Source organism: Triticum aestivum, chromosome 5B (assembly GCF_018294505.1).
Source record: "Triticum aestivum cultivar Chinese Spring chromosome 5B, IWGSC CS RefSeq v2.1, whole genome shotgun sequence".
Taxonomy (NCBI): Eukaryota; Viridiplantae; Streptophyta; class Magnoliopsida; order Poales; family Poaceae; genus Triticum; species Triticum aestivum.
The window spans coordinates 483,239,944-483,308,950 of NC_057807.1; the positions used below are offsets into that span (position 1 = coordinate 483,239,944).

General features: G+C 46.8%; 4 protein-coding genes, 1 long non-coding RNA gene and 1 pseudogene across 11 annotated transcripts; 2 read left to right on the forward strand and 4 right to left on the reverse strand.

Annotated features, from left to right (window-relative positions):
• Window positions 1-25,608: 25,608 nt before the first annotated feature.
• On the reverse strand, window positions 25,609-29,291 carry LOC123112671 (uncharacterized). Of its 6 annotated transcripts, XM_044533730.1 has the most exons (7): window positions 28,599-28,743; window positions 28,423-28,493; window positions 27,659-28,000; window positions 27,443-27,565; window positions 26,327-26,339; window positions 26,189-26,239; window positions 25,609-26,027 (listed from the first exon to the last, which is right to left on the reverse strand). In XM_044533730.1, exons 3-7 carry the CDS (start codon window positions 27,665-27,667, stop codon window positions 25,744-25,746), a joined length of 480 nt encoding a protein of 159 aa, XP_044389665.1. In that variant the 5' UTR covers window positions 27,668-28,000; window positions 28,423-28,493; window positions 28,599-28,743; the 3' UTR covers window positions 25,609-25,743. The 6 variants fall into 6 exon arrangements, 2 of the variants coding, with proteins under 2 accessions (XP_044389665.1, XP_044389664.1); XR_006455636.1 differs by lacking the exons at window positions 26,189-26,239; window positions 26,327-26,339 and adding an exon at window positions 28,781-29,291 and having other exon boundaries at window positions 28,599-28,670; XM_044533729.1 differs by lacking the exon at window positions 28,423-28,493 and having other exon boundaries at window positions 28,599-28,752.
• A 4,815-nt stretch (window positions 29,292-34,106) lies between these two features.
• LOC123112674 (glycine oxidase) lies at window positions 34,107-40,300 on the forward strand. Of its 2 annotated transcripts, XM_044533733.1 has the most exons (10): window positions 34,108-34,489; window positions 34,570-34,722; window positions 35,096-35,310; window positions 35,401-35,471; window positions 35,671-35,830; window positions 36,326-36,518; window positions 36,728-36,883; window positions 36,992-37,080; window positions 37,812-37,905; window positions 39,802-40,300. In XM_044533733.1, exons 1-10 carry the CDS (start codon window positions 34,192-34,194, stop codon window positions 39,810-39,812), a joined length of 1,440 nt encoding a protein of 479 aa, XP_044389668.1. In that variant the 5' UTR covers window positions 34,108-34,191; the 3' UTR covers window positions 39,813-40,300. The 2 variants fall into 2 exon arrangements, with proteins under 2 accessions (XP_044389669.1, XP_044389668.1); XM_044533734.1 differs by lacking the exons at window positions 37,812-37,905; window positions 39,802-40,300 and adding an exon at window positions 37,604-37,700 and having other exon boundaries at window positions 34,107-34,489.
• Window positions 38,278-41,694, reverse strand: LOC123112673 (calcium-dependent protein kinase 22). Its single transcript, XM_044533732.1, has 6 exons — window positions 40,645-41,694; window positions 40,374-40,526; window positions 40,030-40,145; window positions 39,770-39,937; window positions 39,307-39,537; window positions 38,278-38,790 (listed from the first exon to the last, which is right to left on the reverse strand). Exons 1-6 carry the CDS (start codon window positions 41,492-41,494, stop codon window positions 38,650-38,652), a joined length of 1,659 nt encoding a protein of 552 aa, XP_044389667.1. The 5' UTR covers window positions 41,495-41,694; the 3' UTR covers window positions 38,278-38,649.
• Window positions 41,695-41,837: 143 nt separating this feature from the next.
• Window positions 41,838-46,247, forward strand: LOC123112675 (uncharacterized; annotated as a pseudogene).
• Window positions 46,248-48,209: 1,962 nt separating this feature from the next.
• On the reverse strand, window positions 48,210-50,317 carry LOC123116545 (heat shock 70 kDa protein BIP5-like). The gene has a single exon (XM_044537490.1). The coding sequence runs from the start codon at window positions 50,315-50,317 to the stop codon at window positions 48,335-48,337; it is 1,983 nt and encodes a 660-aa protein (XP_044393425.1). The 3' UTR covers window positions 48,210-48,334.
• Window positions 50,318-51,067: 750 nt separating this feature from the next.
• On the reverse strand, window positions 51,068-55,713 carry LOC123112676 (uncharacterized). The gene is made up of 3 exons (XR_006455638.1): window positions 54,972-55,713; window positions 52,465-54,579; window positions 51,068-51,409 (listed from the first exon to the last, which is right to left on the reverse strand). It is a non-coding gene; the product is annotated as an uncharacterized lncRNA (long non-coding RNA).
• Window positions 55,714-69,007: the final 13,294 nt, after the last annotated feature.

Sequence of the window (69,007 nt, forward strand, 5' to 3'; positions counted from 1 at the left end):
CAAAAATATTCATTGGAAGTTCACTTTTACCAAGAAACAAATACACCAGGAAGCAGGGGATATTAACAAAAATGCGCTTGTGGCATTCACTCCTGAGAGATTGTATATGATAACTGTAGTATTTACCATTTTATTCGGGGGTACTATAATGGAAATGGGCACAACTATATTTTCTATTTAGTAAGAGCAAGCAGAACTAAAATAAATATAGATATCTGATGCAAACATCCAAATCGCCATCCGAGTGTGTCCAACAGAGATTGGCAACCGTTCCCGCTATGGGTACTAATAATAAGTATGGCAAAGCAAATGTTTAAAGGATGTATCATAATAAAAGCTACAAAAATCACATACCAAACCCTACTTACTTTCGCTACATATATCTACAAGTCTACAGCAAGCTAAAGGACTGCACAAAGTCACCCAATTCACATCATACTCCAGATATGAGCAGGAAAAGTTGCACTAAATTACCCACAACCACAAGCTAGTCATGGAATCGCCCTCGGGATATTGGAGAGCAACATTTCCATACCAAGCACGGATCAACGGCAACAGAGAAAGACGGGCATGCACTGATCTATACCCTAGAACCTAGATCAGCACGTGAACCGATTTACCCATAACACAACTGCCCTGCAGCTAACATCAGATAGATCATCATGGTCCCCAATCTACTTTTGCCTAGATACTGCATTGCATAACCAAGGTGTAAGGGCATATTTATCCCCAAGATGTTTTGGTGATTGATGACAATGCTTTTGCGGACTAATCATGTGCGTTAAGTTCTTTCAGAGATTCATCCATTGGCACGAGACGATTTCCTCCCCTTGGTGTGTCATTCAAGACGGTGTAGCTCCTTCGTCTCTCTGTTGGTGGACTAGTTTCATAGGAGTCACCGTACTATCAAGAGGGGATCCGCTTTGGAAAGGCTAGGGTGGAATCAACACGTACACATCCGTTTCACACCCAATGTCTTCCTTCCCGCTTCGATGGAGCAGCCTTTCCTTCCTTGTCCCTGCCCTGACCTACCCCAGCGGTAGTACCGTGGTCTTCAGCGGTAGTACCGCCGAAGCACTCAAGCGGTAGTACCGCTCCCGCGGCGGTAGTACCGCTCCCTGAGCGGTAGTACCGCTTGAGGTCTTCGGCTGTAGTACCGCAGCAGTTCCGCGCTAGTACCGCTTCGATTCTCGATCGATGTTTTTTGTGTCGGGTTTTACGGTACTAAGTGCGGTAGTAGGGGCGGTAGTACCACTCCAAGCGGTAGTACCGCGCCTACTCCCACGGTAGTACCGCTCTGGGGCTGGGTCTCTGACCTCCTCACCAGCGCGGCAGTACCGCTGGGTGAGAGCGGTAGTACCGCCCTCAGCGGTAGTACCGCCCTGCCCAAGCGGTAGTACCGCTCTATGCGTGGCTATTCAGTGGGGTAACAGTTGGATTGGTTCCCCCACTATATAAAGGTGTCTTCTTCCTCCAAGTTGACTTACCTCTTTCCCCCAAAAGCTCCATTATTGCTCCAAGATCCATTTTCGCCCGATCTCTCTCCCTAGCCAATCAAACTTGTTGATTTGCTCGGGATTGGTTGAGAAGGCCCAGATCTACACTTCCACCAAGAGAAATTTGATTCCCCCCACTTATCCCTAGCGGATCTTGTTACTCTTGGGTGTTGAGCACCCTAGATGGTTGAGGTCACCTTGAAGCCATACTCCATTGTGGTGAAGCTTCGTGGTGTTGTTGGGAGCCTCCAAGTGTTGTGGAGATAGCCCCAATCTTGTTTGTAAAGGTTCGGTCGCCGCCTTCAAGGGCACCAATAGTGGAATCAGGGCGTCTCGCATTGTGTGAGGGCGTGAGGAGATTACGGTGGCCCTAGTGGCTTCTTGGGGAGCATTGTGCCTCCACACCGCTCTAACGGAGACGTACTTCCCCTTAAAAGTAAGGAACTTCGGTAACACATCCTCGTCTCCACCGGCTCCACTCTTGGTTATCTTGTGCCTTTACTTTTGCAAGCTTACTTGTGTTGTATCTATTGCTTGCTAGTGTGCTTGTTGTCTTTGCATCATATAGGTTGTTCACGTAGTTGCACATCTAGACAACCTATTTCATTGCAAGGTTTAATTTGTTAAAGAAAAGTCTAAAAATTGTTAGTTGCCTATTCACCCCCCCTCTAGTCAACCATATCGATCCTTTCAATTGGTATCAGAGCCTCGTCTCTTTATTAAGGACTTTGTCGTCCGAAGAGTATGGTTGACACCAACGACGGTGCGGAGGAACACTCCGGTGTGAATCCCATCTCGTCTTCGGCCGAAGGGGGAACCTCGGTCTCACGTGAGGAATTCAATGTGGCTTTAGACACATTGAAAACCTCCATGATGGCCGAGGTTAAAAGCATGTTTACTGAATTTCTAGAAGGACTTAAACTATCTACCTCGCCGATGAAAGTGGGTGATCCCACTAACAAGGTGACGGATGCTACCTCCGACAAGGGGGAAGCTAACAATGAAAAGAGTCCTTCTACTAGTGGTAGAAATGGCACCGGCATCTTTGCCCATGTGGAACCTCCAATTTATGGAGGACCGATCCCCTCCACTCATTTGAATCATGCCGGTCCTCCTCCTAAATATGTGAAAAATGAAGATTTTGCTTCTTGGGTTTATCGCTTCAAGCGTCATTTAAAACATGTGAATACTAACCTTTGGAGAATCATTGAAGAAGGTTTCTATCCTCATGACCCAAGCAACTTCACCCCTCGAGAAGAAGTGGACAATCAATTCAATGAGAGTGCTCTCTTCATCATACAAGATGCAATCCTTCCCGAAGATCTCCCTCATCTTCGACCCCATGTCATGGCTAAAGAAGCATGGAAATGTGTTGAGTCTCTCTATCGAGGAAGTGCTAGTATTCAACGCTCCAACTATGAAGTGGTGCAAGATGAAACCGATGAGTTTGCAATGAAAGAGGATGAAGAACCTCGTGAGCTCTTTCAAAGAGTGACCAAACTCGCGGTCGCACTCCGAGATCATGGAAGCAAGGACACGGATGACAATTGGATCAAACGCAAGTTCCTCAAGGCCATGATGCCCTACAACAAGGCCATGTCCTCCGTCATTCGTCAAAGACCGGACTTCCACTCCATGACCTCAAGTGAAGTGTTGGATGAGTTCGTTGCAATGAGCATCTTGGACAAGACCGCCGACAATGCGGAGCTCCGTTCTCAAAGGGCAAAGAAGCCCAACCTTGCTTTGAAGGCCAAGGTTATTATGGAAGAAGAGGAAGAAGTGGAAGATGAGGAGAGCAACCCCGAAGACACCAAATTTGATTACCATGAGCACATGGCCCTTGCTTCAAGACAATTTTGGAGCAAGAAGAATTCAAGACCCAACTTCAACAAGAACAACTCAAGTGGCGTCAAGGGCAAGCAACGAGTTAGAACTTGCTTCAACTGTGGCAATGTGAGCCATTTCGTTGCGGATTGTCCTTACGAGAAGTGGGAAGACAATGGTGGCAAGTTCATCCGAAAAGACAAAGCCAAGTCCTTCCCCAACAAGAACAACTTCGCCAAGAAGACTCCCACTCGTGGGTTGGTGGTTCAAGAAGAATACCAAGAGGATGACGATGATGATGAAAATGAAGAAGCAATGGCAATGGCATCCGTTGCCATTGCTACTACTCCTCGGGTGTCTCTCTTTGATTCACCCAATGAGAACATCACCGCCAAATGCCTCATGGCTAAAGCTTCAAACAAGGTAACCCCCAACATTAAAACCACCATCTTTACTAATTCCTCCATGGAGGATTGCATTGATGAACATGAGGGGTCTAATGAAGAAGTGAATGAGTTTGAGTCTTTTATGAGTAAGCTCAAGGGCAAGTCCAAGAAGCATTTTGTTGCTCTCTTGGAACAACTTGGTGAGGCCAATGACATGATCGAGGCTCACGAAGAAACCATCTCTAAGATGGAAAGTCATAGTCGTGACTATGCCAATGAGATATCGGATCTCTCTAATGCTCTTGAGGAAGAGTGTGTGCATCGTTTGACTTTTGAGGAGTCACACAATGATGACCATGCTAAGTTAAAGAAAGATCTTGATCATGCTCTTGTCGTGTCTCGTGTGCTAACTTCCGAGAAGGCTAAACTTGGGGTTGATCATGCTAGACTCAAAGAGGAGTTTGAGATACTTGACAAGGCCCACAAGGTCTTGAAGGGTGCTCACGCTAACCTCAAAGGAGTCTCATGCTCAACTCCAAGTTAAGCTAACCAAGGAAAAGGCCACCTTTCCTCATATGGTATTAATTGATAATGCATGTGCTACTAACCCGTGTTGTGAGCATGTGCATCTTGTGGAGGAGAATGCCAAGTTGAAGGATCAACTTGAGAAAGGTCTTGTAACATGCATTCAAGGTGAGAAGAACCTCAACGACCTCTTGAGCAATGAAAAGGAAGTTGTGGCCAAGGAAGCAATTGGATTTGCACCCAAGTCCAAGAGCAAGAAGAAGAAGAACGACAAGACCAAACGTCCTCCTCCTCTCAAGCAAACTTTTGTAAAAGAGGGAGAGGGTGCTCCTAAGGAGAAGAAGGAAAAAGTGAAGGGAGTTGATGCTCAAAAGGGCAAAAGCATTTCCTCCAACAAAGCCGACGACTTTAACCCGTCATATGTGTTGTGCCGTGCTAGTGATGGACATGTTTATGCTAAATTTGTTGGTTCTCCTTATGAGTACATTGAATGGTCTATTTGGGTTCCCAAGATCCTTGTTACTAACATCAAAGGACCCATTACTAAATGGGTACCTAAAACCAAGCATTGATCTCTTGGAGGTGTTTGCTTCCGGTGGGGGATCATGGTTGCTCGATAGTGGAGCAACAAATCATATGACCGGGAGCAAGGACATGGTGGTGGACGTGCAAAAGATTCCATCTATGCCCACCAATGTCGAGTGGGGTGATGCATCACATTCTAAGGTATTGGGTCTCGGCAAGGTTGTCATTTCTCATGATCTAACGATCGAGAAAGTCATGCTTGTTGAGTCCCTTGCATACAATTTGCTTTCTGTTCGTCAACTTGCACTCATGGGTTTTGCTACTTTCTTTGACATTGATACCGTGGCCCTCTTGTGGAGCAGACTCTTAAAGTAGCCTTTGTTGGGCATGTCGAGAACGGTCTCTATGTGATTAACTTTTCGGAGCGACCCACTAAGACCGCAACATGCCTAATGGCTAAAGTTGACGTGGGATGGCTTTGGCATCGCCGTTTAGCCCATGTCAATATGAGATCTTTGCAAAGTATTCTCAAGGGGGACCATGTTCGTGGACTAACAAATGTTAGTTTTGCCAAAGATCGTGCTTGCAGTGCCTGTATTGAAGGAAAGCTTCATGAGACGGCTCACCCTCCCACGACTATCATCTACTCGAAGAGACCCTTGGAGCTCCTGCACATGGACCTCTTCGGGCCTCCATCCTTTGATAGTCTTGGGGGTAGAAAGTATTGCTTGGTGATTGTGGATGATTATTCAAGATACACTTGGGTATACTTCTTCAAGAGGAAGAGTGAGACTCAACAAACCGTCATCAACTTTGCAAATGAAGCTCAACGTCAACATAATGCAAAGATCTTGACAATCAAAAGTGACAACGGCACTGTCATGGATTTGTCACGGCAGATGTCCTAGCGAAAGGACTTAGTCGTGGAGCCATCGCTACGAGTTTACTTGAAGGGGTTAAAACGGACACAAAGACACGAGGGTTTTATACTAGTTCGGCCCCTTCGATGAAGGTAAAAGCCTACGTCTAGTTGTGATGGAATTGATATGATCTCGATGGCTAGGGAGCAAACAAGCTTCGCCTAGGCTCGAGTTGTGGTTGTCTCTGTCCTGAACCGCCACCGGGTCGTCCCCTTATATACACGGGTGACGCCCGTCGGTCCATAGAGTCCTAACCGGTTCATACTCATATTCCGGTTGGTATCTCCCTATTCCTTACTTACAATACAAGTCATACATCAAGCCGGTTTGCGGCTACATGCTCTAACCGACTACAGGCCTTGGGCTTTCATCTGTTTACGCCACTAATGAAGTTAACCCGGCCCAAGTAGGCCGGTTTACGCCTAGTGGTAATATCCCCAACATTAGGCCCCAGATTGATTTGAACTGGTTCATGTCAATCCTTCACACCATCTTGCGCCTTGGATATCTTCTGTTAATTGGCAAATCTCCAAGTTGCTGTAAACCGGCATGACGTCATCAGTTTTGGTTACTGTAAACCGGCATGACGTCATTATGAAGTTCATAACGCCCTCTTAATGACAGCTCCTGGATTCACGCGTTTGACCTAGCGCGGTTGCCTTATAAATAAGACCGAAGGGTCATTTCCTTTCTCTTCCCCTTCGTCGCTTCTTCTTCTTCTTCCTCACGTCGCCGGCTTTGGAGCTCCGCCACCGCCGTCGACCTCTGCCTCGTCTTGGGCCGCTGCATCAACCTGAACATACCAGAGTGTTGCGGCGTCTTTACGCATCTTCTCCGTTCCCGGTAAGTCCTCTCTCCTTCTTAACCTAGATCTGTTCTTAGGGTTCCATGTTCTTGCTATGTTCATTGCGCGTTCATAGCTGTTCTCTGACCTTGAATGCATCTGTGAATTCTTGCTGTGCTTAGTAGCGATCCCTTTAACATCCGCCTGATATTTCTCATCCAAACGCATAGATCTCCCGCACATATCCGCTCAATGGTTCACTTCTGTTTCCGCCTTAGTCTTCGAAATATTTCCTGTTTTTGTGAGCTTGCTGTAGATCCGCGGCTGTAACATGATTTTGTGAAATTTGTTTCTGCATAACTAGTTATCCATAGTTTCAATTGCTTCCGATGCTTAGGCTAGGGCGGTTTAACTTCACCATAGAGAAAAAATTGCTAAACCGGTATATATGTCATTAGTCCCCTGGTTGAGCCGCCAGAATCCATCTAATGCCGCGTTGTAGAAGACCGGTTTATGGGTACTGCCTCCGGTTTACCGTAATTAGATCAACACCTTGTTATCCGGCATGTCCTTAAATCGGATCACTTATTTCCTGTAGATCTCGTCATGGCCAAACAAGTGTACGAATGCAACTGGGTTCCCTCCCGTGTCATAGAATCACAGCTGAACGATCTAGCCCTGATCGGCGCTTTGGATAGCAAAGATACGATTCACTGGAGGGTTCCTGGAGATGAATGTCCTCCTACGCCCCAGGAAGGAGAGGTCGTGGTCTTCGCAGATCATATGGCCCGGGGCTTCAAACCGCCCGGCTCTAAATTTTATCGGGATGTGTTAGCCAACTTTCAACTCCGTCCACAGGATATTGGCCCCAACTCCGTCACCAATCTATGTCACTTTCAAGTACTTTCTGAGGCATACCTTCAAGAGGAGCCTTCAGTCGAGTTATTTAGAGATCTCTTTCATCTGAACCGTCGTACTGAATTCACTAACAGCCCTAATACCGAACTGGGCGGTATGGCCATTCAGAAAAGGAAAGAAATCACCTATCCCCACGTCAAACTCCATACTCACCCCAAGGAATGGAATGCAACTTTGGTTTTATTGCAAGGATACCTCTCCTGACAATGAAAATCCCTTGCCTGGCTTCCATCCGGAACGGCTCAGCAACACTCACCCTTTTCCACAAAGGCTAAGCGCCAAGGAGAGAATTAAATATGCTCCTCAACTGTCCAAGCTCCGGGCCTTCATGGCCAATGGTTTAACAGGAATAGACCTTGCACGCTGCTGGATATCATGGAGCATTTTGCCTCTAAGCCGGCGCCCAAATTTGATGTGCAAGTATACTGATAGTGTCGATGACCCACTCCGACACACTAAAATCCAACTCCCTGATGACGAAGTCACAGAATCTGTGAAAAAGATGCTGAATGAACCGGAGCACTTCTGTGCTCAAACCGGTCTGCCTCCTTACTGCACCACCAACAAACCGCCAGCGGTAATATTTTAATTGCTCTATTATTGAACCGGTTACTATTTTATATGTTCAACATTTAATTGCTGCTGATCCAGGGTGATAATCCGTTTTGGAGTAAGAAACTTCCTCAAGACAAAACGGAGAAGGCAGGACGGCCAACCCGGCCCAAGACCAAGGTTATCAAGAAACCAGCTCATAAGAGAAAAACCACCGCTTCATCTGACCCTGCCATTGATGACGATGTGGGTAATCCGGATCTTGAGGTAGAACTTGATTCACTTGGCTTGCTTTTTACATGCCTTATTGATGATAATGCTTGTCAGGATGACGCTGAAGCCAGCAATGCGGGTTTCGTTGAGGTAACCATTCTCTCTTCCGATTCAGAAATCCTGCCTTTGCCAAAATTTCGCCGGGCAAACCGGAAAATTAAATTTTCTCATCCTCTTGCTTATCTGGATTCCCAATTTCTTATGAAGACCCAGCAACACGAAGCTCGCCGCACAACCCGGCATAGTGGCCAGGTAGTTACCTCTGCCGGTTTACCAAACAGTCCGGTTCGAAAACGCCGCTCCGAGGTCTCCGACCTTTTTATTGATTTAAATCGTAAAGCGGGTTTCTTCCGTCAACCTCTTAATCCATCCGACTCCGATTATCAGGTCACTTCTCATTCATCATCTGGTGAATCGTCAGCCACTCAGCTACCACCTTTGAAAACAGTTGCTGGGTAAGTTAAACTGAACATATGCTTCCAGTATACCGCATAATAGCTTATGCTTTTTCTTGATTTTTGTTTTCCTTTCAGGGCTAAACCGAAACCAAGCAAGAAGGCCCGCCTGGATAAAGCGGCTGAAGAGGATGTAGCCCCAGAACATGACCAAGCACCGGATCATGAAGTATTTACTTGTGAAGATATCCCCAATGATCCTCCTCTGCAAGACGACGTTATCCCTGAAGAAGGTCTTATTCATACTCCAGCCTCTGCTGATCCGCCTGCCAGCTCTGTCCAGATTGAGAAATCCCACACTCCTGCTGACAAAACGGCCGCGCCAACCCAAACTGGCGAGTCAAAAGATGACGATGTTGTGATTACCAGCGTAGGCCGCTCTGAACCCGGGAATCCTGCCACCCTTACCAGGCATACCATCAAAGAGGATTCTTCCCCTTTGAACAAAGAAAAATGGGATGTTGAATTAGAGACATATGCCGCTCTGAATGCTCAAGATCTTCATTCTGGCTATTTAAACCGGCTTTACACTAGCCGTGACTGTGAAGCTGGCCTGGTCAAAATGATGAGAGATAAATTTGAGGTAAATTCCTTCTTTCCTTTCTGCCATTGCATTCATCCTTGTAGCCCCCAAGGGCCGGTTTGTGACCTTGGTCAAAACCGGGACTTGATCCTGAACATTTTTGAAATTCGTCGGCATAACCCTGGAGGACCGGTCTAACTTAGCATAAGTAAACCGGGGCTCAAAAATAAAAAGCTGTCCTTAGAACATAACTTGATCAAATAGCCATTAGCCCCCAAGTGCCAAGTTGAATACTTGTATTGAGCTTGGGACTTTGTAATCTAGCAATATACAAAAAATTGAAGGTGCATTAGCCCCCAAGTATCAGGCATATAACTTTGTTATGTGGTTGATACTTCCATTTCTTGGATCGCCTGTGCAAAGCTTAAAATGCCATCTGTATGCAGGCTGAGGTGAAAATCAAGGAGGACCAGATTGCCGATTTGCAGGAGGCCCTGAAGACCCAGCAGGCTGAAACAGATAAGGCCAAGCAAGAATTAACCAGCGCTTTGAGCACTACTGAACGGCTGAAAGAAGGCTTCAAGAAAGAGCGGGCTGACTGGGCCACTGAGAAGGCCGGTTTAACCAAAAGAGCGGAAAATGCTGAAGCGGCCCTTAAACCGGTGGTGGATGAACTAACGGCCGTGCAGCGGCAAATACACTCCATGACTGCTGCAATCTTTGGTAAGCTCCTTGTAACTTCTGTGATAAATTTGAATCTGCTGTATCGTACATCCGGTTTGAGACCATTCCAATCTTGTTGTAGGCACACGTATTGGGCACTTAGGAAATGATGTGCGGAAGAAATTGAAAGCTGCCTACACCTTGGTGGAACAATTGTATACCGGAGCCCAACGGATCATCACCACAGCTTCTCACAACAACCCGGCGCCCTCTTTAATCCAGGACACTCTTAGCAAGTTGTCAATGCTTCCAGCCCGGATTGAGGAGCTGAAAAAATCCGCTGCCCGAACCGGAGCAATCAATGCCTTAATCCGGGCAAAGGCATGGGTGCCCGACTTTGATCCTGTGGAAGCAGCTCAAGGCTATCCCAGTCTGAAAGAAGATGGCTCTGAATTCAACGAAGAAGATTTAAGGGCCATAAACCGTGCAGTGCGCCCTTTGGCTTGCCAGCTAGCTGAAGAGGCAGATTTGACGCATTATCAAGCGCAATATAATAATCAAAACAAGCGAGTGCCTGCCCCAACTATTGAAGTGGAGAATCTGATTCCTCCAATCCGTAAGCACACTTACGCCCCTGATATTGAACCGTCTTCCCTGATCCATGAAGAGGCTGTTTTCCAAGCTTTAATGGGAATCGACTGGACCACTGTTGATTTCCAGCCAATGGGTAAAGACGAGGAAGCTGAAGCGGCGGAGGATGAGGAGCAGGCTTGAACCGGAAGCCGGTTTGAAGAGCTATTTGCAACATCCTTCCACAAAAACAATGATTTTGTTTGAGCACCATGCTGCCTTGTAATAGGATAGTTAAAACTTCTGCCTGGAATATGCCTTCGTGCATAAGTACTGAAGCTTTTGCTTGAAAAACTTTAATTTATATTTCCTGCAATCAGAAAAATTTGAACTTCGGTGGCGGTTATATCGTCAGCCGGATTATGATCTTGATATGTGTATCAGTAATATAACAAATAGATGATACATAAATACCTGCCATGTTTGAGCATAAAGCTGGATTTAGCCAAGCTTGAAGCGGTGGTTTTATAAACCATTACTGTCAAAAAGGGAGAAAGTAGCTCCCGTACAAACCGTACTGACTTAATACGAGCCCCCTGGTTACTCCATGATGTTAACAGGGAAAAGGTAAACCAGGCAGGCTCCTTCGGATTTAAAGGGGGATCAAAAATTATTGGCTGAACCGGAAAAAATATGCTTGTTGACATAAAAGAAATCCAACAAAAGCAAAGAACGAACAAACCATGAAAACAACATGGAAGCAAAGGCAATGATAAAAACCATTTGCAAAAAATATGCTATACTGAGCTGTTCAAATGGCATTACCATGGTCGGACAGGATCAAGGCCCCCAATAGGAGTGACAATGATTCAAGTCAGCCAGGTCCCCAAATGACTCGTGGCATATATGCCAGATCAAGAGGCGTGACAATGGTTCGGGTTCGACCATGCCCCCAAGTGATTTTGTGGCCTTAGGCCGACCAAGAGGCGTGACTGGTTCAGACTTGACCATGTCCCCAAATGATCTGGTGGCTGTCACCTATCAAAGGGTGTTCGTTGGTTCGGACACGACCAAGGCCCCCAGTGATATATAAAAAACATATGTCAAGGGGTAAACCGGAGGCCGCTTTAAACAGAACCACTCCGTGTAACCTCGCATGATGAGAAAGACAGAGACCCTGCTTTAGCTGAGGCTCCGGTTTGATATACCAAAGATAATATATACATTGTCATAATATGTACATAGATAGAGCCGATGGCTCAAGTATAGTAAGGCCGAAGATGAGCTATATTCCATGGCCTGTTGGTCTCCTCCTCTGATGTACGTGAATCTTGATGCCCTCGAATATCAATCAGATAGTACGACCCGTTGTGCAAATTCTTGCTGACCACGAAAGGTCCCTCCCAAGGTGGGGATAACTTGTGCATATCCGTTTGATCTTGGATGAGTCGAAGCACCAAATCTCCTTCTTGAAAAGTTCTGGTTCTAACCCGGCGACTGTGATAGCGACGAAGATCTTGCTGGTAAATCGCCGAACGGGCAGCCTCTATATCACGCTCCTCGTCCAATAAGTCCAAAGCGTCTTGCCGTGCTGTCTCATTGTCTGCTTCAACATAAGCTGCCACACGAGGCGAATCGTGCCGGATGTCACTAGGGAGAACTGCCTCCGCTCCATAGACCATGAAAAATGGCGTGTATCCTGTGGACCGGTTTGGCGTAGTATTGATACTCCATAATACAGATGGTAGCTCTTCAACCCAACATCCTGGTGTTCTTTGCAATGGGACCATAAGCCGGGGTTTGATGCCTCGCAAGATTTCCTGATTAGCTCGTTCTGCCTGTCCATTGGACTGGGGGTGTGCCACTGACGACACGTCAAGTCGGATGTGCTCACGTTCACAGAACTCCTTCATAGCGCCCTTGGATAAATTGGTACCATTGTCAGTAATGATACTGTGTGGAAAACCAAACCGGAAAATCACCTTCTTGATGAACTGCACCGCTGTTGCTGCATCACACTTGCTGACAGGCTCCGCTTCAACCCACTTGGTAAATTTGTCAACTGCCACCAAAAGGTGAGTTTTCTTATCCTTGGATCTTTTAAAAGGCCCAACCATATCCAGCCCCCAAGTTGCAAACGGCCATGTTATTGGGATCATCCTCAATTCTTGAGCTGGCACATGAGCACGCCTTGAAAATTTCTGACATCCATCACACCTTTTAACCAAGTCCTCCGCATCAGCATGCGCTGTCAGCCAGTAGAACCCGTGACGAAACGCCTTTGCCACCAGAGACTTTGAACCGGCGTGGTGTCCACAATCCCCTTCATGGATTTCTCTTAAGATTTCACAGCCTTCCTCAGGAGAAACACAACGTTGAAACGCCCCTGATACACTGCAATGATGTAATTCACCATTGACAATCGTCATAGACTTGGATCGCCGGACTATCTGCCTGGCCAGAATCTCATCCTCTGGTAACTCTCCCCGGTTCATGTACGCAAGATAAGGAACTGTCCAATCCGGAATAACACGCAGGGCTGCCACCAATTGAGCCTCCGGGTCAGGGATAGCCAAATCCACCTCACCTGGGAGCTTGACTAACGGGTTGTGCAACACGTCCAAAAAGACGTTAGGCGGGACCGGTTTACGCTGAGAACCCAACCGGCTTAAAGCATCCGCCGCTTCATTCTTCCGACGGTCCACATGATCCACTTGATAACCCTTGAAACATCCTGCAATATTATCCACTTCCCGACGATATGCAGCCATGAGCGGGTCCTTAGAATCCCAAGTGCCAGACACCTGTTGAGCCACTAAGTCCGAGTCACCAAAGCACTTAACCCGGCTTAAATTCATCTCTTTAGCCATCCGGAGACCATGGAGCAAAGCTTCGTACTCAGCTGCATTATTAGTACAAGGGAACATTAAGCGGAGAACATAACAAAACTTATCACCTCGTGGGGAAGTTAATACGACTCCAGCCCCCGAGCCTTCCAATTGCCTGGACCCGTCAAAATGAATAGTCCAATATGTGTGATCCGGCTTCTCCTCTGGTGCTTGTAACTCCGTCCAGTCATTGATGAAATCAACAAGTGCTTGAGACTTCACTGCCGTCCGAGGCACGTACTTCAGTCCGTGTGGCCCAAGCTCTATAGCCCACTTGGCAATCCGGCCAGTCGCCTCCCGATTCTGTATAATATCACCCAAGGGAGCTGAACTGACCACTGTGATGGGGTGCCCTTGAAAATACTGCTTCAACTTCCGACTGGCCATAAAAACACCATAGACCAGCTTCTGCCAATGTGGATACCTCTGCTTGGATTCAATAAGCACCTCGCTGATATAATAAACCGGCCGCTGAACCAGATATTCCTTGCCTGCCTCTTTGCGTTCCACCACAACAGCCACGCTAACTGCCCGAGCATTGGCCGCTACGTATAATAATAGTGGCTCCTTGTCGACCGGAGCTGCAAGAACAGGCGGATTGGCTAACTGCCGCTTCAGGTCCTCAAATGCCTCATCAGCAGCTGGACTCCAGACGAAATTGTCTGTCTTCCTCAGCATTTGGTACAAAGGGATAGCCTTCTCCCCGAGGCGGCTGATAAACCGGCTCAGCGCAGCGATTCGGCACGCCAAACGCTGAACATTGTTGATACACTTCGGTTTAGCTAGGGATGTAATAGCCGTAATCTTCTCCGGATTAGCCTCAATTCCTCTGTTAGACACCAGGAAACCCAGTAACTTGCCTGCCGGAACACCAAAAACACACTTGGCCGGATTAAGCATCATCCTGTAAACTCGCAAGTTGTCAAAGGTCTCCTTCAAATCATCCACCAGCGTCTCCTTCTGCCTTGATTTTACTACAATATCATCCACATAGGCGTGCACATTGCGGCCGATCTGCTCATGCAGGCAATTCTGTACACATCGTTGATAGGTGGCTTGGGCACTCTTGAGCCCGAAGGGCATAGATACATAGCAGAAGGCTCCAAAGGGAGTAATAAATGCTGTTTTCTCCTGGTCCTTAACCGCCATCTTGATCTGATGATATCCAGAGTATGCATCCAAAAACTCAAACGCTCACAACCCGCCGTGGCATCAATGATCTGGTCAATACGGGGGAGGGCAAAAGGATCTGCCGGACAGGCTTGTTAAGATCTGTGTAATCCACACACATACGCCAAGTGCCGTTTTTCTTAAGAACCAGCACCGGATTAGCAAGCCACTCTGGATGGAACACCTCAATAATAAAACCAGCTGCTAAAAGCCTGGCCACTTCCTCTCCAATGGCTTTGCGTCTTTCTTCGTTAAACCGGCGGAGGAACTGTTTCACCGGTTTGTACTTAGGATCCACATTAAGAGTGTGCTCAGCGAGTTCCCTCGGTACACCTGGCATGTCAGACGGCTTCCATGCAAAAATGTCCCGATTCTCACGGATGAACTCGATGAGCGTGCTTTCCTATTTGGGATCCAGGTTGGCACTGATAGTGAACTGCTTGGACGAATCGCCGGGCACGAAGTCAACAAGCTTGGTCTCAGCTGCCGATTTGAACTTCAGATCTGAATCATGCTCTGTAGTTGGCTTCTTCAAAGGGGTCATATCCGCCGGATCAACATTGTCCTTATAATACTTCAACTCCTCCGTGGCACAGACTGACTCTGCATAAGCCGCATCACCTTCCTCACATTCCAAAGCGACCCTACGGCTCCCATGAACCGTTATGGTCCCCTTGTAACCCGGCATCTTGAGCTGCAAGTAAATATAACAAGGCCGCGCCATGAACTTGGCGTAAGCCGGCCGGCCAAACAAGGCGTGATACGGGCTCCGGATCTTCACCACCTCAAATGTTAGTTTTTCCGACCGGGAGTCGTGCTCGTCCCCAAAGCCACATCCAGGGCTATCTTACCAACAGGATATGCAGATTTGCCAGGCACCACACCATGGAACACCGTATTCGACGGTCTGAGATCCTTGTCTGTTAGACCCATGCGGCGGAATGTCTCATAGTATAGTATGTTAATACTGCTTCCTCCATCCATGAGTACCTTGGTGAATTTATAACCCCCCACCTGAGGGTCTACCACTAATGCTAGCTGGCCCGGATTATCAATCCGGGGCGGGTGATCCTCTCTGCTCCACACGATAGGCTGCTCCGACCAGCGCAAGTAACGTGGTAAGGCCGGTTCAACAGAATTCACCGCTCGCCTGTGGAGCTTTCGGTCGCGTTTATCCAAACTAGTTGTGAAAACATGATATTGCCCATTGTTCAACTGCTTTGGCTGGCTCTGATAACCTGACTGCTGCTGCTGCTGCTGTGCCGGCCGTTCTGATTATTCTGGCTATTGTGACCGCCCTGATTGAAACCTGAACCGGAAGCTCCATCGTGACCCGGCCCGTGTAAACCGGATCCTGAACCGCCACCTGACCCATGGTCATACCGGAAGGCATTAGAGTTTTTAAACTCCTGCATGATATAACAATCTTTCCAAAGATGGTTAGCCGGCGCCTCCTTCGTCCCGTGCTTCGGGCAAGGCTGATTCAACAAATAGTTCAAACGGCTTGCGTTAGGATTGGGAGCCCCATTACGATTTGCCGCTTTACCTCTGCGCCGCTGCCCCCTGTCCTGTGCATCAGTGTTGGCCACAAAGTCCATGCTGCCATCCGCTTTGCGCTTGCCTCCGTTTCCATGACCCGCTAGTTTGTACTGCTGCTGTTTGGAGTTGATGTTCTTCTTTCCCTTCCCTGCTTCATCATCATTAGGCTCGGGATCCTTGGTACTGTTCGAATCGGCATACTTCACTAAAGCAGCCATGAGGGTTCCCATGTCATTATAGAACCGCTTCATGCGTCCCAACTTCAATTTTAGAGGCTCAAACCGGCAGTTGCCCTCCAGAGTTAAGATCGCAGAGTCGGTATTAATCCTGTCAGATGAGTGCAAAATTTCCGAAACGCGGCGCACCCAACGGGTCGTTGATTCTCCTTCCTCCTAGACACAAGCCGCCAGATCTACTATGGACTTGGGCTGCTTACAGGTATCCTTGAAATTCTGTATAAACCGAGCCCGCAACTGGGCCCATGAGCTGATAGAATTGGGTGGTAGGCTCTTTAACCAAGTACGAGCCGTGCCCTCGAGCATCATGGTGAAATATTTTGCACATGCGGCCTCATCCACGTCCAGCATTTCCATGGCCATCTCATAACTCTCTACCCATGCTTCAGGGGGTAAATCAGCGGTGTAATTCGGCACCTTGCGTGGACCCTTGAAATCTTTGGGCAGGCGCACATTACGTAAAGCTGGGATTAAGCAATGCACTCCCAAAGCGGATGTGATTCCTGGTCCGGCAAAGGTTGTAGAACGAACCGGTGCAAGTTGGCCCGCATTGTCCTATGCTGCTAACTCGGCCTCCCTTTGTGCCCGGGCCCGGTCCACCACATCCCGAGCATCGCCAACACCACCTGCCGGGTCATTACCACGGGCCGTTTCACGGCCTCGCGCATTGCTTGATATGGCCGGTTCATCCATGCGCCTGCTATAGCTCCGGCTCGGACGGGGCGTAGAATGAATCTGATCACGGCTGTACGAGTATGCCTCCTGCTGAATCAGCGCAGTCCGGAGAAGCTCCTTAACCCGGCGCGTTTCTATCGCTTGCGGAGAATCCCCTTCGACTGGGATGGCCTCTAACCGTGCAGTGGCCGCAACAAGGTTGTCCATAGGATTCGAATAATGACCCGGGGGCGTCTGGACCGGCGGAGGAACCGCAATGTTTTGGTGAGGAGGTTCCATCAGGCGAGGTTGGCCCGTCGCCCCTGGCCCTGGTGTCTCAATCCGGTTTGTCTCCGGGTACTGCGGCGGATTACTGGGTCCAGCTCCTGGAGTGCGAAAGAGATTTCGGGGATCAAACCCTAACGGCAGGCGTGATCTGTGCTTCCGCTTCAAAACCTCCTGTGATGTGTTCTGGTCAAGCATGAGTTTATAGGCCTGGGCGTCCAAAGCGGCCCGCTCTGTTGCCATCCGGTCTTTTTCTGCTGCCAGATCCGCTTTGGCTTGCACGATCTGCTCTCTCACCTTCGCAATTTCTGCATTATGGGCCTCCTGATCCGCCGGATTGTCCTCTGCCATAAGCGCGGCTAGTGCATCAAACAGCTCAGATAGAACTTGAACCGGCGGGTGCATACGGCCTCCAGACCCTGCTGCTGCTGATCCGGAAAGCATTGCTGCGGCGGTCGAAGAGTGATCCGCCGCCTGTGTGCCGGCCATGAATATTCCAACCCGGTTGACCTGGCCCGGGGGGTCCGGAATACTGTCGCCATCGGAACAACCCCTAATCTGGTCGTCTTGCAACTGGTATAGCGATTCGGTCTCTCCGGTCGAGGACTCGTCATCAGAATAGACGACGGTCTCACTACCGTGTTCTGATTCGTCCTCACGCTCTCCTTCGTGGACGACTCCAACGAAGACACGCTTCACGGCCGGTTTAGCCCAGGTAGATCTCGCACGCTGAGCCATCTCGATGGGGTTGGTGCAGATGTCCGGCTCAGGCCCAGGCTCACCGATTTTGCCAATGAAAACGTGTATGCCACCAAAGGGGACCCGGTACCCGTACTCGATCGAATCGGCCTCGGGACCCCATCCTGCGTCGTCGATGTAGATCCTGCCCCGACGACTCTTGGTCATCCGTCCCACAACATAGCCTTCGAGTCCCTTGAGCTTGCCCTCCAAGATCGTCAAACCATCGTGCGATAGCCCCATGGTGGGCGCCAACTGTCGTGGATTTGTCACGGCAGATGTCCTAGTGAAAGGACTTAGTCGTGGAGCCATTGCTACGAGTTTACTTGAAGGGGTTAAAACGGACACAAAGACACGAGGGTTTTATACTAGTTCGGCCCCTTCGATGAAGGTAAAAGCCTACGTCTAGTTGTGATGGAATTAATATGATCTCGATGGCTAGGGAGCAAACAAGCTTCGCCTAGGCTTGAGTTGTGGTTGTCTCTGTCCTGAACCGCCACCGGGTCGTCCCCTTATATACACGGGTGACGCCCGTCGGTCCATAGAGTCCTAACCGGTTCATACTCGTATTCCGGTTGGTATCTCCCTATTCCTTACTTACAATACAAGTCATACATCAAGCCGGTTTGCGGCTACATGCTCTAACCGACTACATGCCTTGGGCTTTCATCTGTTTACGCCACTAATGAAGTTAACCCGGCCCAAGTAGGCCGGTTTACGCCTAGTGGTAATATCCCCAACAGGCACCGAGTTCAAGAACTACACCTTGGATGAGTTTCTTAGTGACGAGGGGATCAAGCACCAATATGCTGCTCCATATACCCCTCAACAAAATGGTGTGGCGGAGAGGAAGAACCGGACGTTGATGGATGCGGCTAGGACCATGATGGCGGAGTTCAAGTCTCCATACAACTTTTGGGCCAAAGCCATCAACACCGCTTGTCATGCATCCAATCGGCTCTATCTCCGCAAAGGCTTGAACAAGACTCCTTATGAGATACTCACCGGCAACAAGCCCAACCTCAAGTATTCTGGGTGTTCGGTTGTAAGTGTTTCATTCTCAAGAAAGGTGTTTGTTTGTCTAAATTTGAGGCTAGAGCTCATGAGGGCATATTTGTTGGTGATGCTACAAACTCTCATGCTTACCGTGTTCTCAACAAGTCCACCGGACTCATTGAGGAGACGTGTAACGTGGAGTTTGACGAAAATAACGGCTCCCAAGTGGAGCAAAATGGTACTTGTGTTGTAGGTGATGAAATTCCTCCCCAAGCCATAAGAAGAATGGGTATTGGCCATATTCTACCCATTGAGGAACCCCTTGTGGCCGAAGGAGAAGGACAATGCTCCACTCAAGTGGAGCCATCACCTCCCCAAGACCCACACGCTTCCGAAGAACAAAGTGAAGGTCCTCAACCTCGTGAACAAGACCAAAGGCAAGATCAACCTCAAGATGGTGGTGAACATCTAAATTATGCCCAAGGTCAAGTTCTCCCCCTCGAGCAAGTTCAAGATCATGAGCAAGCTCAAGATCAAGAACAAGCTCAAGACGGTGCTCAAGATAATCAAGTTAACCCTCCTCCTTCCACATCCGAGGAGGAATTAGAGCGTCGTGCCGCGAAGATTGCTTCCAAGCTCACCACTCAAGGCCATCTCATGGAAAATGTAGTTGGAAGCCTAAGAAAGGGGGTAAGCACTCGTAGTCAATTAGCAAACTATTGTGAACATCACGCGTTTGTCTCTTGTGTTGAACCCCAAAAGGTCTATGAGGCGCTCGAAGACTCGGATTGGCTCAATGCCATGCATGAAGAACTCAACAACTTCGAGTACAACAAAGTATGGAGATTGGTGCCAAGGCCATCGGGGAACCACAATGTCATTGGAACTAAGTGGATCTTTAAGAACAAGCAAGATGCTCATGGGAACATCGTTCGCAACAAGGCAAGATTGGTAGCACAAGGCTACTCCCAAGTCGAGGGTATAGACTACGGTGAAACCTTTGCTCCCGTTGCTCGTCTTGAATCCATACGTTTGTTGATTGCCTATGCTTCTCATCACAACTTTAAGTTGCAACAAATGAATGTGAAAAGTGCTTTCTTAATGGTCCTATTAATGAGTTGGTTTATGTCAAGCAACCCCCCGGGTTCGAGGACCCCTACTTCCCGGATCATGTGTATCAACTCGATAAGGCACTCTATGGCCTTAAACAAGCCCCACGTGCGGGGTATGACCACCTTACCGAGTTGCTACAAGATCGTGGATTTGAAGTAGGACAAATTGATCCCACTCTTTTTACTAAGAAGGTCAACGGGGAGTTGTTTGTATGCCAACTATATGTTGATGATATTATCTTTGGTTCTCCTAACAAAGCTTTCAATGAGGAATTTGCCGCTCTCATGACCTCCAAGTTTCAGATGTCTTCGATGGGAGAGTTGAAGTTCTTCCTTGGTTTTGACATCAAACAAAGAAGAGAAGGAACCTTCATCAACCAAGCCAAATACACTCAAGACATGCTTAAAAGATTCAAGCTAAGTGATGTCAAGCCGGCTTCTACACCAATGCCTACCAAGTGCCAACTTGACATCGATCCCAATGGTAAAGCGGTGGATCAAAAGGTATATCGCTCCATGATTGGCTCCTTGCTTTACCTTTGTGCATCTAGACCGGATATCATGTTGAGTGTGGGGATGTGTGCACGGTTTCAAGCCGCACCGAAGGAAAGTCACTATGTGGCGGTCAAGCGAATCTTTCGATATTTGGCTCGTACCCCAAACTTTGGCTTATGGTACCCAAGAGGGGCGGACTTCAAGCTTGAAGGATTTACGGATTCCGATTGGGCGGGAGACAAAGTGGATAGGAAGTCCACTTCCGGAGGGTGCCAATTTCTTGGGTGCTCTTTGGTGAGTTGGTCTTCCAAAAAGCAAAGTTGTGTATCTCTCTCGTCAACAGAAGCGGAATATGTGGCGGCCGGTAGTTGTTGTGCACAACTTTATGGATGAGGCAAACTTTAAAGGAATACGATGTCATTTGTGACAAAGTGCCTCTTTGGTGTGACAACGAAAGTGCCATCAAGATTTCTCTCAACCCGGTGCAACACTTCAAGACGAAGCATATTGAGATTCGGTATCATTTCATCCGGGATCACATTAGGCGAGGGGAGATCGAGCTCAAGTATGTCAACACTCATGATAACCTTGCAGATATTTTCACGAAGCCCTTGGATGAAGCAAGATTTCGCGAGTTAAGGCATGAGCTAAATATCATTGATTCGAGCAATGTGACTTGAACCCTTGCACACCCCACCTCACTCAACTTGTTGTCTAGCTTAGAAGTAGGCATGGACATAGGGGGAGTGTTGTTCTCTCAATGAACTCTCCCTCCCCCCATTATGCATAAATCGATCAACTCTTTCACATTAGCCATTTTTTATGGTACTTGTGCTTCAAAGACGAGTTTTGGTCATGTGCCCAAGGATAATTCTTCGCGGTGCCATACCAATTGACTCAAACATAGGTGGCTCCGGCCACCGCCCCCTCTTGAGAGAGGACAGAGCTCGCTCTGTTTCGTGTGGTTGTTTTTGTTTGAGTGGTTTCTGGTCTGTTGCTTGTGTGTGTGTTGCCTTGTTGGTCTTCTCTTTCTCTTGGGCTTCATTTCCATATTTTTGGAGCTTTAGTCGTTGGTCTAGAAGCCGTGCGGTTGCTGAAGCGGTACTACCGCTGATGGCGAGCGGTACTACCGCCCTCCAGCGCGGTACTACCGCTGTGAGGTGCGGGCAGGGGGTTATATCAGGGGCAGGGGGAGTTTCTTCTCCCCCATACCCATTCGCTCGCCCCTCGCTCTGTTCCTCTCTCTCTTTAGCAACCGGCGCCGCGGGAGGGCTCCGGCGGATCTCCCTCTTCGGGGCGCTCCTCTCCATTTCCTTCGATGGAGTCGATCCCCACCTTGTCCTCTTGCCATGGATGCCGGTATTGCCCCCGTTCCCTGTTTCCTTTTGTCTAGATTTCCAATCTAGCGTCTTAGGGGCAATAGCAGTTGCATCTCTAGATTTTTGGCCAGATCTAGGCTTGAGTAGGATGGAGAATGCTTCTAGACAGTGTGGATTAGTGTTTGGTTGGAGTATTTTTGAAGTTGGTAGGACGGTAGTACCGGATCTGACCACGGCAGTTGGAACCTGCTATTTCCCCGCCTCGAGCGGCACTACCGCTCTCTCCAGAGCGGTACTACCGCTTGGAGCGGTACTACCGCTCGCGTGTCGCGGTACTACCGCCCTCTACCAGTTTCCACCATATTCCTACCTCTCAGTGATCCTTTTTGCTCGTGTTTTGTGGCTTATGCTCGTTCTTTCTGGTTGTTTGCGTGTTCTTGTGTGTGGTTCTAGGTGATGAGGTTTCTGAGCATCAGGCTCGTCGTGTCAACCCCGGTCGTGCCACGTCCAAGCGCTACCGCACCACCTAGCCTGCCGGAGGTTCTTCAAGTGCTCCACCTCCACCTCAACTCCAGAAGAAGCCTGGGGTCAAGCCAAAGCCAGGCAAAACCATGCCAGAAATGCCGCCCAAGGAGTTCTGGGCAAGGCGCCGCCGCAACCCGTATGAGGTAGACCAAGATCCCACTTTGGTCAACCGTCCGTTCCGGAACAGGTTCTAGTTTGCCATCTTCTTTGATGTTCTCAAAGCCAAGAAGAATCTCTATGTCAACATACACTCCATCGACACCGACCATATGGAGAAAGATCCTGAATACTTTGGTGAAGCTCTTCAGATGTGCACTCAACTGAACATTCTTGGGATCATGCAATTCAACAAGGACTATGATGCTGATATAGTGGCACAATTCTATGCCACGGTTCACCTTGGGACTGATGAGGACAGGACACTGACTTGGATGACCAATGGCAAGTTGCTTTCAGTCAAGTGGAAAGCTTTCATGGAGTTGATTGGGGTGCAAGATCTAGGTCTTGAGTCTTCTGTCGGCTTTCGCCCCCACCGCCGCACCAATGCCACTCGCAAGATAGCTCTATGGCCCTACTGCACTTTGAGGATCAACCCTGAGACGAAGAAGGAAACCTATGAGCTGCCTGCCTATCTGGATATCCTTCACCGTATCTTTAGAGAGACTCTTTTCCCTCAAATCGGGAATCTGGACCAGGTTCACTCCTATCTCGTGGACATGCTTCTCTTCTGCCAGCGTGAGAAGGGACAGAACATTGGAGAGTCCTTGGATATCTCTCATGTTATGTGGTCTGAGCTGCTATCTGCTATCTCCGAGCGCAAGTGCCCGATTTATGGTCCGTTCATCATGCTGCTCATTGAGAAGGCTTGGGATCGTGTCTATCCCCAGGTGTTACTGGAGACTGGAGAGTTGGTCTCTCACGATGTCAAGCATCTGAGGAAGAAGGATAACTGGGGCACTCAGGCCCCTAGGACTGGAGTTCCTTCGTCTGCTACTGCCATGGAGATCGAGGAGGAGACTGGGGCTGAGGATGATGATGATGACTACGTGCCTTCTGAGGTAGAGCCCTCTTGGGCAAAGAAGCTCAAGCTCAAGATGAAGAAGTTGTTCTGCATGGAGTCTCACGGTCAGTACATGACTCATGTGGCTGAGAAGAAGGCCCGAGGTCGCCACAAGGAGCTCATGCGTCAGTTGGGTGCTACAGTTATCAGTGGGTCTGAGGACCAGCTTACTGAGGAGGAGGAGTGGATTCAGCAGCACTGCCCGTGGACCGATTCTGATGCCGAGCACTTCCATACTGATGACGGTGGCACCGATGATCCCGCTGAGCTCTGATGTGTGTGTCCCTCGTTTGCTCTCACCTAGAGCCGTAGCAACACTTCCTCTCCTTTTTGGTGTCTCGATGCCAAAGGGGGAGAGAGTTTAGGGATTTGTGCTTTGTGTCTTCCGTCTCTTGTGTTCGTGTTTTCCTCGCATTTGCTTTGTTTGGTTTGTCAGTGAGACCTAAGTTCGAGTTGTCAGTGAGACCCTGTTCGAGTCATATGGTGTGAGACGTATGCTACCTTATCTTTCCAGTATCATTATCTATGTCTATATCTAGCTTATGAGTTGCATGCTTATCCTGTTAAGTTATCTTTGCTCTCTCTTTTCCCCGCTTAGGTGGTTGGTCTCTTAAATGTAGGGGGAGCGTTGATCCTAGTATGTGTGCCGTGCAGTCCAAAGCACTTATCCTAGATAGCACACATCTAGGGGGAGCTCATCTACATTTTAGGACGTTGGGGTTTTTGCCCTTGTTCTATATCTCTCATATTGTGCAAATCCCGTATTGTCATCAGTCCACCAAAAAGGGGGAGATTGTAAGGGCATATTTATCCCCAAGATGTTTTGGTGATTGATGGCAATGCTTTTGCGGACTAATCGTGTGTGTTAAGTTCTTTCAGAGATTCATCCATTGGCACGAGACGATTTCCTCCCCTCAGTGTGTCATTCAAGACGGTGTAGCTCCTTCGTCTCTCTGTTGGTGGACTAGTTTCATAGGAGTCACCGTACTATCAAGAGGGGATCCGCTTTGGTAAGGCTAGGGTGGAATCAACATGTACACATCCGTTTCACACCCAATGTCTTCCTTCCCGCTTCGATGGAGCAGCCTTTCCTTCCTTGTCCCTGCCCTGACCTACCCCAGCGGTAGTACCATGGTCTTCAGCGGTAGTACCGCCGAAGCACTCAAGCGGTAGTACCGCTCCGTAGAGCGGTAGTACCGCTCGCGAGTTTCGGCCGTAGTACCGCAGTAGTACCGCGCCTACTACCGCCTCGATTCGAGACGATGTTTTTCTCGTGTCGGGTTTTGCGGCACTAGAAGCGGTAGTAGAAGCGGTAGTACCGCTCCTACTCCCGCGGTAGTACCGCTCTGGGGCCAGTGGCCTGACTCCCTTTCATGCGGTAGTACCGCTAGGTAGGAGCGGTAGTACCGCTCTCAGTGGTAGTACCGCCTTCCTAGCGGTAGTACCGCCCTGTGCGGGGCTGCTCAGTGAGGTAACGGTTGGATGTGTTCCCTCACTATAAATAGGTGTCTTCTTCCTCCAAGTTGACCTACCTCTTTCCCCCAAAGCTCCATTGTTGCTCAAAGCTCCATTTTCGCCCGATCTCTCTCCCTAGCCAATCAAACTTGTTGATTTGCTCGGGATTGGTTGAGAAGGCCCAGATCTACACTTCCACCAAGAGAAATTTGATTCCCCCCCACTTATCCCTAGCGGATCTTGTTAGTCTTGGGTGTTGAGCACCCTAGACGGTTGAGGTCACCTCGAAGCCATACTCCATTGTGGTGAAGCTTCGTGTGTTGTTGTTGGGAGCCTCCAAGTGTTGTGGAGATAGCCCCAATCTTGTTTGTAAAGGTTCGGTCGCCGCCTTCAAGGGCACCAATAGTGGAATCATGGCATCTCGCATTGTGTGAGGGCGTGAGGAGATTACGGTGGCCCTAGTGGCTTCTTGGGGAGCATTGTGCCTCCACACCGCTCTAATGGAGACGTACTTCCCCTTAAAAGGAAGGAACTTCGGTAACACATCCTCGTCTCCACCGGCTCCACTCTTGGTTATCTTGTGCCTTTACTTTTGCAAGCTTACTTGTGTTGTATCTATTGCTTGCTAGTGTGCTTGTTGTCTTTGCATCATATAGGTTGTTCACGTAGTTGCACATCTAGACAACCTATTTCGTTGCAAGGTTTAATTTGTTAAAGAAAAGTCTAAAAATTGTTAGTTGCCTATTCACCCCCCCCCCCTTCTAGTCAACCATATCGATCCTTTCACAAGGTCGCAGCTTTAACAGACACCAAAAGACATATACAGATCCTCCAATTCGCCACCACAAATCCGACCCTTAAGCATCCTCCAGATAGCTACAAACGCGAAATTTCCTCGACGGGGAGCGCGGGGTTTTCCGCGGCAGGAGGGGGGAGGAGGAAACGACCTTGGAGAGCTCAAGGAGGGCGTTCCCGCATAGCTTTGGGCCGCAGAGGTCGAGCATGATCTGCTTCGTGGACACCATCTTCCGGTCCTCTCCCCCCTCCCCCCCCCCCCCCCCCCCCCCCCCCCGCTTGGGAAGGATGTGACAGGGATGTCCATGTTTCATATTGTGCTCCTCCACCTCCAATATACATGAACCTGAATTACATAATGCAAAGAAACAAAATCATAATTAGGCCATCCAACTGAGAGTTAAACAGATGAGTGTGCAGCAATAATCTTGGAAAAACAACAAAAAATTACAGCTAGAAGAACCAGACTATTTGTCAACTTAAAATGTGTTACATATATGTCTTTACCGTCTTTCCGAGATACTCTACATTCATTCGTCAAAGTGGAAACTGAACTATCTGTTGGTCAAATAATCCAGGAGATGATTAAATAAATAAGCATCTACAGATAAGATGCACGAATGGAGCTGGACAGTAGGGTACTACTTGCAGTGATGATCTGCAAAAAAATTTGTGGGCCACACTTTCAAATAGATTCTTCTTTATTCCAATGATAACAGTGCGACCTGAATAATTTTTGTCGTAGTTATAGAAAGATAATAAAGTAGTATATCTGACCATCAAAATAATAAAAGAGTGGTATCTATATGTTCTATAAAAACCTTGGGCATATTAAGCCACAAGAAGCTATTCGAAATTAGTATAATAAGCATATAAAGACCACACTCTAGATTATATTCTTTTTTAATCCAATGGCAACTTGCTATGATCATGGATCACCTGCATATTTTTTCAGGCACTTATAGGAAGATATTAAAATAGTATGTTCGACCATAAAAAACAGTGGTATATACATGTTCTGTAACAACCTTGGGCATATTAAACCACCAGAAACCATTATAAATGCATACAATGACCATATAAAGACCACATTCTAAAATATATATTTTTAATCCAATGGTAACATGCTATGATCACCTGCATAATTTTTGTGGCACTTATAGGACGACATTAAAATAGTATGTTTTACCATCGATGAACTAACAAAACAGTGATAACTTATATGTTCTATAAAATTAACTCCGCTGTCAAGTTAACAGACACATGACTATCTTCCTAAAAAATATGAACCCGATATTATTAAATAAACTATGGTTCAAATGTCTACTCCTAAAAAAAATCAGTATCCGTTATCTGGAATTAAGGAATCAAATGGTAAAGTGGTAACAGGATAGGTGATATTGAGGAGGTTGATGGTGAGTTAGGTTTAACGGGTGCCCCTCATGGAGTTAGGTGACAGGCTGAATAGCGACCTTGTTCGGCTCCGTGGTTGCTTAGACATAATGGCATCGCCTTGCTCATGCGCGGAGGCGAGCTATAAATCGGTAAGTCAACCAACCGCCTCAATCCTTAAAATACCAAAAAGAGTTCGATTTCTAGATATAATTCATTCATGACACATTGCTAACCATTTATATTACATAATGGTATGTTGGATGACATCTACATGTTTTTTGCTACAAATCCGCGTCTGAGGCATATCCTCGAAGTAAAACCATGAACACGTAATGCAAAATAGTAGAAGCTGAAAAAGAAAAGTACCTGCACAGACCAGCAGCGGTGAACCAACCTAGAGGAGCAACAATCGTAGATCCTGTGTTGTTCCCAGCAGAACAGCACCACCAGCCACCAATCAGCAATGAAGAACAACAAACTTAACAAATCCTATCCACACAGCAAATCACAGTAAATAGACCTCGATAAGCATGCAGACAGGTCAAAGCGAGTACAAGACCAAGCAAGGGAGCAAGAAGGAACCTCTTCCATCTCCGTCAGGCAGCCAAGGTGATAACAAGTGCACGATGAACATGTCACCGCCCCCCGATCCAGTTGTGGGATAACGAACGAATCAGGAACAAACACATAATAGATAGCTAGGAGAGGATCGAACGAGGGCAAGAGAACTCCTGCCTTGGCGCGAGGTGCCTAGCTCATGACTGGAGGAGAAGCGAGCAAGTCAGCAGGCCAACCAATCAAATGAAATGACCATGTTGTCAATACCGACGATCATTGCTCCCTCCAACTCAAGGTCACCGCTCTCTGGTATCCTCCTCAGCCTGCCCAGTCTCGCACCCTCAGTGTCAAATGTAGCATCCAGCCCTGCACCACAACCATAAAAAGCTACAGAATTGACAATTCGTTCATATCAATCAAGTGATGAGATAATCAGAATCATCGCATTTTAAGAGACCATGGACCGTATGCTATTACTTTGGCAACCTATAGGAGTTATAACAACAATATGCACTTTATACTTTGTAGTGAAATTGTGCCTTTATGCTTTGTAGTGAAATTGCGGTTATCCTGGGCAACAACTACACTTTGTTTTGATGTATATTTACTCTGTATGCTCTGTACTGAACTTATTTATATTGGTCAGCAACTATACCTTGCTCTTGATATGTCTTTGTAAACACATTTATTCACGGTTACTCTGTACTAAACATATCCCTTGAACCGGAAGTTTCGTTGTATTGTTGAATATGTGCGCTAAACCATGCTTCCTACTAACCGATCATTACCTATTTGACCACATCGTTGGGACCGGCACCCCCGCGCAAAGGCTCCTCCTACACCTACATATGACTGGATGCTGGCGTTTACACCATGGTTCTGACATTAGTTAGGCACTGAACTATGTTCATCCAAAACTAGTGATGGAGCAGCACCTCACGGTCACGATAGAGATAAAAATTACCTGCTCAACACAGACAATGGGAATTATCCAGCAGATCTGGAGGACTGCACATCTCCCCTTGGGATCCATCCCCTGCAAACAAACAAATCAACATATCTAATCAAATCTTGAGCGAATGAACACACACACAGAGAGAGGGGGGGGGGGGGGGGGGGGGGGGGGGGGGGGGCTGTGGACATAACGCTCATCACTGCCTTCACACGATGGATCTGAGGCCGCACATCTCTGTTTGTCTTCTTCACGGGCGCGCACGGGCAGGAGGACGGCGGTCTGGCGCCCCTCCGGGTAGAGCAGCGATTCATCCACCCAACGGGACAGGCCATAGCCGACGGGGGCACGACGGCGGGCGAGGGAGAAGATATGGTCGCCGGAGGGGCGCCCGAGGTTCCTGCGCTCCTCCTTCTCATCCCGTCGATGGGGATGCTCCAGGTTCGTCGGTCGCTCTCCTCCCGATGACGGCAACGGCGAGGTCGCCGCCCTTCATGGCTGTGAGAGGCTAGCACAAGGGAGGGCAAACCGTGATCCTGTGTGGAGGAAGAGGGAGGTGGAGAGGAGCGGCGGCTGCTCGTGCCAAGGAGAAGGAGGAGCGGCGGCTGCTCGTGCGCGAGAGATGCGAGGGGGAGAGAGAGAGATCCCAATATTGCCCTCGGCGGGGCAGGGGAATTTCGGCGGGACGACAGAAAACCTAGGCGTCTCGCCGATTGGGGACGAGGCCACGAATCGGTAGAAGCCACGAGGTGCGAGGCTATGCGAAATCCCAATATTGCCCTCGGCGGGGCAGGGGAATTTCGGCGGTGGCACTGAGATCTTTTACCGCTTGATGCGCCAACGGGCCGCACGGGACAGGTCATAGCCACAGAGAATGACATGCGGGGTTCACACAGCGGGCTGGCCCACAAGTCGGCGAGACCCAGTCGGGAACCAGGGAGTGAGCGGCAGCACGTGGAGGCAGTAACTATTCATTCCAGCAGTGCTGATCCCAGATCCAACGGCCCAGCTTTCTCCAGATGTCGATCCAACGGACGAAAACGCATCAAGAGAATTGATCCAACGGCCCAGAATCGCTGATCTCTGAGGAGGCTCTGTGAGGCCTTCTTCTCTTATTTCTGGATGCCGATCGCCGACCGCATCTTCTCCCCGAGGTTCACTGCGCACTCAACAGGGAAAAAAAGAAGCAGGAGAAACCACCGGTCGATGAAAACACGGCGCATACCGTCTCACCCCACCAGCAGGGGAAAGCAATTCGTCGGAGTAGCATGCATCCCAGACTGGTGGCCGAATCAGTCAAGGGAAGCAACCCAAAGGGGTGACCTGGGAAAACAGCTGCGATCCAAATACGAGTCAAAAAAGGAATCCGCACTTGTTTTCTCAGTGTCACTCCTCCGGATCCAGCTTCTCTTTGCTAGCTCGTCAAGCAATAGATCCAGCTTCTCTTTGCTAGCTCGTCAAGCAATCAATCGACGCATACAGAGGAGGGATATGCACTGCCCTGCCGCAGAGCTGCAGGCACGGGGGAGATGTGGTGGCGGGACACTTGTGATGAGATCTGAGGGGCGGGCGCGTTTTTAAAGGGGGCAAAGCACGCGTTGGTTTGGGCATGGCCAAACGCTGTCCTCTTTTGGAACACTCAGACTTGGAGTGCCATAGTGTTGACATCCTCCTTTTCATGTGGATGGACATCCAGCGCGTGGTCCTAGGCTCCTAGCTGCCGTCTGGAATCATAGTCGTTGCATCCACATTGACTAGATAATTCCCTGCATTACCGTGAAAGTTGACTGGAAGCTACTCCCTCCTTTTCTAAATGTAAGCCTTTTAAGAGATTGCACTACAAACTACATACGGATGTATATAGACATATTTTAGAGTGTAGTTCACTCATTTTACTTCATACGTAGTCCATAGTGAAATATCTAAAAAAAATTACATTTAAAAACGGAGGGAGTAATTGACATGTCTGAAAACGGAACCAGAAAAAAATGCGCGACATGGGAATCGAACCAGGATGCCAACGTCCACGGCCTTACGTGCAATAACCACTCCACCGAAACCAACTTGATGTGTTTATAACACCTGATTGTCTCGTTCATTCGCTCGTAGACAATGTATCTCTGCTCCACACTTAATAAAGCTAGCCATGATGGCCTTCCCTAAAAAAACTTGATGTGTTTATATGCAAAAATTAGTGCTATTAGACCCGTGTTTCATTCCCAGTACAAATTATTTTAAAAAGGAAATCTAAACTTAAAAAAGAATTCATGAATTTTTAAAAGTTCATTTATTAAGAAACCGAATTCATGGAATTAAAAGAGTTCACTAGATTGTATTCGAAAAAAGTTCACTGAATTTTTTAAAAAGGTCATGGATTTGAAAAAAGTTCATCCATTTTGATAAAAAAGTTCACAGAATTTTTAAAAAAGGTCATGGGTTTGAGAAAAGTTCATCGATTCTGATAAAAAAGTTCACTAATTTAAAGAAATTTCACTGGATTTTAAAAACAAATCATGAATTTCAAAAAAGTTCATCGATTTTGATTAAGTTCACAAATTTGAACAAAGTTCACCGAATTTTGAAAAAAGGTCATGGATTTGAAAAAAGTTAATCAATTTTGATAAAAAGTTCACTAATTTAAAATAGGTTCACCAGATTTTGAATAAAGTTCACGTATTTGAAAAAAGTTCATCGGTTTTGATAAAAAAATGTTCATGAATTTGAACAAAGTGCACCGAATTTTGAAAAAGGTCATGGATTTGGGAAAAGTTCATCAATTTTGATAAAACTAGTTCACCAAATTTTAGAGAAAATTTCACCGATTCTGCTAATTAAGGTCACACATTTTGAAAAAGAAAAATATACAAAAACAGGAAGAATAAAAAAAAGGGAAGAGGAAAGAAAAGGAAAAAGGAAAATGAGAAAAGAAGAAAAGAAGAAATATGATGTACATAAGCACGTCAGGATGGTTGTCTAATTGGCTAGCTGAGCTAAGAATAAACTAGAGGTCACGGGATCGATTTTGGAATCAGACACGATTGCCTTCTTGCAGTTCAAAACCAGAAAAAAATAAGAAAAAACGGGCCGGCCCACAGCACAGGGGGTGTGCGCCCGTTTGCGTCGATGCCTTTATCCGGCGCAAAGGGCGTGGAATAGGATTTGGCTACATATACAGGGAGCTCCTATTCGCCGCGTTCTGCGGCAAATTGTGGTCGCTTCGCACCGGGCGCGCCTGAAATGGGCCGGCCCATTGCGGCTGAGCGACCAAAGATAGAGTTGTTGACTGACTTGTAGTGCCGGATTTAAAGAACTAAAAGTAGTAGCGAAAACTGAACGTTGCTTAAGAAATTACGAACAAATTTCATTTCGATTTTTTTAAATTATGGACCAAAATAAGAAATTACGAAAAAAACCGACCAAATTTCTGAATATTTTTTAGTTTTGAACAAAAAATTTAAAATCACAAACATTTTGTGAATTTAGGGACCAAAATTTGAACATGAACATTTTTGAAAGCACAAACATTTTTTTGAATCTTGAGAACATATTTTGAAACGGAGAACAAATTTGGAAGCACGGACAATTTGTTAAACAGGAACAATTTTTTTGAATCTTGAGAACAAATTTTGAAACGGAGAACAATTTTGAAAGCGCGAACAATATTTTAAAGCACAAACATTTTTTAAAATATTTAGAACAAATTTTGAAACAGGGAACAAATTTGGAAAATACCAAACAAATTTGTAAGCGCGGACATTTTTTGAAAATGTGAACAAAAAATTTAAATCTGGTACATTATATGAATTTCGAATTTGAATTTTTGAATCTGGTACATTTAAACTTTTTGTGTAAAGAGAACAATTTTTGAATTTTGAGACCAAAATTTTGAAAACTGAACATTTTATGGAAACACAAACCAAAAATTGATATATTTTGAAAAAAAAGAGGAGAAAGAAAAAGAAATAACACAGCAAAGAAAGAAAACAAAAGTAAAAAAATAAGAAAATAGAAAATAAAAAAGAAACAGAAATAAGTTTTTTTGAGACAAAAAACAGAAATAACTAAAAATGAAAAGAAGAAGAAAAAAGCATCGCTAGAAGTTGGGCCAGCCCACTGCGTCGTTCTCTCGCGGCATTAACGACGTAGCGAGCGGGAATATCCTATTTGACGCTCGTTGCTTCAAAAAGTCGGGCAAACGCACAGCGAACCAGAGGCGAGCGATTTAAATGGGCCGGCCTGCTTAACACGTTTCACAGATCCCGGTTTTGGGAACCTTCTAGACTTTTCCAGCCGGTTTTTTCCGGTTTTGGGAACCTTCGTTTTTTCTTTTTTTTTTCATTTTCTCTTCTCTTTATTCCTTTCTGTTTCTGTTTTAAAAAATGTTTTGAATTCTCAAAAAATGTTCTGGATTTTCAGAAAATGTTCTTGATATTTGGAAAATGATTTTGCTTTTTAGAAAAATGTTCTTGATTTCCAGAAAATGTTATGAGATTTCAAAAAATATTCTTCAAATTAGGAAAATGTTTCTGCTTTTTTCAGAAAAATGTTCTGGATTTTCAAAAAATGTTCTGGAATTTCAAAAAATGTTAGGTATTACAAAAAATGTTTTTGCCTTTTAAAAAAATTTGGTGTATGTGCGAAAAAATGTTCAGAGTTTTCAAAAAGTTGTTCTGGATTTTCAAAAAATGTTCTTATTTTTCGAAATTTGTTCTAAAAATTCATACAATGTTTCGTATTTTCGAAAATTATTCATGTTTATGAATTTGTTCAGGATTTTTTAAAAAGGTTCTCATTTTCAAAGTTTGTTCTCAAGATTCAAAAAATGTTCGTGGTTTTAAAGAATTGTTCATGCTTCCAAATTTGTTCGGTTTTTTTAAATGGTTCTCATTTTCAAAATTTTCTTCTTAAGATTCAAAAAAATTTCGTGCTTTAAAAAATTGTTCGTGGTCCCAAATTTGTTCAGAATTTTTCAAAACTATTCTTTGTTTTAAATATTTTACTAAAAATTCAAAAAAAATTCATGCTTTAAAAAATTGTTCGCATTTTCATATTTGTTCTCTGTTTTAACAAACGTTCCTGTTTTCAAAAAATGATTGAGAAATTCAAGGTTTTTTTGTTTGATTTTCAAAAGAGAAAAAAAGGAAATAAGCAGAAAAGAAAAAAGAGAAAAAAGAAAAAAAATGATACTATCTATTTTTTTTAGCCAAGAAAAACAATTGGGCGGGCCCAGTCGGGGCGAACCTCTGTGCGTGCCCCCGACTCCCTGCCGCAGAGAGCGGCAGGTAGGAGCTCCCTAGCGAGCGGCGTATAGGATTTTCCACATACACACATTAAGTGGCCGGGGCATTTTTTTTCTCTCAAAAAACGAACAGGCCGTAAGCGTACACATGATGACCAGCCCAGTTAGCGTGGGCCAGGAAGATTCGAACTGACCCCCGATACGAATACGGCCTACTTTTGGATGGTGGGGCCAGACAGGCCACGTCAGCTTCGTTACTACTCCCAAAATGAAGGCCGTTGACCTGGTGCCACTCCCTCCTCCCGAGCTCACATCCACAGTACCTCGGCCGTTCCCTCGCCTGATCGCCTCCGGTCTCTGCTCCCGATGGACGCCGTCGCCTTCTCCCCCGCTCCGAGCCCCAACGCCGCGCCATTCCCATCCGCCTCCCGGTCCTCGCGCGGCCACCGCTTCTCCATCCGCGGCCCGCGGCGGCGGCGCCCGCTCCCGGCCCTCCGATCCAGCGCCTCCGCCTCCGCCCACGCCCCCGCCTCCCACCACGACGTGGTCGTCGTGGGCGCCGGGATCGTCGGGCTCTCCATCGCCCGCCACCTCCTCCTCCACACCCCGCTCTCCGTCGCCGTCGCCGACGCCGCAGTCCCCTGCTCCGGCGCCACCGGCGCAGGTACCATCACCTCCAGAGGTCAGCTTGGATGCATCTCCTAGGGTTCTGATTGATTTTGTTCGGCGGTGCTGCTGCTGCAGGGCAGGGGTACGTGTGGATGTCACACCGGACGCCCGGGAGCGACACGTGGGACCTGGCGGTGCGGAGCAAGCAGCTGTGGGAGGAGCTCGCGGCCGAGATGGACGGCCTCCGCGCCGGCGGCGCGCGTGAGAGCCTCGGATGGATGAGGACAGGTAAAGCCATGTGACGGTTGTCTATAAGTCGTTGACTCGTGATCGAATTGCGAATTAAGTTCTCCCCCCTCAAATACTAGTCAGTAGAATAACTACAGAGTACAGTAGCAGTATATTTAGTGTAGCTCGAAATGGCAGTAAAAGGTTAATTGCATCTCCTCTGGTCCAGTAGATTTCACTAACTTAGTTAATTATAAGGCTACTTTGGACTCCGACCCTTCTGATGCTATGTGCAGCTATATGATACTTGAAATAACTTACTTCTTCGATGGCATGTCTTACTGCATCTTCACTATATGCACATCCCAGATTATTTATTTCTCAGTCACGGCGAGAGAGATTGAACAGAATGTGAAATGCTTGTTTTGTTAAGGAAGCTTATTGGTTGGAAGAACCTCTAAAGAGCTGGCTACGCTGGAGGAGAAGACTAAGGTTCTGTCTCAGGCAGGCATCAATGCGGAGTGCTTGTCTGCCTCTTCGTTGCATGCATTAGAACCCGCACTCTGTGTCGGAAACGATGGTGGTGCTATGTTCTTACCTGATGACCGTCAGATCGATGCGTTCCAGGCCGTGTCTTTGATTGAAAAGGTTTCTTCTCTAGAACTTCGATTCTTCTATAATAAGTGTAGTTAGAAGAATCCTTGCACGTCTCTAACTGTTAACATTTTCTCTTATTAGATCAATAGGTCATATACTCCAAAAGGGAGATATATGGAGCTCTACAATGATCCTGCCATGTCATTGATAAGGTATGAAGGTCTCTTCTTTTCAGACTACTTCTGTTCGTGAACAAGAGCACCAGCTATCAGGCTACTGGAATTGCACCAAAGTAGCTTCTATAATTAGCTTGACGATGATGCTATCCATCACCATGTTAGGATGCCTTTTCATTTATTTCGAAGCCATTTCCATTCTTCTGTATTATGGTGTTGCTTTTACTTTATGCAGATCAGAGGTTACTGGAAGGGTTGAAGGTGTCCAAACTTCTAAGAACATCTTATATGGCAGAAAAGCTACTGTAGTTGCTTCTGGTGCTTGGACTCGGTCCTTATTGCATAGTTTCTTAGGACCAAATTCTTCACTGGATATTCCTGTGAAGCCACGAAAGGTACGTGGTATTCCAAATTTCTTTGATTAACCTTTGATATGAAATATTTTGATTGATTTTCCTGGCATTCTCGTAGTAAAAAGTGTAGTTTGTTCCCTAACATGGTAAGTATAAACAAACTGGGATGAAACAAAAACATCCACTCTTTATGGTTTTCTTTCCATATTTACTTGAGATAGTCAACTTAAACAATCTCTGTTGTGCAGCACTTTCTGTGACACTGTTTTGTATTTTAACATCTTCGTTCTAATACCAAACCAGATTATACCTGCTTTATAAATAAAATTTGCATATACTAGGCATGCGCCCAGCACTCAAAACTATCCTATGGAAAACATACTTATGCTAGCTCAAAATAAACCATGAGAAATTGTCGACAGCATTTCTTCCGTAATATAATATTTGCATGCTGGTCCTTTCTTCGTGTTATTTAAGAACTTATTGTTTCAACATCTCACAACATAAAAAGTGTAATTTTTACATTATCCATTTCAGGGTCATCTGCTTGTGTTGGAAAATTTTGACATGCTAAAGCTGAATCATGGCATAATGGAGCTGGGATATGTTGACCATCAGGGCGATAATTCACATAGCATACACTTGTCCTCAACATCCAATAAAGATGAGCATGACGCCGCATCCATATCAATGACAGCAACATTAAATACAAAAGGGCATTTAGTTTTAGGTGATCTAAGAGTTCAAACTTATCCCTTTGTTCCACCTTTTGCTGACCTTTTTGGAGATCTTCTGAAATAAATCTATGGATGAGTGGATCAAGTTTTTTCTCAGTAAATATTTTTTTGATTCATACAAGAATATCTTTTCTATATAACTTTTTGTTTGCCAACTATGTTAGAAAATATGAATCCCGGATCACAAATATTTTTTTTACAGGAAGCAGCAGGGAGTTTAAAGGATTTTCAAGGGAGGTTGATAAATCCATACTGAAGAGTATATGGGACCGTGCAGGAGAATTCTTTCCTGCCATCAACAATGTTCATCTTGATATTGATGAGGACAAAGAAATCAGAATTGGGCACCGTCCCTACAGTAAGGCCTTTTGGTTTTAGAACAACAAAATAGTGCCTCAAAGATAATTCAATGCAATGTTATTAGCTTTGCACTCTATATCTGATAGAAATGCCTCATCTGTTTCAGTGCCTGATGGGAAGCCAGTAATTGGATTTGTTCCGGATATGTCAAATGTTTTGATTGCAACAGGACATGAAGGAAGTGGACTTGCTTTGGTAAGTCGATTGGGCAAACCTGCTCCAGTTAATGTTTTTCCTTCTTTGTGCTTAGTATTTTTGTAAGCAGTTTAGCATATGACATTTCCATGCTCCTGGAGAAGAGGAGTTGCAGCAAAGATAGCCCCATTCCAGCCCCCATTCCTGGGAGTGTTCCCATTCATTGCATATAATTAATTGTGCACTGTGCTACCCTGGTTGCATTTTTTTGTATTTCTAGTTCTGTGAGATGACCAGTTGAATGACCCTGCATGCGGGCATCATATTCCAAATGAGATAGAGTAAACCATATGTCAGCAGGCGCGTTGCTTTCTTTTTGAGTTTCCATATACATAAGCTGGAAGTCGCCTATCTAGAGCGCAGAATGAGGCTGTACTTAGATGAAGACTCTGGTGAATTTCGACCACCAGAAAGCTAAAGCCTAAGGCATTTTCATGTTGTGCACGATCAAGCTCCGTGTACATAGATAATGTGTCGTTTACTTGCTAATACAAGTAGCTCAAAACATTGTTGACCTTTGCAGTGACATAACAGACATTCCCTTGCTATGAAAGCTTGCTCCCTTGATTGAATAGAACAACAAGTCAACAACACACAGTTGCTTGATATGGTCGACTAAATACAGTTATGAGCTTTACACATTCTTAGTGGTTGGGATAAATTTCTACTGCTATTTCCCTTTTTAAAAAGTTAATAAAAATGATATTCTTCTTCTGCCATTTTTACTTCAGGCGCTAGGTACTGCTGAAATGGTAACAGATATGATTCTTGGTGACCCTGGAAGAGTGGACTTCACGCCTTTCTCCATAGAAAATAGATTTTCAGGTAATTCTAATAAACATCATGGTAACCTTTTTGCGACTAAATTGCTGGTATGGTTCAATATAATGACATTATTTATGTCTGCAACATGGTCCCAAATTAGGACTGATATTTCACGCCTTGGCAGCTAGCTTTGAAGGTGACTTAATGTAATTCGTGTCAGTTGTCATGTTTTTTAGACAGAGGCCTATATAGCCTATCAATACAATTTACCTTAGTTTCGAAATGGAGGCTGTCACCCTGATTTATATCTGTCTTAATTTAACTAACAGTTTTCTTCTGAACTTCTCCGGAGTTCATGGCAACTCTGCATGCCGCGTATCAGTTCATTGCACAGAGTATACTGGATGGAAATTGGAATGCTCCTTTTGGCAATTCGTAATGTTGATCCATGAAATTTTCGTTTCTATTGGATTCAACTTCTTTTAAAATTTGACACAGTAGTAAAATGTCAAAATTGGGGAAGTGCTTTTCTTCCCTTACATCTGGCCGTACCTAAGACATTAGTATGTATCCTAGGTGTGAAATATTTTGGTTTCAGTACAAAGGGCGATGTCATTGGGTTTTCTGCTTCTGCTTCAGGAACTCTGTCATCCGAGCAACTGGGTTATGAGCTATTCTTTAAATCCTGATGTCCTCCAAACCCAGTAATCCGATTTGAGTTTTAGGTCATCTACTGATGCTTACTTTCTATTCGATGCACTCAGTGGGTTAGCTGCTGCTTGGATTGGTCTTGTTCCATAGAAGTCATTGGCACAGCTTTTGACTGAGGTTGAGCTGATGACTGAGGTTGCTGAAATTTGCTCTTGAGTACCGCCGAGAAGCATTCCTCCAGTCTGAGCCAGATCTCATCATCACTTGAAACTCCTGATAGCTAATGCGACCATCCTGTTGCATATGCATATAAAATGTCAGTTATCCTATAGAAGAATGTGCTTGTGTACTCTTGGACTGGAAAACCCCATGGATGGCAGCAATACGTAAGTTATTATTGCTTCATGGGTTTCTCGTTACACTAGAATTAGGTAAACACTAAACAATGCTGGCATTTCAGCAAATTATGGGGATTGTTGTTGATTTACGCTTCTTTCAAGGTGTTGTAATTTCCTTTTGTCAAACATTAGTTGGCACTTCCTGAGAACGAGGGGGGAAAGCAGGTAATTTTTGTATGTGCCGCCCTTTTCACTGGAAACAGCCTCAAACAGTCTACAGTTTCAGGATTTAAAATGGGGGTTTAGGGTAAACAATCCAGCTAGCTTAAAATTTCCTTGGACTCATATGATATGGATAAATGGTGTCTACAGTATCAGCATTCAAAATCAGCAAGGTCAACTTTCTTGAGATACAACAGCATTAAGTGATCAATTTTTTTTGATTAATTTGTTGTCTAAAGTCTAAACTGACCTCATCCGTGTCAACGTCACGTATAATGTCTTTGATCACTTGCTCATCTGGGCCTAGTTCGTCATCACCTAAAGCCTCCATCAATTCCTCCATTTCAATATATCCATTGCCATCTTTGTCAAAGTATTTGAAAGCTTCAGGTAGGTACTCCTCATTACTCATTTTTTTTATGTGAAGTAAGACTGTCACAAACTCGTCAGTGTCCAAGGTGCCATTTCCATCTATGTCACCCTGGAAAAGGAAGAAACTGTGTTAGAACATAATGTAGCTCGTGATAAATACTTGGTTTCAATTGCATTTAGACTCGTGCCAGGATTGGGAAAGCTAGATATGTGCCACTGCTAAGTACTCAATTGTGAGAAATGCCCCATGAAGTTCCAGTTCAGAATGACGCTGCTAACTTTATTTTTCAAATCCTATTATAACCGAAATACCCCTCTAAATGCATATAGTAGCCACTCACAGCTTCTAACAGCATCTGTATCTCTGTCTCAGGAACAGCATGACCGTTTATCCGCAAGCCCTCCTTGAGCTCCTCAAGCGTCAAAGTACCGTCCTTGTCCTTGTCTATCATTTGAAACATCTGAGTGTAGTTCTCGATGTCCTCCGCCGGTAAATTCTTGGCAACGACCTTCATTAATCATTGGAAAATGATTCACATCAAGAATATATCACACTGGAAGAAAAATCAAGAACAATGTGGCCCGGTTCCGTGCAACTTACTCCGAGTGCCTTCTTTTTGAACTTGTTCATGGATGAGAATTGCTTAAGCCTGGATCGAACAAGCTCTCCAAGTGACACATTCGGAGCCTTGTCGGCGTTCTTGAGCCACGGATGCTCTGTTTCGTAGGAGGAGAAATTAATGCTCTTAGTTCAGTGCATAACACCATTCGTCATGCATCGCTAGACCTCCGGTTTCCCAATAATACCATGAAATAAGCAAATTTGCAGGAGTAGCAAACTTCTAGCAAGTTTGCTGTGAACTTGTAGCAAATTTGTGAGTGCATGTTGTGTTTGTTTGGCCTGTCTGCGAGCTGGAAACTACACCAAATTAAGGTGGCCATTACCAAAGACTTGCTTTGCTGTCAAGCGGGTAGCAGGATCCGGATCAAGCATCTTCTTGACAAGGTCCTTTGCAGTTTGGGAGACCTTGGGCCATGGCTCCCTCTCGAACTTGATTTCACCCCGGATTATGGACTCCGCGATGCGCTCATCGGTGTCTGCGCCCGGTTCATCGGGACATAAAATCACATGAGCACTGGGAATCAGAGGAGGAATGGACCTGCATTCATCATACTGAAGAAGGTGTGGAAAGAAGCAAGGAAGAAAGGCACGCACCTCCCCAGAAAGGAGGCACTCCGCAGAGGAGGATGTAGAGGATGACGCCGGCGCTCCAGACGTCGGCCTCCGGGCCGTAGCTCCTCATGAGCACCTCCGGCGCCATGTAGATCCCGCTGCCGACCACCTCGGTTAAGCGCTCCCCGGGCTCGAAGTAGACGGAGAGGCCGAAGTCGATGGCCTTGAGCGGCGAGTCCTCCTCCTTGCCGGCGAAGAGGAAGTTCTCGGGCTTGAGGTCCCGGTGCATGACCCCGTTGTCGTGGCACAGCTGCACGACGTGCGCGATGGTGCGGCCGATCTTGGCGGCGGCGCGCTCCGTGTAGTGGCTCCGGGCGAAGATGCGGTCGAAGAGCTCGCCGCCCTCGCACAGCTCCATCACCAGGTGCACGCCCTCGGCGTCCTCGCAGGCCTCGCGGAGCCGCACCACGGCGCCGCCCGCGCCCTCCAGCGCCGACATGCGCCGCAGGATCTCCACCTCCCGCCGCACGTCCTCGGCGTCGGCGGCGCGGCGCAGCCGCTTGCGGCGGATGGTCTTGCACGCCAGCGCCTCGCCCGTGGCCGCGTCCTCGCAGCGGCGCGTCACCCCGAACTCCCCGCGCCCCAGCTCCGCGCCCAGCCGGTACCGCTTGGCGAAGCCCTCCCCGCCGGGCGCGCACTGGTCGTCGTCGCCCAGGATCGGCGCGCTCCGTCTCCACTTGGTGGACCTGCGCTTCTTCCTGCAGCAGCTGCTGCTGTTGGCGTCGCCGTCGGGGGGGCAGTCGTCGGCGCTGGCCACGGGCATGATGGCGGCGGCGGCGCGCCTCCGGGCCAGCAGCCTGGAGGCCGCGATGACAGAGTAGCAGCCACCCATGGCGCCGTCGCACGGCCAGACGGACGCCGCTGGGTGTTTACCCCTGCCTCCGCCTCCGCCTCAGCGCGCGCCCCCTGCCTCGGCTCCGTTCGCGCGTTCCACGCACACGCACGCGCGGGGTGGAAGGGAAGGAGGGAGGGAGGAGGGAAGGGGGTAGCCACCGGTCTGCGCGGTCGGCCGCTGGTCTCGGAGCCCGCGAGCGCGCGCCACTGCTTGCGTGGCCCGTACAGCCGGCATGTGTGGAACCCGGCCGGGACGAGCAGCGACGGCCCGTCTAGGCCCCACGGTCATGCTAGAGGCCTTGTCCCATCAGACAGCAGTGGCATTCGATTCTCCAAAAAAAAAAAAACAGCAGTGGCATTCTGGAGATTAACGGAGACGAACTCGCCCGCCAGCGCCCGAGTGAATCAGACTGTCAGAGAACGGAGACGAACACAGCGCTCGGACTCGGATTCTCGTCCATTTCTGCATCAATTTCACACGCGCGAACATCTTTCTTCCTCCGTTTCCGGATGAGCCGACTGCCTCCTTCCTTGGATTCATTTTCTCTCCTCTCCGACACCGGCGTCCGGCGAGATTTGCGGGTTTTCCGCCGGGGGGCAGATCTTGCGTCGGTTGACGCAGGTAAAACCTTCCCCCCTTCCTTTTGATCTTGTCTTCCGATGCTAGCACTTGCTGTTGCTTGGTTATGTTTTCTTGATTCATGAAATGGGGATTGGGCGCGGCCTAGTTACTCTGTTCTCCCGTCTATTTAGGCCACTGTTAATGTCTTTTTAGATGAGATAATAATTGGGCACTGCTGATGTGTGATGCACTATTGCTTTCAACCTAATTTGTGATTTTACTGTCTCAGACTGACCATAAGCAAGGCAATGCGGTCGCCGCCGATGCTCTCCCAGTGCCTCGCCGGCTTACTGTCTCATGACGAGGCCACAGCTCACTGCATCGACATCGTGCCCGAGAGGGACCAGTCGCGCCTGCCGTCGAGACCGTCCCATCACAGGTTGCTTGTTTCCAATTGTTGTTCATGGCAATGTTACAAGTCCTGCCTGTTCAGACCATTTCCTGACGGGAAGGGCATTTGCATTTCGTTATCTGCTGACTAAGCTGGCATTGTTTGCATCGGTATGCAGAATGTTCGTCCATACAAGTATGCGGCCGACAATATTGAGATGCATGGCATGAATATATTCAAGGTGATCGATTACTTTTTCCTGTACTTGCTACTTGTTCCAGCTTATTTTGGTTCATTGCCGTTGAACCGTGCAAGGATTTATTATGGACTTATGATTTAATCATAGTGGCTATTTATTTGGTAGGCATATAATTGGTACTAGTTTGTGTTTCCTCTGGAGTTTGGATAAGATAGGAATTGCTCCATATCCTTACCTTTGGCCCCTGACTAATTTGTGATTCCCTGTTTTGAAACTTGTTTTGGGGCAAGTTCAGTATTGTTGATATTGTCGGACTATCTAGATCAGATCTTGCAACTCCAAAAGGTGAAGCTAATAGTAATAGCCCCACCAGTTATATCATTGTACTTACTACTTGGAAAGGTGAAGGTCCGGATTTAGTGATCTTTTACACTAGGGCCCTTGAAATGCTGTGAGAGTTCACTTGAGCTAGTTAATGTTTTGAAAAATGAGATATGTGATGGGCTATTGACATTCAGAAACAAACGTGTTTTAGAGGTACTACTCTAGCTTCGGTCTATGTAAATTTCTGATAATGCTATGCTCATATGCATGATTGTTTATTAGTGTCCTTTCTTGAACTGATCTTTTGTACTATCTCTGTAATTTAATATAAGACATTTTTTGACACTATGATTGTGTAAAAAACGTCTTATATTTTGATACGGAGGGAGTACAAAAGACTGTGAAACACATGTTATTTGAGTAAAAGGCTCTTGCGTCGAACCTACTTCTTTGGTCTTGGGTCTGTTCTTTAGGTCCTCCCAAACACGTGTATGGGCGTTCCTTTGAATCTTTGATGATTACATGGTTCTTTTGGCAAACTGTTTCAGTTATATATTTTTCTGACTGATGCAGCTGGGCTGTGGATATGGGCTTCCTGGGATACTTTCTTGCCTGAAGGTACAGCAGCTATATCCATGTTTTCTCTTAATTACTTTAACGAAGTAACCTCAGATTTCACTTACCATCAGTCTCCCACATCATTTACCATGGTTTATAGTGATCTAAACGATCTTATATTTCTTTACAGAGGGAGTATATTACTGTTCATTGTTTCCATGCAAAAAAATAGTATCTGTACTCTGTTTGGCTGATGCTTGCAATGAATATCCTTTCCTTTTAAGAAAAACACAAACAATCTGCTTGTGTTTCTAATATCCTCCTTCCAAACAATTTTTAGGGAGCTTCGACACTGCATTTTCAGAATCCCAGTGCCGAAATAATAAGACACAGAGCAATCCCCAATGTGTTCGCAAATCTCGAGCAAGCTCGATACAAACAGAGTCACCAACAGGGAAGCCCTCTTACTCCATCATGGCAACATTTGCCTCAGGACATCCATTTCTATGCTGGGGACTGGGATGAGCTTCACACGGTCCTGTCGGTGATACAAGAGGATGAGGTGGATGCATTGTCAGGAGTAGGACTAGGGTTCTGTGAAGATGACTTTTTGGATGGTTGCAGCAGCCAGGATGGGAACAATATCTGCCACGAAACCTCGTCAAGACGATCAACAAAACTGTCAGGCAGCCGTGCATGGGAGAGGGGAAACGAGGCCTGCACAGGAGATGAGGGTGGATAAGATATAGTGTTAGTGAATGAGATCCCCTACTCTGCAAGCTCTCTTCAAAACCTATATTCGCTCATCAAAAAAGTTCGTAAATTTTTAATGCTATTCTCCGTGTCATTTTGTTGGGAAGATACTTTCTTGCGATGAGATGCCTAATAAAGGCAGTGAGTACTTTCCTGGGGGGCATTATGCGGATTCGCTATCTACCTTGAAACTGAACCTGCTTAACCATGACCTTAATTCACTCTGCTGTTCTTGCCCTTTCAGTGCCTTCATATGGAGTGATGTACCTAGCGGTGAAAAAGAATTACATCGGCTCCAGCAGTGCGGTGCGGCAGCTCAGAGCATTGGTCGATGAGGAGGGGGCCTTCGGTGTGCACCTCATCGCCGAGCCCCCCGAGAGGGAGATCTGGAAATTCTTCTCTAAATAAACACAGCTTCACGGCTAGCAGAAAAACTGAGCAAGGCCGCTTGAGTCCTCAGTTCTGTATATAACTTAGACGAATAATCCGGCGAGTGTCTGACATTCTTTGCCATTTCTTGCATGTAGTGTTCATCATGTCAGACTAGAGACAAACTTTGACGTTAGGATGTCCTCTGCTAGGTGTCGAGGTTCAACTGGGCAAAACCAACTTGATGAGCTTTTGAGTGCAATTTTATTTGATCAGATAAGTTAATTCAGCTTAGTGGAGGCTCACAAACTATCTACCTAAGTGCTGAAGCCACTCATGAGCTCAAAATAAAGGGTCCAACTTTAGTTTACTTGAAGTCTGAAGCCCGCACTGGCTGCATCGATCAGGATAAGAACATCTGGTACCGGATTGGAAGAAAAATCTTCAGAATCATTTGCACCATGTCACCATCCTATATGCAAGAAATTGCATTGAGCCCTAACTTTCTGCTTTACTTTTACCTATTCCTGGCCGTATCATTCCTTTTTGTTCGCCCCTTTTCGCGTGCTTGCCTTAGCAATTCGCCGAGTTTTCAAGAAACAGCACGCATGCCTACGAAATGCTAGCCACCTCCTTTCCAGTCATAAAAAGCTCATCATGTGAGCTAATGAAGCACTTGGAAAAGGTGATGAACTACTTATATAGCAACTAACTAAGGTTGTGGAGGATGCTTCAGAGGCCTCAATCTGTGGGTGGCTCCTTGCTCCATGACAACTTTTAACTGTGCTATAAAATAGCTTGCTGTTCAGGCCCTCTACATGAGCCCTCCTCATGGGTGCAGAAGAAGAAGAGTAGGAACACTTGAAGAAATGCTTAAGAGGAGACAGATGGAGAGGTTGCCTGTGCTGCACCTGGCAGTGGTGTCTCTGCTCGGCTTCTGCTGCCTCATCCATGCTTCAAGGGCTGCGATTTCATTCTCAGCTGGTAATCGTCTCATGCCATCTAGAGATTTTGTCATATTGTTCTGCCTGACTGAGAGATTTTACTCCCATATGCATCAGCGGCCCCGAGGGAGCAGCTGCAGAAGACCGAGGCAATCCCAACTTCCAGTGGAGCAGATGGTCAGGTGATGATAGTATTCTAGCTATTTGTGTTCATGCAAGAAGCTAGTGGCAGTTTCGGACCATACTGTGCAAACTGTAATTGGCCTGATTTTTTTTGTTATGTTCACCCCAGGCTGTCGTAGCGGGAGAGGTCGACTGCGGTGCTGTCAGCAGGAGGATGGAGATGGAGATGGAGCTGGAGGACTACCCGGGCTCCGGCCCCAACGACCACCACTCGCCGTGGTGGCGGCAGGAGAGGAGGAATTGAGAACATGGAACAAAGATGCATGTGTGTTCGTAGTGTTGCACAGTTGTGTATGTTTCTCAAACTGTAATATCTCCACTCCTGGTGTAACATAAGATCGACGCTTGTTACTTGCAAGGGCATTAAGAGCATCATATATAAAAGCACTAGCGACGGAAAGCGTCATCAAATTAGTTGTTGCTCATTTGTTTTATACTTGTGAGCTTTTGTTGTTATATATATATCTTGGAAGACTAATGTTATGGTAAGAAGAAGCCAGCCAAAAATCTCAACGGCTGATTTTGTAAAGTGTCGCCGGATCCAGAATTTATAGACTTGGTTGGGTTGCACTGGAATGGAACATTCATGGTTGCACCAGTATATTCAAAAGTGCATACTGCACTTAAACTATAATTTCATCAAGAATTTGATAACAAACCACGGGAGAGACCGAGCGAGTTTACACAATCCATAATTTCCGGTGTAGTTTGAACATTTTCAAGAAGTCATACTGAAGTGTCCATAGAAAAAGTTACTTTGGGTGCCAAAAGTTGTTGTGACATTTAAGAAACCATTAGTTGGTCACTTTCGGGTGGATCTCTATGCAAGAGAAAATGGTAAGAAAGATGGTGCTGAAAACTGCATGAGCTGTATGGTATTGTCACTTGTTTTACTTGATCATGCAAGGTAAACATCAGCATCACACGTTTTGTACACAAAAAATGCTAAGGATGGAAAAGTGTGAGAGCCCATATTAGGAATTTGCGTACTTTCCGTCCGATAAAGCCATTTACATTCGCGTTCCATCCACAGCGCCAATCTCCACCGCCCAAAACTGCTCATGATCGAAAGATGCATGTGAGAAAGCTGACATTGGCATCTGCAACCGTGTCCTTCTCTTTCGCATGCATGCCAGGTAGTAGGTGCGGATAGGTGCTACTCCCTTCGTTCTAAAATAGATGACTCAACTTTGTACTAACTTTGTACTAAAACTAGTACAAAGCTGAGTCATCTATTTTGGAACGGAGGGAGTAGATTCTTGCATGTCCAGCATTAATCTCCAGCCCAATTACATGAGTAATTCCCCTTATTACCTTTGATGGTGGCTATAGACCAGCACACAAACAGAATTTAAATGCCACAAAAATCAAATATCTTGTTGTTTAAATTGGTTTAGAAGAACGTTCTTTAAATAATTTCGAAGAGAACAAAACTTTATTAAATTGGTCTCTGAACTTTGCCATGAAAAACAGAAGAACTTTTGAAAAACTTTGGCATATCTCATAATTGTTGAAAAATAGCCAGAGAACTTTATTAACTCTTCTTTGAACTTTATATTCAAAACTCAAAGAACTTTAGTTTTTTACTGGTTTTTTCAAAAGTTCTTCTGATTTTCATGCAAAAGTTCAAACACATCCTTCCTAGAGTTCTTATGACTATTTATACTTGTGATTAGTGGTTAGTTATGCATACCAGATAAAAATCCTTATGCATATGATAAAATTTATACTACAGTATTATTCTGTTCACCCCCACAGTAATTAGCAGCGTCAGTTATGCATGACGATTTAAATTAAGGAGCTGGCCCGTCACTTAAAAGTGAGCATGGAAGGGAAAAGAGCGCATGACATGCGCAGGAAAAAACTGACATGCAACATACTAGCCTGTGGGCTCAACGTCTAAGTGGATCCACCACGTCCTTCTCTTGCATGCAACACTGATCCATATATGCATCAAATAACGGTGTGGATTTTCGCTGCGCATGAAACACGAACGGAAAAAACCGCGTCCCAGTTCAATATCATGCTATCTGGAACCACCTCAGCAACCATAAAATCAATGCTTAAGCCTTCTAACCTATATGCTTGTTTGGAGGGGCGATAGTCTGCAAGTGTCCAATCTAAGCCCACCATGTGAAATTTTTTGAGATAAATGCTCGAAAAGTCAACTCTCACAAGATGAGTACTTTGGTCACTACAAATTCTTTTTTTTTTTTGCGGGGGCGGTCACTACAAATTCAGGGCAAAACGTAAGTTTTGACGAGAATTTGGATAGTGAGCAAGTACACACAAATCTAGAGATTTGCTAGAGTTATACCTGCTTTCCAGTGACTCATTGAAACAAAGAGATTGGGGAAAATTACATTGAACTAGTGATTACTAAGCTATAAAAGAGGATTAATTACATCACAAGTTTATATTACAGGAAGTTTCTCGAAAAAAATATATTACAGGATGCAAAACAGATAAAAATAAAATTATAGTAATACAAAAGATCTAGCAAGCTCCCTCGCAAAAAATAAATACAAATAAAAAATCTAGCAAGCTGCCCATGCCTAGAGTTCATCATGATCGTCCTCTCCGGTGTTGTTATCATCCGGTGCACCTCCAGACCTCTGGTAGAGCGCCGAGATGACAGGGTTGCACACGTCTTCAAGCTCCCGGAGCTTCTCATCGTAGTCCTCCTTCTCCGCCTCCGGGTTGTCGTCGAGCCACTCGTTCACCTCCCTCACTGCATCCTGGACCTTCTCCTTTTCATCTCCTTCCATGGCGTCGGCCATCTTGCCGTCGAGCGTGTTCTTAATGTCGTACACGTATGTCTCGAGCTTGTTCCGGGCGTCGACCCGCTCCTTGACCTTGCGATCCTCCTCCATGAACTCCTCTGCCTCGCGCACCATCCGGTCAATCTCCTCCTGGCTATGCCGGCCGCCCTCGTTGGTGATGGTGATCTTCTCCGACTTGCCGGTGCCCTTGTCCGCCGCCTTCACGTGCAGGATGCCGTTCACGTCCACCTCGAACGTCACCTCGATCTGCGGTGCGCCCCTCGGAGCTGGTGGGATTCCAGAGAGATCAAACTTGCCGAGGAGCCTGTTGTCCTTGGTCATGCTCCTCTCGCCCTCGTACACCTTGATGGACACGGTGGTCTGCTTGTCCTGGTACGTCGTGAACACCTGTGTCTTCTTTGTCGGCACCACCGTGTTCCTCGGGATCAGCTTCGTCATCACACCGCCGACCGTCTCCAGGCCTAGTGTAAGCGGCGCGACATCGATCAGGATCATTTTCTTGGTGTTTTCGTCGACGTGTCCGCTCACGATGCTGGCCTGCACGGCGGCGCCGTACGCGACGGCCTCGTCCGGATTGACCCCCTTGTTGGGCTCCTTGCCGTTGAAGTAGTCCTTGAGGAGCTGCTGCACCTTGGGAATCCTGGTGCTGCCGCCGACGAGCACGATCTCGTCGATGTCAGCCTTGCTGAGCCCAGCGTCCGCCATGGCCTTCTTCACCGGCACCATCGTCTTCCGGAAAAGGTCGCTGTTGAGCTCCTCGAACCGTGCCCTGCTGAGCGGCTCCGAGAAGTCGACACCGTCGAAGAGCGATTCGATCTCAACGCGCACCTGGTGCTGGTTGCTGAGCGCACGCTTGGCGCGCTCGCACTCCCGGCGCAGTTTCCCCAGCGCGCGCAGGTCGCCGCTGATGTCCCTGCCGTGCTTCCGCTTGATCAGTTTGATGAAGTAGTCCATCAAGCGCTGGTCGAAGTCCTCGCCGCCGAGGTGAGTGTCGCCGTTGGTGGCCAGGACCTCGAACACGCCATTGTCGATGGACAGCACGCTGACATCAAAGGTGCCGCCGCCAAGGTCGAACACCAGGACGTTCTTCTCGGGCCCCTTCTCGTCGATGCCGTAGGCGATCGCTGCAGCGGTGGGCTCGTTGACGATGCGGAGGACGTTGAGCCCGGCGATGACGCCGGCATCCTTGGTGGCCTGGCGCTGCGCGTCGTTGAAGTAGGCCGGCACGGTGACCACGGCGTGCGTGACCTTCTCGCCGAGGTAGGCCTCGGCGGTCTCCTTCATCTTGGAGAGCACCATGGCGCTGACCTCCTCGGGGCTGAAGACGCGCACGTCGCCGTCCTTGACCCGCACCTGAATGTGCGGCTTGCCCTTGCGGTCGACGACGGAGTAGGCCAGCAGCTTGATGTCCCGCTGCACGACGGCGTCGTCGAAGTCCCGGCCGATGAGGCGCTTGGTGTCGTAGATGGTGCGCTCCGGGTTGGCGGCCGCCTGGTTCTTGGCGGCCTCGCCGATGAGCCGCTCGCCGCCGTCGGCGAAGGCGACCCAGGAGGGGGTGATCCGGTTGCCCTGGTCGTTGGCGATGATCTCGACGCGGCCGTTCCGGTAGACGCCGACGCACGAGTAGGTGGTGCCGAGGTCGATGCCGATCACGGTGCCCGTGTCGCCTCCCGTGGGCGCAGCGGAGGCGGCTGGCGTCACGAGAAGCAATGCCGCTACGAGCATAGCGAACATCCACATCGGCGCACGAGCCATCTCGACTGATTCGTTTTGCTTGGTTTGATTTGACTAGTAAACGTGCCCGTGCGTTGCAACGGATGAAACAAAATGACTTTACAATGCAAGAAAATCACTTGATTTTACAATTTCACATATATCTTTGTTTAATTACCCATCTTCCGTCTAACCCCAATGCCGGGGTAGGTGGCCAGAGAGGCTTGCTGCACGCACACACCTGACACAACCAAACCAATTCCTAGCAACGATCCACCACAGCCTCTCACCCGGCAACGCTGATGCCGCCTTGTGGTGCACCAGTGGATTGGTGTTTGCGCTTGTTACTTTAATTTCTAAAACCAAGCATGTGATGTTATCGACTTGTTGACGACCAAGTTGTAGGTGCTTGACATGAACTCGCCATGCCTTATAAGCTTGACATGTTGTTATAATTAGTCTAGTGTATAACTTGACATGAATATAAAAAATATACAAACTGAGGGAAATAATTGTCCTGCTAGGTCACTATATTGAAAAATGTTGGTCTTTACAACTCGTCATGCTTCAAACAATGATGTGCACAGCAAGACCACAATCCAACTCATAACCAACAAACACACTCATTCATACTGAATCCAACATAACCAGGAGAAACAGAGAGACAGAGGATTCAATGTTCAGATGCGAACATATTGACAAGCATTGTACATTCTTCGCCGAGTCCCCTATTTATGCCTTCTTCTCCTACCCAAAAAAGATGACGGTGCTTAGTTCTATTGGGTCAGCCCGGCGTCTTCCGGGCCTTGAAGTCAGCGTGGGCACGGGACGCCTCCGGCAGCGGGTGGATGTGCTTCACGCGGATGTGCAGCAGGTCAGTATGTCACACAGCAGGAGCAAGACAAAATGTACCTTAAATATGTGGTGAACCAGCATATGGACAGTCATCCCCTTCAGCACGATAGCAGCCGCTGTGTGATCAATCAAAGGCGTGATGGGAACCAACATTGGCTGAAATAATCTGTTCTTTGGCATAAGAGCCCATCGGCTTGCCTGCGTACGCCACAACATCCCCAATGTTCCTGCCAGTCAGCCCGGGCCCTATGGCGGTCACCACACCAACAACTTTCATACCTGTTGGTTGAACAGATCATTAAGCTAGACAATAATCTAACAGAAACACTAATAACAGTGCCCATTGATAGAAGCAAACAACCCGATGCCATATAGTGTCACAGGATAACACAACAGAACACCAATTCTTCTTTAAGCAATAAAATAAATTGGAACATTTGGTCTTATGTTCAGTGAGCAATGATCTCGAGAATCATGCTTCTGGGCATCTAAAAGAGCGGACAACCAAACTTATGGTGTATGTATCAACTGAAATGTTTGTGCGTGGTTTGAGACATCTTTGAACCGGTAACTGAGATAATGTTGGTTTGGTTGGCAACTGGCCCGGGATAGATACATTTTCTTCGGTTTCATCAGCAACAGCAAGCTATCATCAATCGATCTAGTGAAATAATTGCAAGGTTTTTCATCCATACTGTACAAACAGGGGATCTAGTGAAATCAATTGGGCAAAGTACAAACTACTTGGGAGAAAAACAATGATATGGCTGTATGAACTGTATGGATAATATGACTGTATTAGGAGAAAAACAATGATATCAAAACAACATTTTTTCCGCTAGATACATAACAGTGGAAGAACATCCAATTACTTCAGTGAACTACTTGGGAAGTAGTATTACTTTAGAGCTAGACATATTCAAGATGAAAGCATGTACACCAAAAAAATTTGTGACCAAAGCCAATAAAGCGTCAACATTTCGCGGATCCATGGACATAAGAACGTAGTGGACTGATATCCACACACCTAATAACTTCATGCCCTTTAGTGTGCCATTTGCAAGAAATTCAGTAAAAGGATTATAAAGAGAGCTTAGCCATTCCACCTCTAGACAGTACAATCAGATCTTTAGCTTAAGCTTATTAACTGAACTGCAAGAGTAAACACGACACTCATGATAACAAATGAACATGTCAACCTACTTGCCTCACGGTGTACCGTGTACACCAAAAGCCAAAGCTGGTGAATGAATAAAACCTACGGGCAGCTATGATCAGTGTCACTAAATTAAATAGTCCAAATATTTGTCGTAGGTCAAAGTGGCGTCCGAAACCTTTGAGAATCTGCAGTTCAGACTTGAGAATATAGAACGGCAAGACAGAGGTGCATGATACACCCAGGAAGATTTCGCTTCAGAGTTGCACCAAGGAAGAACTCAAAATAAAATCTGCACTTATATGGACAATATGACTATATTAGGAGAATAAAAATGTAGACACCGAACTATGGAGAAAAACTATCATGAGTAAATATCAAGAAGTATTTGTGCGGACAAATACGGTGGAATCATGTACAACAAACCAGGTTTGACTCAAATCAATTGCTTGGGTGTATCACTCTTGCATCTTTTCACTCTCCTTCTGCTCAAACATTAGCCTTACATATCTTCTCCAACCTAAATAAACAAAATTAGGAAATAGTTAGTCACTAACAATATTCAGAAAATTGACGGTAAAACAATCATGTTGATATGAAAAACACAAAATTGGACCGTAAGACAATAATACGCGTAGACTGGTCGGCGCCCATCATTACCGCTTCTTTCTTGGCGTCGCTGGACAGAAGCCCGTGTCGCTCGACCCACTGGTGTCGTTAGACATCGGCATTGTATCTCGCCATATCCCGCCTGGCATCTATATCCTCCCCACTCACGAATCAGTGGCAAAATCTGTGAGAGATGTTCTGCTAGACTGTAAGGGCTGAATTGGCTTATTTTAGTGAATTTGAACATTCTATGGGATGACACTCATGAATAATCACTGCCCATTAGGCCGTTACTGTCTGGTTGTTTGCTCGTGTGCTCATATTCAGTAATTTTAATTTACAAAATAGTCTATGTAAACTTGCCCTGCAATTTAACTGTTCAAGGAGGTGTTTGAGGATTTCTGATGCCAATATCTTTAGATGGTAACCGGCTATGCACTCCTCATTTTCACTTGGAGTCGACTTCTACTAAGTATATGAAAGTGCATTTGTTTCTTATGGCTTGTGTTCTTTCTTCTTTAGAGGGTCATGGACATGGTTTTCTTCGCTGAGGACGTCCATCGTTTAGCAAGGTATTGTTGTACAGAACAATAACATAAACTGAATTTGTTAACCCAGTTGGCAGCACAACAAAAAAGCTATCTTCACTCTCCTTTGGATATATATATCACATATTTAACAGTCTGGGGTCACGCTTCTTTATTATTTATACTATATAAAAATATCTAATCCTTTTCTTTACTCTTTATTATTGTGTGGGTCATATATGCTAAGTTGTTCTCTTCTGCTGCAGCGCAAGTGTGGATGGACATACATACAGTAATCTCATGTCTGGCTAACATATTTACTTTTGGCAAGAAAAGTGAATAACTGTGGAGAGAATGACTCTAAGGAGTCGATGAATAATGTCCGTAAGCTAGGCAACAAATAGAAATGGTAAAACGAATATAGAATAGTATCAGCATGGTTGGCCATCAATAGGATAGTAGTTTGCTCATATAGGAGAAGAAAAGGTAACTAAACATCACCAATTGGTATCAAAGAAAAACAAACAGGCCGATTAGATGAAACAGGAGACCAGCTTTAGAGCATTTGGTTCCAAAGCAGGCCACATTTGTGAAACAACCATAGTAGTGACAATTCAAATTAGAAGACTATAACAGAATGATGAGAGAAAGCACTTGTAAGGAATCTGCCGACCCTAGAGAGGAACAATTCCCTTGTAAAGCCTGGCATTATTAACCAATAAGTTAGAGCGCATAGGATAAGGGTAAGTAAAGCAAATCATGAAGTTGTTAAGATGGCTGGAGATTTACTTACCCAGCAGCACCCTCAGATTTGATGAACTTGGGAAGCCCATCACTCAACCCACAAGCAAATCCAGGTTGTGTCTGCACATGGACCTTGACAGTTTCAAAGGGGCATAGAGCGATATCAGAAATTACCTCAGCAGAAGCTGACCCTACAAGGTAAATTATAGGGTCATGTACTTCACGGCATTCTCAGGCCCAACCATATCTGAGTAGGTCTTCTTAAAGAACTTGTAGAACCCAAACTTGCAAGCCCCCTGAGCACTGTAACCAAGCAAGGTAGGCACCCATCCCCTGAAAAAAACCCTAGCTCCTTGCTCCTTTAGCAGAACGCTAAATCCAGATGAGATGCTCTTGTATTTCGCCGGGTCAATCTGAAACAATTGATAAAAATGTGTTAGGTCCAAAATACTTACATCAAACCTATCAACACTTTACCAGGTGCAGCTTAGAAGGTCCAAGATGGAGAGCAAACACATAGCAGTACATCTCAAATTCCATTATTCTCAACCAAGAAACCCTTTTCTTAGAAATCAGACTACATCCCATGAATAAATCACACCCATCTCAATTATCCATTTATACACAACACATGCATCAGCTAATCAACCCATATGAACTGCTTGCTTGTTTTATTTTATACAGTAGCTAATCCACCAAAAGAAGCTAAGGAACTCAGAAAAAAAGCACACAAGGAATCATTGCAGGAAGTTCTATGCCCTGGAAGCAACACAAGAACCAGGCACATAGCATGAAGAACCATTACCTGCAGGTGTATTTCTCAAACACGCACATTGGAAGAACCATCAGATGCAGGTAAATACAGCAAGCACGTACACATGAAGAGCAATCATGCCACAGGTACATCATTCTCGGGGAAAAGAGAAGGCCCACCCTTGGAGAGCTTCGTCGTCCTTTAGGGAGCAGCCGACCCCATTTAACCTCTTCGTGGATCAGGTCATGGCCATGGCAATGGCAGCTCGACGTGGATCTCGCCGTTGCCTTGGCCTCCCGTCTCACCTTCCTCCTCTCGCCATGCCGGAACTGGCGCGTTTGCCCCAGATTGAGCAAGCCCACGCAGGGGTGTTAGCTCGTGGCGTTGCTGCCCCAAATCGGGGAGGTGGAGGAGGAGCGGCTGGTGCTCCAGTTCGGCGACGGGAGGAGCCGTGAGGGGGAGAGAAAGGAATGCCCAGTGCGGGGGTGCCGAACGGTGGGAGGGTGCCTAGAGAAGGGAGGCCGGCATGGTGGGAGAAGACGGCGAGCGGGAGATGCACCGGCGAAGCCCTGCTCGAAACCCTAGCCATGGGGGCGGGGCTGCGAGCGGGCGATAGATGCCGGGAGCGGAGAATATAGCCGGAGGGGAGGGAGGCGCGGACTGTGGGGAGCTCGGGTACATGTTGCGCGGTGCCGGAGCTCGCCGGAAGCGGTCGGCGTGGGTGGTGGCGGCGGCGGCGAAGACTTCTGGGCGACAGGGAGAGGAGGCGAGTGCGAGCCCGAGCCCGTGTGTGTTTGGGTCTTTTTTTTTTCTTTACAAAAAGCGAAACGTTACCCACTTAGAAATAGGATTGCGGGTCAAATTCTCAGAAACGGAAGGACTTTTTTAAAAAACGCAAACGACGTACGACCAGAAGCGATTGCTGGTTTATTTATTAATATTATATATATATATATATATATATATATATATATATATATATATATATATATATATATATATATATATATTAGTAGGTAAAGAGGTAAAGATAAAGATAAAGAGGTAAAGATAAAGATAAAGATAAAGATTTGATTGATCTGTTTTGCTTTGCCGTCGTTCGTAGTATATATAGCGGCATAGCGTGCGTGCTGCAGGATGAATCGGAGGCGGTCTCCGACTCCGATCGTCGTGGGACGTCTGGACGCGTCCCTGCGGTGATCTCAGCCGTGCGTTTTGCTGATCTGACGGCTAAGAAGATGCCCTGACGTGTCGTATGCATGCTGACTGATCTCGGTAGGAAGAACGTCGATGTGTTTTGTTTTCGGCTTCCCTTCGTTTATGGGCCTTTCAGGGCCCTTTGTTCTGAGTGGGCCTCACGGGAGCTTTTTTTTATACGGAATATCTAACTGACGAATGTCAGGTATTTGATGATCTCGAGCGAACGCACCACTAACCCTGGGATCTTGCTCATGAATCTTGAAGCAGGGAGAGGTTCCACGCCAGCTACAGATTTCAGATCAAACTTGCCATATTTTTTAAGCTAATATGAATTCCTTTTTCACTTGAAATTTTCAACTGAAAAATCCAGAAAATTTCCAAAAAAGATTCCATATTTTTAAAAGAAAAAAATCATTAAAAATCCAAAAGGTTGCCATGCTTTTTTAGAGAACATGTTTCTAAAAGATTGCCATGCTTTTTTAGAGAACATGTTTCTAAAAGATTGCCATGTGCAAGTTATATTTGTTTATTGCCAAGTACCATTGTTTAGAGGGGGGATTTTCTAAACTTGCCACGTGCAATTATATTATAGGTAGCATGGCATTTTTGTGTAGGAACCATGCCATTTTTGTAGAAGCCATGGCATTTGATGTATATACCATGGCATTTTTATTTGTGAGAGCATGACATTTTTGTTATTAAGAGCATGGCATTTTTATTTTTAATGACCATGACATTTTCTTATTAAGAGCATGTCATTTAAGAAAAATTACATGTCATTTTTTGAATAGCACGACATTTTTTTAAGTAACATCACATTTTTTAATAGCATGCCATTTTTTAAAATAGCATGTCATTTTTGTTGTTAAGAGCATGGCATTTTTATTAAGAGCATGTCATTTTTTAAATAGCATGGCACTTTTTAAAAATAACATGTCATTTTTTATTAAGAGCGAGACACTTTTTAAATAGCGTGGCATTTTTTGTAGAGCATGAATTTTTTATTACAAAGAGCTTGGCATTTTCCCTATAAAGCATGTCATTTATTATTTTAAAGAGGATGGCATTTTTACTTATAAAGAGCATGTAATTTTGGTAGAGCATGGCAATTCTAGTTAGTACGAGTATGTCAATTTTTTTTATCATAAAGAGCATGCCTTTTTCTTTTATGAAGAGCATGGCATTTTTTAATCTATAGCATGGTAAATTTATTTCTTGTTTTCGGCAAAGAAAATATAGGCATTTTTCATATTTTTAGAGCATAGCAATTTGTAAATTTATGTTCTCTACCTTTTATGCATCATCATTTTTATTATTTTCTGATGGTATTAAAAAAATAATTCACTGGGCCTAGCTTTTCCCCCCGCGTACTATCTGGGCCAGCTGGGGGGTTGCGTTGGACCGTGGTCGAGCGAACGTTCCACATGGGGCAATTTAGTTTGCTGGAATGTACCTCCACCAGCGAACAAAACGTTCACTGGAGCCTGCCCTCTAGTTGATAGGCGCTACATATTTGGGTTCCTTTTTACGAACATCATAATAACCAACTGACGTTTGCTCGTTCCCATCCCAACGCGAGGCAATTTGGGACATTGACGACCGCGTGCTATTCTTACAACGACCTGCCCATTGTTGACCCCCACACAATGACGGCACCTCCTGGTTCTCCGCTTCTCATCACTAATAGACGCAACCCCGCACCACCTTACTCATTTCTATTCCTCTCTTGAGTTGGCTGATTACATCAATGGAGAGCAAGCCGCTATCGCCGGTGGAGCATCATGGAGGTCACTAAGAGGGCTACACTGTTGGGGATTGCCTAACAAGATGGTGGCCGGGAGGAGCTGTGTGGTGCTATTCCTCTCTTGAGCAGCAACTTGCTTGCTGTTCTTCTTGAAGTTCCCCTTCTTCTTTCCTTTGCCCTTTTTCTTGAAACTAGTGGTCTTGTTGACCATCAACACTTGATGCTCCTTTTTGATTTCTACCTCCGCAGCCTTTAGCATTGCGAAGAGCTCAGGAATTGTCTTGTTCATCCTTTCATATTATAGTTCATCACAAAGCTCTTGTAGCTTGGTGGCAGTGATTGGAGAATTCTGTCAATGACGCTATCATCCGGAAGATTAACTCCCAGTTGAATCAAGTGATTATTATACCCAGACATTTTGAGTATATGCTCACTGACAGAACTATTCTCCTCCATCTTGCAGCTGTAGAACTTATTGGAGACTTCATATCTCTCAATCCGGGCATTTGCTTGAAATATTAACTTCAACTCATGGAACATCTCATATGCTCCATGACGTTCAAAACGTCGTTGAAGGCCCGGTTCTAAGACGTAAAGCATGGCACACTGAACTATAGAGTAGTCATCAGCTTTGCTCTGCCAGACGTTCACAACATCTGGTGTTGCTCCTGCAGCAGGCCTGGCACCCAGCGGTGCTTCCAGGACGTAATTCTTCTGTGCAGCAATGAGGATAATCCTCAAGTTATGGACCCAGTCCGTGTAATTGCTACCATCATCTTTCAACTTTGTTTTCTCAAGGAACGCATTAAAATTCAATGGAACAACAGCACGAGCCATCTATCTACAAACAAACATACACAAGCAAAATACTATCAGGTACTAAGTTCATGATAAATTTAAGTTCAATTAATCATATTACTTAAGAAGTCCCACTTAGACAGACATCTCTCTAGTCATCTAAGTGATCACGTGATCCAAATCAACTAAACCATGTCCGATCATCACGTGAGATGGAGTAGTTTCAATGGTGAACATCACTATGTTGATCATATCTACTATATGATTCACGTTCGACCTTTCGGTCTCCGTGTTCCGAGGCCATATCTGTATATGCTAGGCTCGTCAAGTATGACCTGAGTATTCCGCGTGTGCAACTGTTTTGCACCCGTTGTATTTGAACGTAGAGCCTATCACACCCGATCATCACGTGGTGTCTCAGCACGAAGAACTTTCGCAACGGTGCATACTCAGGGAGAACACTTCTTGATTATTAAGTGAGAGATCATCTTAAAATGCTACCATCAATCAAAGCAAGATAAGATGCATAAATGATAAACATCACATGCAATCAATATAAGTGATATGATATGGCCATCATCATCTTGTGCTTGTGATCTCCATCTCTGAAGCACCATCGTGATCACCATCGTCACCGGCGCGACACCTTGATCTCCATCATTGTATCGTTGTCGTTTACGCCATCTATTGCTTCTACGACTATCGCTACCGCTTAGTGATAAAGTAAAGCAATTACAGGGCGTTTGCATTTCATACAATAAAGCGACAACCATATGGCTCCTGCCAGTTGCCGATAACTTCGATTACAAAACATGATCATCTCATACAATAAAATATAGCATCACGTCTTGGCCATATCACATCACAACATGCCCTGCAAAAACAAGTTAGACGTCCTCTACTTTGTTGTTGCAAGTTTTACGTGGCTGCTACGGGCTGAGCAAGAACCGTTCTTACCTACGCATCAAAACCACAACGATAGTTTGTCAAGTTGGTGCTATTTTAACCTTCGCAAGGACCGGGCGTAGCCACACTCGGTTCAACTAAAGTTGGAGAAACTGACACCCGCTAGTCACCTGTGTGCAAAGCACGGCGGTAAAACCAGTCTCGTGTAAGCGTACGCGTAATGTCGGTCTGGGCCGCTTCATCCAACAATACCGCCGAACCAAAGTATGACATGCTGGTAATCAGTATGACTTGTATCGCCCACAACTCACTTGTGTTCTACTCGTGCATATAACATCAACGCATAAAACCTAGGCTCGGATGCCACTGTTGGGTAACGTAGTAATTTAAAAAAAAATTCCTACGCACACGCAAGATCATGGTGATGGCATAGCAACAAGAGGGGAGAGTATTGTCTACGTACCCTCATAGACCGTTAAGCGGAAGCGTTATGACAACACGGTTGATGTAGTCGTACGTCTTCACGAATCGACCGATCCAAGCACCGAACGTACGGCACCTCCGCGTTCAGCACACGTTCAGCTCGATGACGTTCCCCGGGATCCAATCCAGCTAAGCGTCGGGGATGAGTTCCGTCAGCACGACGGCATGGTGACGATGATGATGTTCTACCGGCGCAGGGCTTCGCCTAAACTCCGCGACGATATGACCGAGGTGGAATATGGTGGAGGGGGGCACCGCACACGGCTAAGGAACGATCCGTAGATCAACTTGTGTGTCTATGGGGTGCCCCCTTCCCCCGTATATAAAGGGGGAGAGGAGGAGGGGGCCGGCCTAAGGGGAGGCGCGCCCTAGGAGGGGGAAACCTACTCCAAGTAGGTTTGCCCCCTCCCTTTCCTATTCCAAGAAGGAGGGGAAGGAAGGAGTGGGAGAGGGGGAAGGCAAGGGGGCGCCCCCCCTTCCTTGTCCTATTCGGACTCAAGGGGAGGGGGCGCGCCTCTTGCCCTGGCCGGCTCCTCTCTCTCTCCACTAGGGCCCATCACTTCCCGGGGGGGTTCCGTAACCCTCCGGTACTCCGGTTTTTCTCTGAAAACACCCGGAACACTTCCGGTGTCCGAATATAGTCATCCAATATATCAATCTTTATGTCTTGACCATTTCGAGACTCCTCGTCATGTCCGTGATCACATCCGGGACTCCGAACAACCTTCGGTACATCAAAACTTATAAACTCATAATAAAACTGTCATCGTAACGTTAAGCGTGCGGACCCTACGGGTTCGAGAACTATGTAGACATGACCTAGAACTATTCTCGGTCAATAACCAATAGCAGAACCTGGATGTTCATATTGGTTCCCACATATTCTACGAAGATCTTTATCGATCAAACCGCATAACAACATACGTTGTTCCCTTTGTCATCGGTATGTTACTTGCCCGAGATTCGATCGTCGGTATCCAATACCTAGTTCAATCTCGTTACCGGCAAGTCTCTTTACTCATTCCGTAATACATCATCTCATAACTAACTCATTAGTTACAATGCTTGCAAGGCTTAGGTGATGAGTATTACCGAGAGGGCCCAGAGATACCTCTCCGACAATCAGAGTGACAAAACCTAATCTCGAATTATGCCAACTCAACATGTACCTTTGGAGACACCTGTAGAGCACCTTTATAATCACCCAATTACGTTGTGACGTTTGGTAGCACACAAAGTGTTCCTCCGGTAAACGGGAGTTGCACAATTTCATAGTTGCAGGAACTTTGTATAAGTCATGAAGAAAGCAATAGCAACATACTAAATGATCAAGTGCTAAGCTAACGGAATGGGTCAAGTCAATCACATCATTCTCCTAATGATGTGATCCCATTAATCAAATGACAACACATGCCTATGGTTAGGAAACATAACCATCTTTGATCAATGAGCTAGTTCAAGTAGAGGCATACTAGTGACACTATGTTTGTCTATGTATTCACACATGTATCATGTTTCCGGTTAATACAATTCTAGCATGAATAATAAACATTTATCATGATATGAGGAAATAAATAGTAACTTTATTATTGCCTCTAGGGCATATTTCCTTCAGGCACCCCCCTGTATATAAAGGAGGGAGGGAGAGGAGGCCGGCCTAGGCACGCCCCAAGTGGGGAGGAGTCCCACTTGGATTCCTAGTCCAATTCGCCCCCCTTTCCTTTTACCGGAGGGGGAAAGGGGGAAGGAGAGGGAGTAGGAGAAGGAAAGGGGGGCGCTGACGAGGATACAGACCCAGGGTAGGGTCATAGGCTCGACTTATACGTCCTACCCAAGGTCACTACCCTGGAAGATGGAAAGACCAAGAGTCAACAGAAGAGCACCAGTCTCGTACGTCGAGTGCAATCCACTCGACGCTCACACCACTCGACGATCATTACCTGTCGTCACTCGACCACAAGGAAGATCACTCGACCATATCAAAGACCAGAAGTCAGAAGAGCACACAACGACCAGATATTTACTCCTTAGTCTTCATGAGCATTAAGAATACTAAATGCTGGCGTTACCAGTAACGCCCTACTTTATGTACATTAGTTCCCTTGTAATGGAGGGGGGCTGGGGTCCTGGCGCACTCTATATAAGCCACCCCCTCCTCTGGCACAAGGGTTCGCGCCCTCTGTAATTCAGCACACATAATCCAATCGACCGCCTTCGGGCACCGAGACGTAGGGCTATTACTTCCTCTGAGAAGGGCCTGAACTTGTAAATATCGCGTGTACATCTTCGCCATAGCTAAGATCTTGCCTCTCCATACCTACCCCCTCTTTCTACTGTCAGACTTAGAACCACGACAGTTGGCGCCCACCGTGGGGCAGGTATCTTAGCGACTCATTGGTGAAGTTGCAAGTTCATTTTCCGATCGTCATCATGGTTTCCGGCGGCGAGATGGTTGAGGGCCGCGAGATCCGTCTCGGCGCGCTCGTTTTCGTCGCCGATGACTCAACATGGCTCCAGGAAGCTCCGCTCGATGTCGAGGCACTCCCCATCCGAGGGGCGACGCACTTTAGCGCGTGCATTCATGGTGTTCTTCTTTGACAGCCGTCGACCCAGTATCAGTCGACTCCAGTGGCATCCCCCCTTCCCGCTATCCGTCGCCGCAAGCGATCCGTTCGGTCGCGGCTTCGGCGGTGGGTGAGGCATGAAGTGGCTCGATGTTCATCCACCCATCAAGTCGCGGCAACGAGCCCGACAAAACTCTCCACGGCCTGTTCGATCTGTCGACTGGCTCCGCGGAGACAGCGTCCGAGTGCGATAGCAGCGATCCTGCGGCTGAAGTCTTGATGGTCGATGGTCCGCGTGGCCCACCTGGTTTTTGCCGCGAGGACGGCGAAGAGGCTGGTGGCGATCCATCACGGGTCCACGAGTAGTATCATCCCGAACCTCTCTCCTCGCAGCAGAGAGAGGATCAACGTCGTCGCAATATGGACACACTTCACACGCCCATCGCCGGAGAAACTCCCGAGGCTCGAGCCTTGGAGGAAGCGCGCTTAGCCAACTTGGCTGAGCGCACTCGACTGGATAACCTTCAGCACACTCTCGACGAGCGCGCCCAGGAGCGGATCCATGAATCCAGTCGATGACAACTTTTCCTGCCTCCACCTAAGGTATACCGCACGCCGATTCAGAATCTCACAGCTGCGGACCGAATAGCAGAGTCCATCCAACCTTCCCAGTCGGAAGCTGGCAGAGGGCTGATGCAGATGCAGGCCCTGCTTAGAGCAGCAGGAGAGCAGAATACAACAGTATTTCAGTCATGGAATAGGATTCATAGCAGATCCGTTGCAGCGGACACGGTTCAGTCGGCCCACAGCCCAAGATCGCCTCCGCGGCGTGAAGGCCGTGGGCAGTATGATCATCCACTCGACCGTGACAATCGTAGTCGAGGACCCACGCCTCCTCCGAGGAGTGTGTCATACGTGCCTCAGAGGAATGATGATAGGCGCCGTCACAGTGGTGAGCGCAGGAATTCAGTCGACCCAAGGGAACCGGGTTTCGACGCGAGGTCTATCCTCGTTCAAGGCCTGGTCGACCGAAACAGAGCACATAGAGAAGACCCTGACAGAGACCGTCCAAGTGGCAGCCGAGTGCATGTTTCTGGTCCCGAGTGTTTTAGCAGAGCCATCAGGGCAGCAGTGATACCTCCCAACTTCAGGCTGGCATCTGGGATCAGTAAGTTCACTGGTGAATCCAAGCCTGAAACTTGGCTTGAAGATTACCGAGTGGCTGTGCAGATCGGGGGCGGTAACGACGAGATAGCAATGAAGCATCTTCCACTCATGTTGGAAGGGTCATCCCGAGCATGGCTGACTCAGTTGGCTCCGGGTAGCATTCACAGTTGGGAAGAGCTATCTCGAGTGTTCGTGAGGACTTTCGAAGGCACGTGCAAGCGACCTGGAGGATTGCCTGAGTTGTAGCAGTGCGTGCAGAAGCCGAATGAGACTTTGAGAGAGTTCATCCAGAGATGGTCCACCCTACACCACACCGTCAAGAATGTTTCAGATCATCAAGCCGTGTGCGCCTTCAAGGAAGGCGTCAAATACAGAGAGTTGGTCTTGAAATTCGGTCGGATTGGAGATATGACTCTGGCTCGAATGATGGAAATAGCCACCCGGTACGCTAACGGAGAAGAAGAGGATCGACTCCGTAGCGGGAAGAGCAAACCAGTCAGGCAAGATACCGGTGGAGGTAACTCCAGTCGGAAGCAAAAGCACAAGGCCGAGCCGGCAGCGCCCGAAGAGATTGCGGCAGTGAATCAAGGAAAGTTTAAGGGCAAACCTAAAGGGCCCTGGGCCCCTAAGAAGGTGAAGGATAAGGAAGGGAATGACATGATGGATTTGCCATGCCGCATCCACACGAAGAAAGATGAGGAAGGTAATCTGATTTACCCGAAGCATACCACCCGGCAGTGTCGACTCCTAATCCAGCAGTTCAGAGAGAAACAACCCACTGAAAGGGAGAAGGAGTCGGACCAAGGTGAAGATGAAGAGGAAGACGATGGTTATCCCAAAGTCAATTCCACACTGATGATATTCGCTGATGTTGAAAGCAAGAGTTGATTGAAGGTCATCAACAGGGAGGTGAACATGGTCGCTCCCGCGACGACGACCACCTACCTGAGATGGTCTCAGACAACCATTATGTTCGACCAGTCTGACCACCCTGCTCATGTGGCCACCCCTGGGAGGCAAGCTTTAGTAGTCGACCCCGTGGTTGGAGGCACTCGTCTGACTAAGGTACTGATGGACGGTGGTGGCGGTCTGAACATCCTCTATGCTGAGACTCTGAAGGGGATGGGAATTCCGATGTCCAAGCTTAGCGAGAGCAATATGAGTTTTCATGGTGTTATTCCTGGGAAGAAAGCCGAGTCACTCAGACAGATCGCCCTCGACGTGGTTTTCGGTGACTCAAAGCATTACCGTAAGGAAAAGTTGACATTTGAAGTCGTGGATTTCCAGAGTGCCTATCATGCCATTTTGGGTAGGCCAGCCTATGCACGCTTTATGGCTCGACCATGTTATGTGTACCTCAAACTGAAGATGCCTGGCCCCAAAGGCGTGATCACAGTTACAGGCAATCGACAGAAGGCTGAGGAGTGTTTCCAAAAAGGCTCCAAGATCGCCGATGAACAGATGGCAGCAGTTGAGCTCCAAGAATATCAAAAGAACGCGGATCCGAGTGATCTGCTCAGAGCCAAGAAACCTGCCATAGATTCTGCATTCCAGTCGACTGGCGAGACGAAGCCAGTTCATATTCACCCGACGGATCCTAGTGCCGCACCGACCCATATATCAACGACACTCGACAGCAAATAGGAAGAAGCGCTCGTCCAGTTCCTCTGTGAGAACTGGGACATCTTTGCGTGGAAACCTTCTGACATGCCGGGTGTACCCAGAGGACTGGCCGAGCACCATTTGCGTGTCGACCCCAAAATAAAACCCGTCAAAGAACATCTTCGGTGGTCTGCCGTGCATAGGAAGAAAGCAATCAGCGAAGAAGTGGCTCGACTGTTGGCAGCAGAGTACATCCGTGAAATCTACCACTCCGAGTGGCTGGCCAATGTAGTCATGGTTCCTAAGAAGGATAATTCACTTCGTATGGCATTGATTTCAAGCATATCAACCGGGCCTGCCCGAAAGATCACTTCCCTCTTCCTCGCATCGATCAGATTGTTGATTCGACTGCAGGGTATGAACGCTTGTCTTTCTTAGATGCATATTCTGGATACCATCAGATCCGACTGTATGGTCCCGATGAAATAAAAACAGCCTTCATCACCCCATTCGGGTGCTTTTGCTATGTCACCATGCCTTTTGGTTTGAAAAATGCTGGAGCCACATTCATGAGAATGATTCAGAAGTGCCTTCTCACTCAAATCAGTCGAAATGTGGAATCGTACATGGATGACATTGTGGTCAAGTCTCGCAAAGGTTCCGACCTATTGACTGACCTTGCAGAAACCTTTGCCAACCTTAGGAGATACGATATCAAGCTTAATCCGTCAAAATGCACGCTCAGAGTTCCAGGAGGAAAGTTACTCAGTTTCCTTGTTTCCGAACGAGGGATCGACGCCAATCCAGAGAGAGTTGATACCATCCTCCGAATGAAACGCCCCGTGCGAGTGCATGACGTTCAGAAGATGACTGGTTGTTTGGCCGCTCTGAATCGATTCATTTCTCGCCTCGGTGAAAAGGCCTTGCCTCTTTACCGATTGATGAAGAAGTCTGATAAGTTCGAGTGGACTGATGAAGCTGAAGCAGCGTTTGGAGAACTCAAAACCCTGCTTTCCACCCAGCCGGTGCCGCTGCACTAATCAGCAGGGAGCCTTTACTGCTCTACATTGCAGCCACTGGACAAGTTGTCAGTACAGTACTCACGGTCGAGCGAGAAGAAGAAGGAAAAGCCTACAAGGTTCAATGCCCAGTCTATTATCTCTCTGAAGTTTTGACTCCATCCAAGCAACGATACCCGCATTATCAGAAGCTTGTCTATGGGATATACATGACCATGAAGAAGGTTGTGCATTACTTCTCTGACCACTCCATTATAGTCGTCAGCGATGCGCCACTATCTGAAATTCTGAATAATAGAGATGCAACTGGTCGAGTGGCCAAATGGGCGATTGAACTCCTCCCTTTAGATATCAAGTTCGAGGCAAAGAAGGCCATCAAGTCCCAAGAAATTGCAGATTTTCTGGCCGAGTGGATTGAACAGCAATTGCCGACTCAAGTTCACCTGGAACATTGGACTATGTTTTTCGATGGCTCCAAGATGCTGAATGGTTCAGGTGCTGGAGTAGTTTTGGTATCCCCCCGCGGAGATAGGCTTAGTTACGTTCTCCAGATTCATTTTGATTCCTCCAATAACGAAGCTGAATATGAAGCACTTCTATACGGGTTGCGTATGGCCATTTCACTCGGCGTCCGTCGCCTTATGGTCTACGGCGATTCTGATTTGGTGGTTAACCAAGTCATGAAGGAATGGGATGTCAGAAGCCCATCCATGACCGGTTATTGCAATGTAGTGAGAAAGCTGGAGAAGAGGTTTGAAGGTTTGGAGCTCCACCATATACCCCGACTGAAAAATCAAGCTGCAGATGAGTTGGCCAAGATAGGCTCAAAGAGAGAGGCTATTCCCCGAAACGTGTTTCTGGAACATATCCATTCACCTTCGATTCAAGAAGATCCTTTCACCGAAGAGTCACCACAGCCCAAGAGTGCCACAGATCTGACTGAAGTCGAGGTCCCGGCCGTGGTCGACTTAATCATGGAGGTTTTGGTCATCACTCCCGACTGGACAATACCATACATCGCATATATTCTTAGGAAGGAACTCCTAGAGGATGAAGAAGAAGCTCGACAGATCGTCCGACGGTCTAAAGCCTTTATTGTGATAAGAGGACATTTGTTGAGAGAGAGTGTAACTGGAGCCTGTCAGAAGTGCATCACGCCAGAAGAAGGCCGAATGATCCTTAATGATATCCACTCAGGGACCTGTGGTCACCATGCGTCCTCTCGGACCATCGTAGCCAAAGCATACCGAGCCGGGTTTTACTAGCCGCACGCTAACGAGATGGCAAAGGAAATAGTGGACAAGTGTGAAGGTTGTCCTGAAGACTATTCCGCTCGTCTGGCCCTTCACCGTTTGGGGATTGGACATGGTAGGACCTCTGAGGACAGGCAGGAGTGGATTTACTCATGTGCTGGTAGCAGTCGACAAGTTCACCAAATGGATCGAAGCCAAGCCCATTAAGAGCCTTGAAGCGAGCACAGCCGTGAGTTTCATCAGAGAACTTATATTCAGATACGGCGTCCCGCACAGCATCATTACGGACAACGGCTCGAACTTCGATTCTGAAGAGTTCAAAGCTTTTTGCGCCTCCCAAGGCAGGAGAGTCAATTACGCTTCAGTCACCCATCCCCAGTCGAATGGACAAGCTGAGCGAGCGAATGGATTGATTCTCAAAGGGCTGAAGCCTCGGCTAATGCGTGACTGCAAGCACGCGGCAGGGGCTTGGGTCGATGAGCTCCCATCGGTGCTTTGGGGGCTGAGGACAACCCCCAATCAGTCGACTGGGCGGACTCCATTCTTTCTGGTCTACGGAGCCAAAGCCGTTTTGCCGAGCGATTTGCTCCACAACGCTCCCCAGGTCGAACTCTTCTCAGAAGAAGAAGCAGAGCAAGCTTGACATGACACAGTCGACCTCTTGGAGGAAGAGAGAGAGATGGCTTTGATCTGGTCAACCGTTTATCAGCAAGACTTACGTCGATTCCACGCCAAGAACGTAAGGGGTCGTGCATTCCAGGAAGGGGACTTGGTCCTCCGAGTGGATCAACAAAGGCCACACAAGCTCGCCCCCGCTTGGGAAGGCCCTTTCGTCATCACCAAGGTGCTCCACAACGGAGCATACCGTCTCTTCAACGTCGAACACAATAGAGATGAGCCGCGTGCCTGGAATGCGGATCTGCTCCGCCATTTCTATTCTTAAATAGTTAAACCGATTGGATGTAATAAGGGATACCTGTTAGTTTAATTATCAAAAGACATAATTTACTCCTTCTGAGTGGTTGTTGTTTATTTCTTTTGTGTATGCTACTTTAGCCGCGAATCTATTTTGCCTGAACCTAAGTGATAAAAATCCTACCGAGTGATGAGTCTGCCTCTCACTCAGGAGCTTAGCTGCAGCCTAGTGCTCGCCTAAGTGATAAAATCCTACCGAGTGATGAGTCTGCCTCTCACTCGGGGGCTTAGCTGCAGCCCAGTGCTCGCCTAAGTGGTAAAAATCCTACCGAGTGATGAGTCTGCCTCTCACTCGGGGGCTTAGCTGCAGCCCAGTGCTCGCCTAAGTGATAAAAATCCTACCGAGTGATGAGTCTGCCTCTCACTCGGAGGCTTA

Coding starts and splice junctions, on each gene's coding strand:
- LOC123112671 (XM_044533729.1), bottom strand. Junction 26,028..26,188: donor TAGAGTATCTCGGAAAGACG/GTAAAGACATAT, acceptor TATGTAATTCAG/GTTCATGTATATTGGAGGTG.
- LOC123112674 (XM_044533733.1), top strand. CDS start 34,192: ATGGACGCCGTCGCCTTCTCCCCCGCTCCGAGCCCCAACGCCGCGCCA. Junction 34,723..35,095: donor CCTCGGATGGATGAGGACAG/GTAAAGCCATGT, acceptor TGTTTTGTTAAG/GAAGCTTATTGGTTGGAAGA. Junction 35,311..35,400: donor CCGTGTCTTTGATTGAAAAG/GTTTCTTCTCTA, acceptor TTCTCTTATTAG/ATCAATAGGTCATATACTCC.
- LOC123112673 (XM_044533732.1), bottom strand. CDS start 41,494: ATGGGTGGCTGCTACTCTGTCATCGCGGCCTCCAGGCTGCTGGCCCGG. Junction 40,146..40,373: donor GACAGCAAAGCAAGTCTTTG/GTAATGGCCACC, acceptor CCTACGAAACAG/AGCATCCGTGGCTCAAGAAC. Junction 39,538..39,769: donor TACAGATGCTGTTAGAAGCT/GTGAGTGGCTAC, acceptor TTCCTTTTCCAG/GGTGACATAGATGGAAATGG.
- LOC123116545 (XM_044537490.1), bottom strand. CDS start 50,317: ATGGCTCGTGCGCCGATGTGGATGTTCGCTATGCTCGTAGCGGCATTG.